Genomic DNA, 60948 nt, shown 5'->3' with positions numbered 1-60948 from the left:
GCTGCAAAGTTGCTCCTGCCAGAAAGAAGCGCATGGAAATGACAGAAATGAAATGAGAGGGAAAACATATCCATATATTCATGGAGATTGGCAACGTGAGGGTTCCTACCTCAGATGGCTGTATGACACAGAAATTGGTCTCAGAAACAGTGCTGGCTTATTATTTTCGGTGGATTCCAAGACATTCGGAAAAGATAAACTGTTTATCAGATATCACCACAGGGCCCTAACTGTGGTAAACTCTGGCCAGTCAAACGGATGGTTTCTGACACAGCAGCATCAATGAGCTCTCTCAAACACAAAACAGAGGAGAAACATCAGGATGGGCAAGCAGGTGACTGATGTAATTCCACTGACCAGTTTGCAGTCTTTATGTCTACAGACTTCCCCAAGAAAACTTCTGATTGTCATCTCACCAGAGCCCGTGATCCAGTGAAACAGAAACGCCACCTGCTGGACAAGAAGCAGAGCAGCAGCAAAGAAAGCATTCTAGTAAACAGAGACTTGCCATGTGAGTTAATGCACGGCAGAGGGCATCAACCTCTTTAAAAGGGTGCCTTGAGTTCCACTGACCTGCTACTAATGTTCTACTGCTCAGACACACCTACTTCACCTGGGTGTTTTTTTTTAATGGGATTAACTGGACCAGGTGTGCTGGGAACAAAGGACAAACAGTTTCAGCACTGCAAGTCTGGGGGCCCACACACAAACTGTGCTGAACCCTGAACTAAATTCCTGATGAAAAGGTTCAGCCCCATTTAAGAATACTCCACAATCTACCTGTGAAGTCTACTCAGGTACTCTGCCATTGGCTCCTCACGCAAACCTCTCTACAGCCTAGAGGAGGAAATGACCACAAGACCAGGGCTGAAACAGATATAGAATTTATTTGACCATGAGTAGGAAAAAATACAGAGGTGTAAAGGAAACAAGCTGACCCTGTTATAAACACATCACTACTCAGAAGAGGAGAAGAACCAAGAGAACTGGAGGAGAAACGGTAAAATCCAAAACGCCTTGTTTACCATTAGGCTTTTTTTTTTTTAAACACTTCCTAATATCGGAATAAAAACAGCTGCCATTATTTTTGTTTTTTTATATCTATATTCTTTTCATATATATATTTATATATATACGTAACATTCTTTTTAAAACATTGTGCAAGTGTTTTGCTGGTATTCCATAAATGGTAAACAAGAGTTGGTCCAGTGCATCATATAGTGACATTGCCTAAATACTTATTGACTTCCAGCTGAATCAACCACAATCCTGACCATTGCACAACTACCCCTACTGACAGAGCGAGACGGTAAAAACAAAAACGCAGACCATGAAACAGCGAAAAGGAGAAAGCGGACAGCTATGGCAAAGCCAGACAGTTCTGCTTAGTTGGTCAATCTGAACGGGTGACAAAGCATGAAACTAGTGTGAAAAGTCATTATTGCCAAGTTTCGAGTTATGTTAACATGATAATGTGACGCTGAAGTTCGCTTGTTCTTCACAAGACACCACCTGAAGTAATTCTTTCCAACAAAAAGCTTCAATTTATAACAAAAAAATTGTAAAAAAAAAAAAAAAAAAAAAAAAAAAAAAAAAAAGAAAGAAAAGACGAGAGATGATTGCTGAACATGCAGTTTTATCAGAAGTGCCTGGCTTTCCAAGTGCTGGAGGAAAAGCAGGGAAATGGACAAAAGACAGAGCACAGAGAGGAAAAAGAGGAGAGCAAGTGTGTTGATTCATGCCTGCACTGCCTCCACATTCTCACCCTATACTTCACTTTTCCCTCTCCGTGTGAGCAAGTGAGAAAAAACCTTAGACATCAACAGGAAAACAGGGCAGGAGGCAAGGAAAAGGCTGCACTGCACTGCCTGCTTGCTCGTCATGCTTCTCACCAACTCAAAAAGAACCCCTGCGTTAGCTTACAGCTAAACAAACACAAGCTCTCCAGCCAGGTGAAAACACCACATAAAGCTTAAGGTCAAAAGTTGAAGAAATCTCGTTTGGTGACAAATGACAGCTCTTTATTTCTCTGTGACTTTAGTCTAGATTTCATTGAAGTATTTTTCTTAAAAGTATCTCGAAGTGAAAGTTAGCAACCATATAAATCTATAATTCAGTGTGCCAACATCTTTACAAAAATTTGGTTTTGAGTATTACAAAAAAGCAAAATAAACAAGAGCAAAATGAAAAGAATGACAAAAACAACTATTAGATATCAATCATGATACACACATCAACACAATTCATGTCAAAGAAAGGAAACGTGATACATAATTTATTCACACTTTACAAAAAAAAAAAAAAAAGGAAAAACGAAAATCTCTTTTTAGCTACGACAACACCATCAGCAATCCAATATAATAACCAGACAAGTTGCTTTTGATTAAAAACAACGCAAACAAGGAAGGGAGTGGGAGGAAGGGGACTGAGAAAGAGTGAAAGGGGAACTGAAACGGACACCAACAGCGTGACGGGGTGGACCGCCCTATAATGCCTTTCCCCTGTTTGGTAAAAGTCATTAAAATTGACCTCTGCCTCATGGCAAAAGTATCTTTTCAATAAAAAAAGACAAGGGAGGGAAATGAGTAGCTGCACTAGTGATCTACAATAAGTGCTTGTCAATCCATTCCATTTTTAAAACATGACAATTTTAAGGAGGAAAACATGAATAGACTGGTTTGGGAGGGGAAAAAAAAAAAAAAAAAAAAAAAAAAAAAAAAAAAAAAAAAAAACCTTATTGGCCTTGTGAGCACATATCAATCAGCGACACGGATGGGGTTCTGGTAGTGGCCGATCACTAGACCACTGCAGACTGATGGATTTCACGCTAGACCACGCCGTGCACGCGCTCTGGCCGAGAGCGGACGTCTAGCACAAACAAAGTGGCAGCCATGCTTGTGTTCCTCAGGTCAGGAGGAGGAGTTTTACAGTGGGAGATGGACTAGGAGCTTTACACTTGGCCTCGCAGCATAACACAAGTCGGATGGCACAACACAGAAGAGAGGAGATAGCTGTGGTCTAGCAGAAGTCAGAAGTTCTGCACGGACAACACAAACAAAAACAAGAAAATAAAAAGCTACACCGGGGGTGGGTGGGTTGGGAGCCGTAAAAGAGAATTGCCTGAGTCGAGAGCGAGGAAGTGGCAGTAAATTGAGAGAGGAAAAATAAAATAAAAATAAAAATAAGGAGGAGTTGGGATTGTGGAAGCAAAACTATTCCACAGTCACTGAGAAGTTTGATCATGGAAAACTGGATCAGAAAAGAAAAAGGATACTAGAACCAATCAGCCAAGCAGCTAAAAGGAGAACAGGAGGCTGGTTAAAACACAGGAAACCAGGAAAACCAGATTGCAGGGAAAGATGCTGCTGTGAAGATGTTGAGAAGATAGAGGAAACAGAGGCTGTTTAGGTGTCCAGGAGAGCACTGGCAGTGTGCTTGGAGGAAGGGAACAAACAGTGAGAGGCACAATGCTGCATGTTCTCATGAACAGAGAAAAGAAACCAAACACCAGGCTCTATGCAGCAAAGCTTTTGGTTAAAGGAAAACAGGAAATGAAAAATATATATAAAAGTGATACACTGGAAGGGGAGGAAAAAACAAAAAGGACCTGGACAAGTGCAAATTTACACAGCAAAAACCTGAAAGTTGTTTTCTTCCTCTTGTATACATGCTGGTTGTTTTGCATGTTTGATAGGTTCAAAACACCTTAAAACAGATAGAAATTTAGCTTTCATTTACAATACAATCATTTTTCATCCAAATCGGAATTTGAATATTTACACGCACAAAATAAACAAAAAGAAAGTCCGGACTTCTGTGGTTTGTATACAATCGTGGAGTCCCAAAATCCAAAGTCAACTCACAAATACCTGGGAGCAACACAGAACACACCCAAAAAGAAAAGAAAAAAAAATTAAATAAAACAAAAAACACCACAACAGGTGGGTGCCTGGGCGTAGCAAGGCAATGTATTGGCCAGAGTGAGTGTGGCTAGCCTGACTGGCTGAGACTGAGCATGCTTCGCTTATTCTGGTGCCCTTGCTGCCATGTGCCTCCCTGCCAAATTCAAAACAGCCCTGGGGTCAGCAGCGCTCCAGGTGCATGGGCTGCAGTCACCCACACATGCCATAAACACAGCTGCCCATTCCAGATCACTTCCCTTTTTCCTGCCACCCTCTCCACTTCTGCAGTATACAACAGGGCTATAAATACAGGCTTTGAAACAAACTTCTGCTAAAAGCAGTACGGTTGAGATTAAAACACATGGCATAAGGGGCTTGGTGCATCTGTACTAAAACTCTCTCGTTCCACTAAGATGGATGCAGTCAGGTGGGGTGCAGAGTCAAGGGCCAAAGCCTGGGAGCGGCGAATCAAATGCACCATTCAGTGAGCACAGAAAGAGGGCGGCGCAGTTTCAGGAGATACCTCAGCACCATATGGAGTGTGACGGTGAGAGCATGACTTGCTCACACGCTGTGCACACATCTAAGAAGCCCTTTAGGTCAGAAGGGCGTTCTGGGAGAAAAGACTATGCAATCGTTTCTCTCTCTCTAAAGCTGGTGCGATTAAATGGTTTCCGTCTAATTTAGCTGCTTACTGAACTGGCATCAGACAAAAGGAGGCATGGTCCAAAAATGGATATCTAATGAACTTGCTTGATCTGGACTCCCTGCATGTGTCTGAAAAGGTATTGCCATATTTTATATAAAAGCGCTGACCATTGTCTTCAGGTAAAATTTACAGGGAATTCTCAGGAATAATATGGGATTGGGATACAGTGTAATACAGGGATACAGTGGGAAAGTAATATTAAACTTGTGCCCAGAGGGAGGAAAAACGAACAAAGACAAAACAAAAAATAAGAAACGAGAAACATATCAAGAGGGGGGAGGTGGTACAGATAAGACTGACAGTAAGCGTCTGCTTCAGTTAAAATCCATTGGGAATAAAAGTGTAGCCATACCCCAGCTCCTCCTATTGGATTCTGATTTATACACAACAAGCCTTGAGCCTCTCTCCCTGAGCAGAGAGCAGGTGAGGCGTGAGCGGGAGCTCCCCCTGCTGGCTCGGAGAACTACCTGCGGCCAGGCACATGGATGCCATTGACGGCGGGCGGGTAGGGCAGGACCAGCTCTAGTTGTGCAAACAGAGAGAAGTGGTCAGAGGGAATGTGGGGATGGGGGCAGCCGGTGATATTGTTCTCGTGGAGCCAGTGAGGGTCCAGTGGGCCTAGCACACCCAGCACGTTCAGCAGGGGCTGAGAATAGAAGATGTAGTCAATGATGCCCTGTGGAAAAAAAACAAAAAAACAAAAGTAAATAAATCACACGAATGGCTGACAGTCTAGGGGACATTCATATCCAGATTCCATATCTGCTTGAGAGCAATCTAATTATTGTAAATCAGTTGATCCCGGCCTTGGCTCTGGATTACCTCTGCCCTGCATGCACTGGTGTTCTTGCTGTAATTGATCAAATAGTACCCATCCAACTAATCAGACCATTAATAAGGAACCCTTCCAGAGTTTGTCAAGGAAGTGCAAGAGCAGAAAAGCACTAAAACTGCCCTGGCCACGACTAATCCAGAGCCAGAACTGGGAATCAGTCATGATTTTCACTTCAAGTATGAGTTTCCAGTAAACCAGGGCTGTCAGTGAAGAGAGTTGGGTAAATATGGCATATGGGGAGACCTTGAAGTCAAAGGTGTAGTTGGTGTAAGGCATCAGGCCATTCTCGTAGGCACTCTTCAGCTTGAAGCCGTGCGTGATCCTGGTGCTGGATGTGCCGTTTTTGCCGTTGCAGTTGAAGTTGGTCAGGCAGTCAATGTAGCGCAGCTCCTTAAAGTCCTTATGAGTGCTGTCCACACCGCCTGTGCTCAGGTACTCTACAACACCTACACATTTATAAAAAAAAAAAAAGAAAAAAGTACAGCTTAATATTAACCAATCACAACTTCCTTAAAACCTCACCAGAAGTCACACAGACACAACCTACCCGAGTCCGGCAGTGAGTTAAGGTCAGCACACAGGACGAGTGGGATGGCATTGGTCTCTCCTGATACAGATGAGAGCTTGAGGCTGCGTGTGGCTTTGTCAACAATGTTCTTCACCTCAGACAGGAACATCATGGTCTGGACAAGTTTCACATCTGAATATTCTGGGTCCCAGTGCATATGGGCATTGGCCACCAACAGCAGCTGCTTCTCCATACCATGCAAGGGCTTCCCTGCTGTAAAGCAGCAACGAGCTACTATTAGTAATTGATGCTACGCAATATGAAACAGAAAGAAGGTATGCAGAACAAAGAATGAAGGAAAGCCAGACCAGATTGCTCCATTATCTCTTTGCGTAGCTCCAGTAGCACAGCGACACCAATGTTGTCCTTGGTCATCACTCTGTTCAACATCACCTCTGAACCCTCAGAGTTAGCCATGGCAAGCTGGTTAAATTCCACTGTGTGTTTCTGTACGAGGCTGAACCTGCATACAGAGTGTAGGGTCAGAGCAACAGACACTGAAACTTGTTTGAGTTGGCAGCAAGATGAGACAACAGCTCATGCATTTTGGCGAGACCAGTAAAGACCTGAACAGATGGCCATCAGGACCATGGTGACATTAGCACTCACTTTTCAGTCTTGTAGAAGATGGCGCAGCCGTCCACGTGCTTGCGGTCAGACTCCGACATGGTCCTGGCGCGAGACTTTGGGCTGAAGAAGCCCTCGTAGCCGTGCTCCTTTAACTCCACCAGGAAGAAGTTGTAGTACTGCTCCGTCTCCACTTCCTGCTCAACAAACAGACAGCTTGTTAGCGTGTGATTTCTGTTGTGGAATTACTGCTGCCACAACCATAAACACCCATCTAAATTAAGCACAAGATTTCATATAAAACTTTTTGCCAAGCCTCAAAATCATCAACTGCCATATCATCTAATCAGCATCTACACCATGGTAATTTTTAAAGAGACAAGCATTCAGCATGTGAGTCTGTGTAGTGTGTGTCACCACCAGACCTGTAGGCTGATGATGTCTGCACTGCAGTTGAGGATCTCCTGCATAATGGACTTTTTCCTGTAGTCCCAGTTAAGGGCCCAGGAGGGGCAGTAGCCATAGAGTTGGCGTGTGGCGTACTTATCACACAGCACATTGTAGCACATCACTGAGAACAGGGCTGGAACAGACAGAAGCAGAGACTACCAGTATAAGCCAAACATGTTCAGAGACAAGCATCATGGATATTGTAAGGAACATAAAGTTAACATCAAAATGTGCTGTGACCAGGTGCTATCTTGTGAAGACTAGCTAGCCAACTTGGGGTTTTAGCTCAAGTGCCCTGTGCTTTTTATATTTTAAAATACATAATGGCAAATGAATGTTAAGGGAGTCAACATGAAAAAGGATCATGCCTTTGCCTACTGTGGATGAAACCTAAAAATGGCACAAAAACAAGGGGGGGGGGGTATGAAAACTAAACTTAATTCCTCACTTTCCATGTACGAGTGCAAACAAAGCACAATGCTTGTTTTTAAAGGAATGGAGATATCAATTTTACTGCAGCTGATCTGCTGATTACATGCACAGTTGATAACCACAGTATTTCTCTTTACTTGGAAACTAGCATATGAAGAGAGCTGCCATGTTTAGTATTTGCAAAGCCCAAAAATAAGTCATTTTACAACATACAGGTATGTAGGAAAAGGAAGATCATTTGGATTTCTTTTTTGGCAGGCAAATCATATGGATACATCAAGAGCACGGTTCTCTACCCATCACACATTTTCTTCCCTCACATGTTTACTTCTCTTACCAGACAGGTTTGATAAAATGTCTACACCATGCAAAAAAAAAAAAAAAGATGTGGTAAAGTGGTACTTTCAACCAGAAATCTGGCTGGAGTTCTGGTTCACAGTTATAAATTATGCCATGCTGTTCTCTGGTGACTATATTCAAAACAGGGAAAACAGAAACTGTACAAAAAGAATCTGGAAAACAGGCCAGAGTTTCTCACCTGATGGTCGTGTTCTGTCAGGCTCTTGAAGAGGTACCCAGGAGCGAGGAGGGGGCTGTTCTGTGGAGACTAGCGCGCACACGCACACACAGTGAATCAACAGAAATGGGAAAATATATACCCGCATACTTCCCACTACATCACCACTCATGCACATTTTGACTCGGTGTGAGGTAATTACAAACACTGCAGGAAAGTGGTAAAAGTCAGGCAGTACAATAAGATGACTCATCGAGAAGACGATCTCTGCTGCAAAACAGCTTTAAAAAGAATGTTGAAGAAAAAGTATAACCCAAGCATACCGCGCTTAGTGCCTGCAAGATTGTCCAGCAGGTAGTTCAGGAGCCGGCGCGTCCCATCGGGTTCCTGGTAGAGGTTCATGATGTCTTGTGCAAGGGGGTTTCCTGTAAAGTCAAAGCCAGAATTTGCAGCTTATCAAGAAAAATATAAAAATAACCTAACCAGGAACCCCCCCCCAAAAAGTAATAATTCTACACTATCAGATAAATATTATAAAATGAATATTCATACAAAAACAAAGCCATGCAAATTGTAAAATAAACTTGTAAAATCATTCACAAAACGTGAAGACATACCTTTTAAACCCAATGTTTGTAACTGAAACAGTTTTCCAAGCTCAAAAGGCAGAACTCGTAACTGGTTATTATTTAAAAGCAGTTCCCTGAAAGGCAAAAAATGTTTTATTTTAAAAATGTTTTAAAGCGAGGCAAAAGATTATAAAGCAATCAAAAACATTGAAGACTACATTGAAAAAAAAATGGCACTGTATGAGAGCCTTAAACAGACTTGATCCAAGCAACTCCGAACGCTATACTGTGCTTTTCACTAAAAATGATTTATAGCCACCAAGAGCAGCAGTAATCAAAGCAGCACAGAGGTGGATATATTACAATCGGTGACATTAATGGAATTGATCCATCCAAGTAAAGCCCTTTGGCAGCCACACATGAGAACATCACTGATATTAGTGAGCACGGGGGGTTGGGGGGGGGCAGTCATTAACATCCCCTCCAAACAAAAGGGAAACTAATTAGCAAGGCTCTAGGGCTATCCAGAATGACTCATATCATGTGTAAACTGGAGTTAATAACCTCTGCAAGCTAGAGAGCTCGTCTGCAGAGCTAACAGCAAATGTCTTAGGAAACTGGTTTAAGTGAATTTTCTTGACAACTGATTTACTCCTAGATTCCTCGTCTTGTAACATTTGCAGCATCAAACATTTCTTAAGGCCCACCTGAGAGATACCATGTTGCCTAGCTCGGCGGGCAGGCTCCTGATCTTATTGGACGAGAGGTCCAGGTACACCAGGTTGTGTAGTTTGGCAATGTCGGGCGGAATGCGCGAGAGGGAATTATCGCTGATGTGAAGAGCAGTCAGGTGGGTGAGAGACCACAACGCCGTGCTTAGACTCCTTACTTTGCCTAAAGACAAAAAGTTAGTTAAACTACAAAAACACCTTCAAGTTAACACAATCCACTAAACCAAAGGCAAATACCTTCCAAGAAGGCAACCAACTAAATAAGTTTAAGATTTAAAAAAAAAAGTACATGTACAAAGCTCTGCACAAAAGGTCTTCCAATTAAAACCTCAACATTACCAGTGATCTCCAGCTCGGCCCAGTATGACTTCTTCCCACTGGCCGCCTCCTCGCTCGACATTATTGTGTACATCCGCCTCGGGTCAGGCGGATCATATTTTTCCTTGGGCATCCCTGTAATACTGAAAGAAAGTGAAACAGTCATTTCCACCAGTTGACTTCAAACGCCATAAACGAGAGCTACTCTTCATGCCTTGCTGGACAAGAACAGTACAGAGCACAGCTTAAAAGCAATAGAGAGATAACAGCATGTAATCTATCGTTCTGAGAAAATAATAATAAAAAAGCCAGATTACCAGCCTGCGAGGCACAAACAAAATGCAGGAGGCCTTTAGGTAAGAGGCCTAGAAACAAATTGGATACACACAATCTAAGCCCAGCTAGCTAGTTCATGTTCCTTGAAAGGACATACAGTTCTAACACCATCTCAAGACGTCAGAAGCACATGGGACCATTATGTGGATCAAGGTGGAACAAACACATGGGAGCCATTTAAAAGATCAATAGTTAAGGATAACTTCCAATTAGGCTTAAGGGTTTGCAATGAGACATTCCCGGGTTGGACTAAACACTCATTTGCTCCCGGTTTGAACAGATGGAGGGCCCTGCTCACAAGGCGGCTATCAAATTAGGTGGTATTCAACGTGCTGAAGGGAAGCCCATAAGAATTCTGGTCCATGAGGTGCCTGAAGGGTGGCTCACAGGACACTTTCACAAAGGAAAGAACCAAACGCATGAGAGACTAACAAAGTAACAGCAGGCAGATATAGCTAGCTAGCTCCGTTGGGCTGAGCATAGACAACAACCACGCCACGCCGACAGTTAATCACAACACCCGACACCTCGTGTGTACAGTAGTAGTAGCAACCACGCAATACTAGATAGCCAGCCTAGCTAGCTAGTTAGCTAGGATAGCTGCTTCGCATACAAGTAAAAGTAGCTAGCTAACTAGCAACCGTCAGTCAAATCATTACACAGCGAAGCACAGCTTTCTAACCATTACACGAGTCAAAGTTACTTAGCTAGCAGTTTGTTTGTTTTTTTCAACATAATTACCTGGTGCTGGCAAACTTAACGGGTTGCTGGTCACTCCATAGAGATCAGCTATATCCCAAACAAATAACGCCAACGTTAAGATAGCTATAGCTAGCTGAACTCCAACACGAGAGAAACCTGGCTGCTTTAGGTTTGCTCCTCAACCAGCTAGCTAACGTTACCTCTTCGCTATTTATCACTAGATACTATTCTACTACTAATACCTGTGAATGAATTAGACGGAACAGGGCTATCTGGCTAGCTAGCTATAACAGTACAGGGGAATTGTGCTGCCAGCCGTGAAGTAGTGAGCTAGCTATAGCTGGCGAATGTAGCAGTGGCTACAACGCCGTGCAACAATGAGTCGTAGCCGAGCGCTCAGTTAGCTAGCTAGCTAGCCTCTCAGGTAACGTTAGCTAGCTAGAGGCTAGGTGTATAAATAAATGCAAATCGCTAGCTAAACACACACACACACACACACGGGGGGAGAGAGAGAGAGAGAGAGAGAGAGAGAGAGAGAGAGAGAGAGAGAGAGAGCAATCAACTTACATAATAATGAACCCTGTCTCTACCTCGGTTAATTACAAGGGCCGAAGCACGACGTCAACTAAAGCGTTTTGAACTACCGTTAAACACACAGAAAGCAGACCGGGGCGCACACACCGAGCACCCGTGTACCTGATGTTCACCGGCCAACATCCCATTGTTTAAGATTTGGAGAGTTAGCCAGTTAGCCGCTACCTAGCGCCCAAGCTAACGAGCGTTTTATGTATTTTACAAACTAGATAGAGACGAGCCGCTCCTCTCGAAAGCCCACTCTGTTCAAACCTGCCTGTTGTTTTCCTCACTGCAAAATTAGCAAGGTGCTACTGCATGCGTCGACTGGGTTTACCTGTAAGCGCATTACCAGTTGACGAAGCTGAGTGCGCGTCTCCTTTGTTTCTGCTCCACTTTGTATCCGCTGCTCTTTCTCACCCAAAGCAAACAAGCATCATGGCGGCTCGGAGATTTTCTCGCTCCGCGAGAACAACGCGCCACGCCATTGGCTGATCCCCGAGAAGGCGTGTCGTGATTGGCCCGCGCCCTCGCGCGACGCCTCCGCCGTGTTTACGCCAGCGGTGTGGCGAGAAGAGGAGCAGCGAAATGGGTCAGTGTGTGGAGCCGAGTTTAACAAAGCGCGATCACTCGCTAAACCCGACCTCCTAAGCCAGGAGGGAAGATTTGTCCACTTGAGGTGTTCCTCATATATTCATTAGATCGGGCCATCCTGATTTTTGGGGGCATAGATGACCCGGGATATCTAATAAATCCTGCTAGTGTCAATGTAAACTGGATAAGTTGAACCCAAAGTGAGGACTGTCCAATCAGAGGGGGTCTTAGTAAAGCAGGGTTTACAGTTAGATGGGTAATCTAATGACTTTGCAACAGGAACGTCCCTTCCCCTCGTCCGATCAGACAAGGTTGACTTTTGGTTTCAGTTGTCTGGCAAACTGAAAAACACTGTTATGTGAAAGGCCAAGGGACTTTAAGTTACAGTAGAGTTTTTTTTATCATACAGTCTGTCTTTTTCTTACATGTGTGTGATCATTTAGCTTGTATGTGGGTTTAAGTGAAACTTCTTGCCACATTATTGTTTATTGTATCTCAGTGAGGCCTACTTTATCTGTGCTAAAGAAAACGTGATGGCTGTTTCTAGATCATTTTCTTCCTACTTTCTTCAGACGATCTCTGATAATGAATATGTGAGGGGAACCAAAATAGTCGGTGGTATATTATAGTCAATAGTTTTAAGTCTCTGCACTGACTGACTCAAGCTACTAGGCCTGATAAACTTCCATCTAAGACCCTGATTTACACAAATCTAATAGTTTACGATACTATACTGTTTTAAGTCTTGCCTAGGTTAGGGATACTGTGTTTTACACTGTACTGGTCAAAATACAGAGACAGACACTACTACCTTGGGACCATTGATCAGAATTTGGACCAATGCTGCAACGCACTGAAGTAACACTAGAGGGCAGTACAGATCTTTTTAACCAGTTCATTCCAGGCCTATCACTTCTAAGCAGGCTCTTGGCCATCAGGCTGTCTTGTCATTTCATTAAGGATGCATACTGTCCTTTGATTTGAGATAATCCTCAAAACGACACAATATGTAGCAAAAGAACATGTATCACCCTAGATTGCAGTACCCCTAGTAGTTGATAATGGCAGCTAATGGTGATGTACAGCTTGTGATTACAGTCTGTAATCAGTTTTGAATTTCTCACAGCTCAGTGCTCTGTCCAGACCTACAGCTAATAAAGGGTGTCCCAGATGACTGGGGACTTAGTGTTACTACTTACATAGTAGTTATCCCCACTGTTTGATAGGTGGTCATAATATTCTGATGTGGCTGTGTTTCATAATAATAATATGCACAATCCAAGTGTGATGTTCTAGAGTTTTATTTAACAACAATAATCCCATTCACATGGTTCTCACATGGGTGGAACGTGGGCTAGGTGGGTTCCAGTTGGGTTCCAGGTGGACGTGGACTTTGAGTGGGTTTGTACATACGTTTTTACTGGGACCCAGCTGGGTGTCCCAAACGAGCCCCATTGTTACAGCCCAGCCAAATCTCCCGTCTCCCATCTAGGCCCCTATGTGCAGTGTACAACCCCTTGTTTAACCCCTCCTGGCCCCACATGGACATGTTAGCTAGAATGTGATTAAAAGGATGTCTGACAAATGTGAGACTATGTGAGTGATCTGAAAGGGTAATCCTGCTAATGGCATGACTGTGAGAGTACATACAATGGGGTCCTAGCACAGGAAAGCTGTCTTGGAATCATTACAGAGGGGCCAATTAGAATGGCCTCTGATGAAATATTGATGAAATTTGACTTATATCAAATGAATGGCTGCGGTGGAGTGTGATGAAAGGTGAAGCTACTTTGATGGTCAGCGAGCAGCTCCGTCAGCTTCCATGCACCCCAGCGGCCAACCAACTCCACAAGAGTGACAGTGCTAGTTATTGCCCCCTTAATAAATGGAATAAATGAATGTTTTGCGGCACAACATGCCACCGGAGAACTGAGGTTTAATTTCGGCATGGCAGCAGTTATTAATGTTTATTGTGTACATCTCGCTGGTGTAATAACCTCAGACGAAAACTAGAGCATTAGAGTAGCCTGGTGAATATACAACGCAGGGGGATTTGATTAAGCCCATCTGTGGGACAAGAAACACGCACTGCAGTGGGGTGACATAAATATTAATGCATAGGGAATGCCTTGTTGCCGCCACTTCAGGGCAATGTCAGATCATGCATGTGCAGCTCTCAAATGTGCTAGGTACAAGATGGCAGCTGCTAATGCATCTAATGGCATATTAAGCGTAGAATGATTATAGTGACAAACTCCAAGTAAAAATACGCACTGCATTCCAAAGGCGATGGGCTGATGCTGCCATAGTAACCTCCTTTTTCTTGGAGAAATGTTTGAAATATTTCACGTTATTGCATGAGATCTGAGATGGCCTGAGCTCACTCTATCTGTTCCACTCTCTCTTTAGCTGTAGGGGCTACAGCAACCTTCGTCTTCAAAACCTTACCTACACCTACAAAAGGCCAATCACGTCAGCCCTCTCAGAGCAATAATAAAAAAAAACTCACCTAAGACATCACACTATCACACTATATGTCCATAGGTTCATAGACTACTGCTCATGCAATGTTTCTTCTGAAATCTAAACAGATTAATAAGGAGTATTTTCCCCCTTAGCTGCAATAACAGCCTCTACTCTTCCACGAAGGCTTTACACTAGATTCTAACACCAGTGCATTCAGCCTCATTAGAGCATTAGGTGCTGAATCACAAACACCATTCCAGAATGGAGCTTCAGAGAACACACTTCCACTGCTCCATAGCTCCAGTACTGGGGGGCTTTATACTCATGTAGCTGATTCTTGGCATTGGGCATGGTGATATTAGAGGCCCGTGGGGCACCACTGTTCTGCCGTTGGGAGGCAGAAAAGTCCATTCTTGGTGCACCTTCACTACAGCGGCTCTAGAATGTTCCACAAAGTTGGCGGATTCCAAGATGCTAGCACCCTTCACCCGATGCCCTATTATTATGCCCTTTTGAACATCAGTCAAATCGCAATTGTCACCCATGATGTTTGTTTTGCACTCTGCTACAGCTGACTAACATTTTTACATATGCAGCAAACCCAGTCACGTGGCATCTGTGACGTCCCAGGCTTCCCAAAGCTGGGTTGGTCATAATACTCTGATATGACTGTGACAGTGGGTGAAGGGTGGTAGTATCTCGTAAACTACGCAAGATGTACCATGAATGAACTTTTTGCATATTGAGTGCCTCCTAACTGCATAACAGTGGTGCCTCACGGGCCAATGATGCCAGAAGGGAGCAACAACTCCGGCGACCAGTACAAGGCAATCGACACACCACTGTGGACCAGCTAACCTCTATAATGAACACCTTCCATTACCTAATACAGTCCATACCAGGACATCTCCCTAGTGTCGCCAAAGCCAAGGGTGAGGATTCCAACAATTAGGAAGGTGGTCACAAAATTCTGATATGTGTACATTTCATACTGATTACAGCAGTAGGTGCTGGTGTTGGACGATTAGATCTGGATCACAAACACCATTCCTGAATGGAACCACCTCACTTTGGAGAATGCAGTTCCTGCTCCATAGCTCAATGCTGAGGGGGGGCCTCTAAACCCTTCTGGCTGATTCTTGGCACTGGGCATGCTGATATTAGCCTTATCTCAGAGCTGCCTGCTCTTTTGCAGTGCTTTTCTTTGGACAGAAGCTATGTGGGTGCAACTGAACACTAGTGTCAACAGTGGGTGCACCCTAAGGTAGATAAAGCCACTAATTAAAAAGGGCGCCTGGAAACGTTTGAGTACATGGTGCATAAACTCAATTTCGCACTGAGTCATATACTACTGATTTGACTTGGCGTTTTAATGGCTGAAGTTTTTCAGTAAACAGTGCTGGCTATGTGGAACACTAGCAGAGGTGTTAAAATTGTCCGAGGATAATCCACAAGTTATGCCAGGACTCGCACAGACAGGCATGCACATGGACACCCAGTGACATGCAGGGCTTAACACTGTTTTATCCCCGACGACAACCCACACCGGCTAACAGGTTGTAGATTCTGAAGATTCTTCAAAACTGGTTTTGGAGGTAAACATCAGAAATACCTTGCAGATGTGAGAAAAGTGCTAATGCTAGCTGTCCTGTCCCGACTTGGTCCAAAAATCATAGAAGGTGCTGCTGTTTTAAGTCCTGAACTTAGGTCACATTCACATTTTGCTAACCTATGTCTTAAGCATATTGCTAAACACCCTCACATGCAGCTTGTACCATTTCAAAGCATTTTAAAAATTCCACAGAAGTGCATCTGTCTTATTTATAGGCGTATTTCTCATGAACTCATGAACCCCCCACGTCCCTCGCCGGCGAGGCCTTTGCTTCCGCTGACTGCGCAGATGCACACTATCGAGCTCTCAATAGGGCTGAATTCATGCTTTGAGTTGTGAGAAGCGCTTCAATAGTTTAGTAAGAGGAAGCTTAGCCAGACGTAGACACCCTGAATGGCTTTAAATATCTTCCCAGCCTCTCTATCATTAGCAACTAACTGGTAGCTAGCTGCCAAAGGAGTGCATAAATCTTTCCCTGTAATTATGTGTGTAAGGTGAGAAAGGCTTGGCGTGGCTGTGCTGTCACTTGCGTCCTCATAATGACTGGTGATTAAAGGCCAGTAGAAGAGGAGGAAGCTGGATGTGCATGAAAGAAAGCTGAAAATCCTCCATTCTATGCTTACCCGCCAATTACGACAACTGAGTGATTAAAAGGTAGGTTTGGCTGGATGATGGCCACTGCATAGCTGACATCTATTCTGGAGTTGTATCTGTTACAGGTTTTCAACCGTGGTTCTGGGTTACCCCCTGTCTTCCACATGTTGGGGTTGTTTGGCTATAATACACCCACCAAACGCTGATCATAATCTTATCAGCTGGATCAGGTGTGTTGAATGACGTAGGGCAGGGGAGATTCCAGGACCACCTTTGCAATACAGGAATACTGGAAGATTCAGTGTGCTGAACTGTGACGTTTTGACCAGGGCCTTCAGATCAGAAATGATCTGTGAGCAAGAATATTTTTTGGCTGGGCAAGATTAAATGCTTGTTATAGACATGAACAGTTTTAAAGTGACTCAGTAAAGTTACAGAGCTCCTTGTGCTGTTTTGTAGGAACTGACCTGATCCTGGTTTGGCTACCAATCGCATTCACGCTCAGTGATGTATGCAGCAAGGTGTAAGGCCAAGAGCAATGTTTTATCCAATGAAATTGATCCCACACATCGGAAATCAAAATGTGATCGATTGATTTCACTATTACTTTCAGTTTATTTGAAATATAAGGACTTTAGTTTTATTGTGAAGTCCTAACTATTGTGGGAACTGGCTTGGCCTTATATACTAACCAAAACTTAACAACTGAATTCAACTAGCACTGTAATACCTGCAGAGTTTAAATACAAGCATTAAAGCATTATGAAAACACTCAAAATCAATGACATGCATTTTCTAATTCACTAGACTTTCTCTGAAGGGTTGCCTGATGGTTCGCCTCCTGTACTATTGTATCAGCTTATTGTAACTGTGTGTAGCAAAGCTGTAGACAAGGAGGTTGAATGCAGTCACAAGTTCTTTATATTACATATTTAGAAGGTAACAGTAAAAAGGGTCATAATTACATGACACAAAGATGGAAACTGAAAAACACTGAAAAAAAACCATACAGAACATTATGCTGTGTAAAGGAGCATAGGGAGACAATACACACAGAAAGCAGATGAAAAACACACACTGAGTTACACACTGTACACAGGTAAACAGAAACTAACAGTAGCAACAATAGTAATGCATTATTTATAGTGTACTTTTTATTTAGGTAGAAATCTCAATGGGCAAAAAATATAAATATTAATGAAATAAAAAAATAGTAAAACTTAAAAAAAAGCAAGAACCAGAGTACCATACCAGCAGGGCTAGAAAGAAATAAGGCAGATCCCATAATGTATCCTAAGCTCTGTGGTTCTCTCCCCTCACTAATGGCAAGGCAGGACTAGGAACATTGGAGGAGACAAGGAACCAAAACACATGGGACAAAAAGCACATGGGACTAGAATGACAGACTGGACAAACCATAATAAAAAGACAAATATGAGACATATGTGAGAAACCATACCCAGCAAAGTTATGTTATTAGTCAAACTCATTGTTTTTAATGAGCTTATGTAATGTTGAATCTATAGGGCTACAGAATACAAGTGGAACTCAATTCAATTTAATTAAAGTTATTCTGGATAATCTTCTCCGCCATGTTGGTCAGGCAGTCCTAAACGAGCACATCTGGGACCTCAGGAAATGCATTTTAGAATGCATGAAGCTGGAAAAGGCTAGAAAATCACAGTGAAAGTCAAAATAAAATTCAGGACTATTCTAGGGAATGGGTCACCTGTTGAGATCACTCTAAGCACAACAAGCAAAGCGGTGAGTAAGACCTACAGAAGACTCTACAAACGTTTTTCATACTACAGCCTGATGATGCTTGGGTGAATGTTCAAATAGGGCCAGCAAGTACTGCATGTGAGCCAGGGGCTGGGTAGCTTTGTATAATAGAGAGTAACAGCTGGGCTCATTGTACTGCACAATAACAAGTACACAGCGCATCTCAATAAGTGTCCTCTTTCCTTGTGTTCTTGCGAGGTAACTTGTCAAGAACATTCTTCCCAAGAACACAAGTCTATTCTTCACCTTCTTGGTATTGAGAAACACCCAGGGTTGGGAATTGTGACACTGTAATGTTGACAGTACATTTCCATTGTTAGTTTTATCATGCCAATGTGTAAATCCCTGTTTTACCCTTCTAGCACATGACAGGCCATCACTCAAATAAGAATTTGTAAACAGTAGCTTGTCTGATAGAAATAAAGTATAAATAAATCCATACCCTTTTTTGCCAGACAGTAAAAACTGAAAAGGAAATATTCAACACATGAGCTTTGAAAATGCTTAATGTCATGTTATGAAGTTAATTTCTGTCATGGCATGTACAGCCAGACAAACAGAGTTGAACACTTGCAGAGATGGGATCAAAGCAAGGTTTATTAACAAGGTTATTAAAACAAGTACAGCACAAAGGGGCATGAAACGTGGGGTGTAGCAACTAAGGGCAAAGCAGTAAACAAACTCAAAATGTGGCAAACAAAATGGCAAACACAACAAACCTGGGACTGGGAGGAGGCAGGCAGCTGAGCATGGAGAACAGAACGTAACGAGGGGAGAACCAAGGAAGGGGCCAGAACAGAGAACCACAAGCCCAGCTTGGGCAACGGGGGGATAATCAAACTTAGGGCAGAGCAGCGCTCTGTAAACCAAAGAGAAGTAGCTGGGGAACCAGCCGCTAGACCGAAGGGCAAGGCTGACCTAACCTGACTTTGCAGCGTGCTGCCCTGAATGTACCAAACCAAAACGAAAGCGAACGTACCTTGCTTGCCTCTAGAGTAGGTAGGAGAACTTCGCCTGAACATGAATCGCAAACTAGAGCCGACCTGAACACGCCAGTAACGCGTGCAGAATTTCTGAGTGTCCCAGGGATTCCAATGGAGTCAATTCACGGCCGTAAACAAAGAGGGTAAAGCTCTCCCAGTCCCAGGTGCAACACATGAACAAAACCATGACCAATGAATCAACACAAAAGAACATGAATCAAACCAATTGAACAGAACCAAACACACATGAACACAAACAAGCCGGAAATGAGGAGGAAGTCCTTATTCGGGCCTGTGGGCGGCGGCTCGGGATCGCCCCGGGGGAGGGCGCAATGACGAGGGCCTGACAAGTTCAACTTTAGTGATGACAAGCTGTACGCAAGACCATTAACCTTTATTTTTCTACTAAAGACAAAATGAATCATCCTATACTAAAATAATTTGTTTGCTGAAAGTGGTCTTTAAAGCAACACTATTGAAAATTGGCATTTAGTGCTCCTGGGCTCCCCCTACAGTTGGGATGTGTAATTTGAATCACCACTAACTAAAGTAAAAGAGGCATGTAGACACATTTACCAGATTTGTTAAATATGACTCAAATATGACTCCCAATAGCTAACCTGCCCACTTCTCCAAAGTTACGTAATGCAGTTTGCAGAGTGCCGAGCCCAGAGTAGCAAAGACTATCCTCCCTATTTCAAGTCAGAGGCATCACTATAATTTGAAGCTGTTATATTAGAAATGCTACATAATGTTGCTTTAATGGAGTTCAGTTATGAAGCCACACTGTAGTAACACACTCTATGGTGTTGACAAGATAATATGCCTGACCTTTTAGGTCTAAAATGTCATCGTAATCAATACGCACCCTTTGCAACTACTTAGCTCCAGTTATTACTGCTGCAGTCTCTCAGCCACATCCAGTGTCTGATGTCCTTTCAGGCAAGACTGCATCCTCTCTGTGACTGTCTCTCTGTCTCTTTTCCATGTTCCTCCCACCCTCTCTTTTCTGTCTGCTCTTCTTCTTCCAGCCTGGCAGATCAAAGGAGAATTCCGTTGTCTCTAGTCTGCAGCACAACTACCGCAAGACTAAATTAAATCACAAGTGAGCTTTAGCCTGTCCTTCTCTGAACAAAGGCGCTCCTCACAGACACGAGTGGGAAAAAGAGAAAGTCCTGCCCACACTCTTAAAAGTAAAGATGCTTAAATAGTTTTTGACTGCAATGTCAGAGAAACATAATTAAGTGCTTTAATTGGTAGAGAACTGCTCTGTTGTGTGGAGCTTTTCAAATATTCTTCACTGTCGTTAATCAGTATAAACATAATAAACATCCACTTTTTTTTCAAGGAACCAAAATCAGCTCTTATTTTGAAGGATGCACCTCTTGTGATCTACAAATGTTCAGAAAAGGCCCTCAAACTGGGCCCCAAGCAGACAGCAGGGAGCATCACTGGGTGTTCTCCGCTTAATATCTTAGTTATATTAGTCTGCCAGTGGTCCAGTCTGTTCATTAAGTTACATGTCAAATGTGTGAACCAACCCACACACTCAATTCCTCATAAGTATAACATTCCTGGCAAAAGTGTTTCTGATTCAGATTCAGATTCTGAAGGGACCATGTTTTGGTATTTAGAACAATACTAATTGCCCCAAATGTGAGCAGGCTCTCTTTCTCTCTTCTGTGGCCTTCCTGTCCAATTTTCACATGAACACCCCCACATTTTCACCTCCGCACGCCATTCTCTGGCAATGAGAGACAATTCGTAATTACATTTTACCTCTTTGCATAACAACATGAGCGGGTAAGTATGTCCAGGAGTTATTTTAAGCAGCACACATGCCAAGCAGAGCTTAAAAAAAAAAAGAAGAGTTGTGGGAGAACATAGTCAGGGCATGAGAACATTCAAGGGTTTTATTAGAAAGACAAGCAGTAACATCAAAACATGGTGTTTTGGTTCCCTGCTCAAAATACCTGGTTGGCTTTAGGGCTTTGGATCAGACTGACCATCCAGAAGTTGTTAAAAAACATTCACTAAGCATTACCTTTAGCTTAATTAATATTAGTTTAATCAATATTTAGTGTAATCAAGTTTTTTGCCGCTTACAGATCATGGGTTTTCTATAATAATTCCCATGTTTTTCACTAAAATATTAATTATTTCCATTTAAAACTCAGCTGTTTTTAACACACATTATATATTTTTTATTTTTTGTATTTTATTTTATTTTGTATTTTTGGATCTTGAGGATCCTTGATTAGTACCATAAAATAATAAGCTCCCCTAATAATAAACTCCCCAGGAAAAAAGAAAGTTGCCTTGTATGTTTAAGGAGGTTTTAACTTCAGGCTCCTGCAGATGGCATTGCACAAGGATGATAGGGCGATAAATACCTGTGGGGTGTGCGACAGGACTCATGGATTATAAAGAGGTGGTACAGTCCACCAAACATCTTGTTGGATTCATGGAAAATGGGTCGCAAAAGCAGATGTAAATGACTGACAGACAGTCATTACTGGTTTTGGGTGTGTTGAAGGCCACTGTGTGAAGGAAGTAGTTGACTTGGTGTATGAAAGAATATGGTCATACAAGTCTACCAGCGGTGGCAGAGATCCCAGTCTACAAGAAATTGTCATCAGAACTGTGGCCGAAAGACAAAACTGACAGATAGGGACAGCTGGTGTGTTTCACAGCTAATGTATGAAAATCACGTTGCTTCCAGGCAAGAATTGCTTTTAAAAGTCAATGCAGGTCCTTCATCACCAATTTCTGAAAGAACACTCTGCAGGGAGCTATAGACCATCAACATATGAAGCAGAATGGCATGCAAGAGGTCTTTGTTCAAATCAGCTCAAGAATGATGAGAATGATGACGATAAGATTTTCCTGTAGACTGAGATATTTGCCACTGCTGGTAGACCTGTATGACCATATGCTTGGATACGCCTGCAAATTAAGCTACTTCTTCACTCTATGGCTTTTGACACGCCCAAATGCAATTACTCCTTTTTGCCAATCATTAACATCTGCTTTGCAACGCATTTTCCACACATCAAACGAGCCATTCACAACACTGTCACACCTCTTTTCAATCTATGAATCCCGTGACACACCCCACATGTATTTATGGCCTGATAATCCTCATACATTGCTATCTGCAGGAGCCTGAAGTGAATACCTCCTTAAACACAAAAGGTGACACTTTTTTTTTTTGTCCAGGGAGCTTTTGACATGGTTTTAGACTGACCTGCATATTTTGATCACAAAACTCTTTTTTATTAAATTTTCAAATCAAATTTTATTTGAAAAATAAATATTTAGGGAAAATTAACGATTGAGATTTGGAGTAAGTAGAACAAGTAAAGTAGAACTCTTACATAATAACACTGCATTTGATTTTCCACCGAACATAGCAGGACTAAAATTCAAGATCTCAATATTTATGGCTTGTAATGTAACTGGTATTTCAGTGTCCTGAATCAGTAGCTGCATCATACAGGTAACATGATCATACCAGGATCTTGCTACCTTGAAACTCATATTTTTCATAAGCCCTAGGCCTTGACAGGTCAATCATGAGGCTGATGCCATTACTCGTCATGAGACCTTATGAACCAATCAGGCAACAGAAAAGCTATAAAACTTGTCCTGTCACTGATCTCAGCTGCCCTCGTGAACTCATTTTCCATCAGAAAGGAAGGGGAAAGGCTTCAGAGACCTACGTTCAGACAGCAGGAACATGAATCATCACAAAGTCTCCAACAGTTCCTCAAATTGCTTTAACACTGAGAGTTATTACTACAGTCAATCTACTATTTACATGTATGTACACTGTGGTCAGATGTTTATGTACATAACATTAAAACCACAGACCGTGACATTGATTATTTTGTGCAAGCAAGTGTATGAATATGATCCAACCAAATAGTGATGGCTAGACGACTGGGTCAGAGCATCTCCAAAACATCAGGCAGGTCTTGAATACCATGGTTTGATTGGGCTTCCAAGCTGTTCTTTTATTTGCTTTTGCTAGACATCAGCAAGCTTCTGGCAGAATGGTGGCTGGATATTCGACCGCTTTTTTTTTGTTGCAAATATATATGTTGCTTTGGCACAGATCCAACTTTTCAGTCCACATATTTTCAGTAAGGTGACTACCTTATTTTGGGGAGGCCATTCCAAAAATGTTAGCCTGCTTTGTCTATTCCACATTCTACCTTTCACTGGCATGGTGAAGATACCACCTGTATCAATCATGATCACTGACAGGAAGTTAGAAGACATGGCAGGTTATTACATTTGGGAACTTTTGGGACCACATTGTCATCTAGGCATGTGTTGATTTCAGAAAAACACAAATTTATACTTGCACCAAACTTTAGGAAGTCAATTACCCAACCTACTTGTCAATTCTCCTGGCTATTGCATGTATGGGAGAGACTGGGAGGGTGAGGACTGACAGATGCACCACCAGCCACTGCCTGTTTTTAAACTGCCGCCGATGCAATGTCATGGGGCTAGCAGACACCAGTTCCAGCCAGCATCACACTGACATGATGTGGGAAAATCCAAAAGAGTTGGATTCAAACCAACAATCCTTGAGTCACAGTGGCTGTGTCTTAGTCTGCTGAAGCACTCGGAGCCCTGTTGTACACTCATAAGACTTACATCATGCCAAACCTATTTTCTTTCACCTTTTTTAAATCAGGACACTTGAGGTAATATTTAATCATTGTTTAAGTTTTTAGAAATTCTATGCAATCACCAGTTTATAGCGTCCATATATGGCAACTAACCTGTAAAAAGCAGTTCACTTTAAATGTATTGTTTCTTCGAGAAGAAGCAACTCATTTACATATCCTGCCTGTTCAGTGTACCTCAATTTAACTCTGAAGTGTTTCAGCTCCAGGTGCTTTTATAAATGAGGCATAATACAAGTGCAGCCAATCAGAACAGAGCTCATTTATCATTTATCAGTCTTAAAGGCAAAGTAACAGAAACAGCCTGTTGAATAATAAATAAACTGAGGTTGAAATGAATTTGGACCATTTTTGTCATCAAGGAATGACAAAACATGGTGAAATGTAAAGGAGGGGTTTCATTTCTGTTAAACACAGACACAATACTCAATTCAGTTCTGTTTAATTCTGCTTTTCTGGTGCAGTAGAACCTTTGTTCTTTTGAACATATTTATGCATATGGATTTTGATCTTTATTTAAACAATATTGAGAGATAAAGGTCATATAATTAAACCAATAAAACTGAGTAAATGTCTTTAAAAAAATCTGTAAATTGTAATTAATAGGATTGCAGTTTTCTTGTGAGGAAAATGTTAGGACCCCCCCCCTCCCCATTTATTACTACTTAAAATGTCTAAGATTAGAATCAGGTGCAGCACATCAGCTGCAGATGTTTAAAACATGGTTAGAGAGGACATTTTCTTTAGTGTGCTCTTGATTATTGAGGTGAGTTGGATTACCATGATGAGTTGAAAGCTCTCTTCAGAAAGAAGTTTGTAGATGCAGACGAGTCTGGAAAGAGGTCTAGCCATAAAGAGGAGCCATTCCACTGTCCGCAGTAAGAAGTAATCAGCACTGAATTGCAGAAATAACAGATGTTGCCAAATAACATCATGTATTGTCTGCAGCGTATTCTCCCCCACCTCCTCATTAGTTCATTACATGAGTAATTAAAACTAACCACTCTGCCAAGGACACTGGCTCTACTGCCCTAAACTGAGCCTCCAACACCACAGACATGTCATTAACATTTATGCTGTTGCCCAGTTACACCTCTTTATGGACATTTACTGCAGAGCTACAGCGAGCACTTTTGACTTTTCTGAACGCCCAGATGGCAAATCAATATTGCCAAGTGCAATGATTACGATCAGCACCAGCAGACGTTCTCTCCATCTGAATCCTACCACCCTTGATATATATTTTCTTTGCTCTTTGAAGTCTTAAATGATGCAGTCATTAGAGCTATGAGGAAAGAGTACAAACAAATAAAGAGTGAAGAACGTTTTAGCAGCTGGTAAAGCAGCTCACTGCCTCCAGGACTTTCTCCATTTTACTCAGAGTGGGTGGTGCACTGCACTAAAACTTTTTCTTTTTCCCTTAGACCTGGAGGAACTGTCTGTATGGGCGTGGTTTTGTGTACTTTAATAGCATTTCATAGTATACTTTTGTGTACTTGTATCTCTGAAGTGGAAATTTTCCAGAGGAAGGAAAACATTTTTTTTTACTTTTAATGTAAGTTGAGGCAACAAAAGTTTAGTCCAAGTAATTTTGGACTTCTTCATTTGGTCCATTCATCATGAAGTGTTTAAACAAAGTACAGGGCGGCTGGTACCTTCAAATGATGTAAATTAAAAAGCCGAAAGTCATTAAGCAGAAGTAATAGTACCTTCGGCAAAGATAGCAAATGAAGCAGATAAAGTCTACGAAGAGAAGAAATTATTTAAAGAATAACGCTGAATTATTATTTAAAGAAACACTCACCACAAATATTGGCACCCTTACAAAATTCATAAAAGCAGTGTAAATGGTTGCCATGATACACTTTGTTATGTGAAGTCAGTTTTGCGACATGGAGGAGCAATCTGATCTGATCTGCTTCTTTCTGGTCCAGCCTGGTCTCAAGAGGAATTCGACATATGCGACTAAAAGATATATCCCATATCAGGGTCTGTATAATGTGCACATGCACAAATTACTGACACAATCCAGACATGCAGAAATCAAACAGATGTTAGAAAGCAACCAGTGAAAATGTATTACCTAAACCTAATTCTAACCTCAACTTAACCTAACCTACACCTCAACCTAAACCTAAACTTAACCTACTAACTTACACATAAACCTAATTCTAACGTAAACCTAACTTAAACTTAACATAACCTACACTTCAACCTCAACCTAATCCTAAACTTAACCTACTAACTTACACACAAACATAATTTAAACCTAAACTTAAACTAACCTACACCTCAACCAAAACCTAAACATAACCTATTACACCTAAACCTAAACATTATCTACTGCACCTAAACCTACTTCTAATCTAAACTAACACCTCAACCTTAACCTAAATCTAGACTTAACCTAACCTACACCTCAACCTAAACCTAACCTACTAACTTACACACAAACTTAATTCAAACCTAAACTTAACTTACTAACTTACACTTGACATTAATTCTAACCTAAACTTAACCTACTAACTTATACATATATCTAATTTAAACCTTAACCTACACTTAACCTGCACTTTATCCTGAATCTAACCTACTACACCTAAACCTAATTCTAACCTTGACCAAACCTAAACATAACCTAATCTACATTTACAATTTTACAGATTTTTACAGAGTTGAGTCCATTTATAATAATTGAGGGTTTTTTTTTTTTGTGTAGATCTGTAGCAACCTGGTCTTAGTGTTGAAAGTTACTGCTTTCGTTACAGGCTCTGAAAGTCTGATTGGTCTTCAACAATCAAAGTATAAGTACAAAAACAGCTGCTACATGTTAGTACTCTTTGAGTGCACTAATCATTAGTGTGTCTACAAGTACACCTTAGTGCACTGTAGCATAATAAAACTTTGCATGCTTGAGTAATTTTTTTCAGTTTGGGGGACGGGAGCTCCTTGTGAATAGTAAATTATGTACAAATATTAGTTTGTGCGAATGCAGTTTAGTTTTGTATGTGTATGGATTTTATTTTGAGATATTAAAATCTACACATAATCATTGGGTACAAGGTAGCAAAACACACTGGAAAGGACACCAGTCTATCGCGGGGTACTGCACACCCTAGGGACAATTTGGCATGGCCAATTGACCTTCCATGTGTGTTTATGGGAGGTGGGTGGAAAACCCATGTGGACACAATTGAAGGAGTAATCAGGAAGTGGTATTTTTATTTCCATTGGTTCACAAAAAAAAGAATGTTTGACCTTTCCTCAACTGTGTCTCATCTTGGAAACAGATGTAGCCTAGAACTCTACCTGGACAGCTACACAATTCAGTGACATGACCACAAAGCACCCAGAAGTTGGCGAGATATGCTCTTCACTTCCCTGTAATGTACATGCTGTGCCATCTATCAACATGGAGAAGCATAAAGAATATTTCCTGCCTTTAACAAAATCTGATAAAGGCTATTAAAATGGTTTCACGCATAGATGCACTGAACATCTCCAGTAATTCCTCTGCCTAAAACCAGACATTATTTCTTCTTCTTCATGGAACATATATAGTTGGGCATCTGCAGGAGCTAGTTGCAACAAACAAACGGTCATTGAGAAAAGAACCCAATCCCAACTTGTTTTTCAACTGAAGGCCCTGCAAACCTTATTGGTACACAAGCAATCATGGACTCCATCAGTTAGAAGGAGGTTTTAGATCAGAATCTGTGTGCCTAGCCCAGGAAATTACAAATGGATCATGTTCAAATCTTCAAACAGAACAATGAACCAAAGCATATCTCCAGATCCACACAGACATGGTCAACTGACTACAGAATGAGGCTTTTTGCAGTGGTTGTCATAATCCCCTGACCTACGCGTCCAAGCAGCGAGGACTGTGGAGCATCTGGAGTGGTTTAATATGAGGGACTCTGCTCAGATCAAGTGCAAAGGTTTTAGGCAACTGAGAGAAATGTGAGGGAAGTGCTAAGACTAATATTAGAATGAAGTAATAACATGAGCAAAGTGGTTTAACACAAGTAACTGTGCTGGTTTAGCCATTTGCTACGCTCTCATTGCGGCAGTATCACTTGTAGTACCTTTAACTAATTCATGCTTTATTAGGACAAATCAGGTAGGTTGGTGATGCAATTAACAATCATTATCAGCCTTAGGGCATTGGGCATGTCCATGAGAAATGCGGGACCATACTTTGTCCTTTAACATAGCTCACACAATGTCAGCTACTTTTTTTAATAGGACATTTAAGAACTTGATGGTTTCTAAATGTACCATTCACTCCCAACCCTCTGTCCATTTTCAGTCTGTTTTAGCCCTGTAGCTGCTCTGTACACTGTGCAATGAATAGACCAATGGAAGCGCTCTAAATAACTTGGAATAAGCAGAGTTAAGAACCTTTTAGCCTGTAAAGTTACCATGTCTGAGAGACATGTTTTTCATTGGACACATGAAACAATATATGGAAGCCAAGCTGCAACAACGGCATGGGTTTATGGGTCTCAACAACATGGGTCTCTGTTTTTGTGATGTTCCAAAGATCAACACAATCACATACAGCATGTCTGCCCATTCAGGCCATGTGCATAACAGCCAATCATTTACATGTCTCTGTCTAAAGAGGCACAGTAACAACCTGTATCATTCTAATGCAGTGATTCTCAAACCTGGTCCAGGGGCACCACTGCCCTGCATACTATAGCATATATCCTGCTCAACAACACTCCCAGTGTACCTCAGGAAGGAGGCGTTAATGAGTTGAATATTTGGATGTAGTGCTGTAATGGACTACAGCAGGTTGGAAATGGTCATTTAAAATGAATCACACTTGTTTTCAGTATAACAACCCACACAAACATCCCATTTAGACACCTAGGGCAAATATAATATAAGAAAGAAAATGTAAATGCTAAGGAGTTAACACAGTAAAACAGTGGTGTATGAGTTCTGGGATGGAGGGGAGCAGTTGTTTAAGGACACTCCATTTACAGTATTGCCTATCAGTGTCTATCATCTGTGGTGTTGGTGTTGAATGGCTGACTGAAATGATAGGGGAACACTGTGGAGGAGGAAACGACAGGCTGTCACCTATGAATTACAGGGCCTGATTTGTAATTGCATCAGCTAACGCTTTCAAGCTGCTGATTATGACCCGCAGGAGCCAAAAGGGCCAAGTTTGATTAGGTAGCCGACCATGTTGGAGGGCTAGCACCTGCACTGCACTCTCTTGGGCCTCAGGGGTAATAATGTGGGATATCCACAAGACTCAGAGTGAAGCAGGCAGTGTGTGTGTGTGCGCACTGACTCTCACCCACTGTCTCTCGCCCACTCCCTCCATTCTCTCTTCCTCTCTCTCGTTCTATCTCTCCTGATCCCCCCACTTCCATCTCTCTCTCTCTCTCTCTCTCTCTCTCTCTCTCTCTCTCTCTGTCTCTCTTTCTCACCTCGGCTTCAGACGGATGTTCAGTTGTCAGTCAGTGGAATTTGCATTGAGAATAAACAGCTTTGAGCTGTTCCTTTAGGGCAGCATGCACACACACACACACACACACACATCTCCACAAGCTCCTCAGCAAAGTGCTTTGAAATAATTTGTTCTTGGAGAAAGCACTCGAAACACAGTTCTATACGCTCTAAAAGCCTATAGCCTTTTTCTTTGTATTCTAACTAATAAGGAAGGCTCATTTCTGAAACAATCAGTTAAGCACAATAGGCTGCTCACCTTACGTGCATCATTTGAACTGATTTGCATTTATATTGATGTTCACTCCTCCAGCCCAGAGCAAAACATGAAAAGGACAGTCATATAGAGTTTCCGTGAGCTAAATGAGCTTTCACACTGTCTTTAATCATCAGTTAATCATCAGTAATGATCATAAAAGGGATTCGCTGTGTATTCATGTATTTATGTAAGCACTGGCAAGTAGAAAAGAGAGTCACACGCAATGCTGGGTCATCTTTTCCACTGTTTCTCCTCTGAAGGTTTACAAATTTACACACACATTTACACAAATGACAATTACCCAACCCTTACGTCTCCTCCCCCCTATTACATGCAATGCTCCTGACACTGGGAGAGTAAAGACCGACGCGCCACCATATATATGAACTGTTGCTTTCCTGTTACAGCTATCGAGAGATGTGTGTAAATGCATGAGTCCAAACTGAGGTTGATACACATGTATGAAAGTGATCCATCTGTAATGGTGAATATAACACCAGTAGTTACAGTGTGGGACTATGTTTAATCTGTGTGATGTACATAAAGTAAAGCAATTCCATTTGGAATCAATAAAGTCAATAATCTTGTCAAATCTAATCTAATCTCATCCAGTGTAATCTAAATGTATAGTAAATGCTTCAAGCTTTCATTCAAGCTACTATTTACTTTGGATGATGATATCTTCGTCTGCCTGTACTGCCTGTTTGAAATTAGGTTGATGCCATTTGTACTATGAGTTTTCTAGCCCGGGCCCCTATAGCTGGTATTAATTGGGTTCTTTAATTTAGAGAGTTTTAATCAGAATCAGAATCAGAAATACTTTATTTATCCCAGGAGGGAAATTGTAGTTGTTACAGTTGCAACTGTTTGTGTAAGAATAAACACTCTATAAAATAAATAAAAAAAACAAGGAAAGAAAAAAATTACATATTTTTAAATATATTATATATATATATATCAACATTCCTGCCCTAACAAAGCACTAGAGGCTTTATTATTTTCTCTGCTGAACCAGATTCAACTCAAGGGCTTGTTTATTAGTTTGATGAGCTGATGCAGGTGCGCCCTGATGGGGAAAACATTAAACCCTGTGTGACAATATGGAGCCAGATGTGGTGGGGCATATGAGTGAGCCACATTTATTAGAGCATTTCTGTAAAGCATAAACATCAACAGAAACAGGGCTCCGTACGAGCACAGATCGCACATAGGCCCTTAATGGTACATTAGCAGACAGGTCAAAAACCAGGACACACCAGCACACTAAAAAGGAATAAGGACAGAGGACACAGCTGAGAACTGTGGCCATGCCAGACTTTACCAAGACCAGTACAGGGACTAATATTTACATGGACAGCATTAGTCGGGGTGGACATTTCTAATATCGGCTCCTCCAGCACTCAGAACTGCATGGATTCTTTAAGTTTAAGCAATGAAGAGAATTTTAAAGTAACAAGGCGAGGAACATGATGAGTCCCTGTGTTCCATAACAAACCGTATTATACAATTTTACAAAATATTCATATTACATAAATCCTACTAATATTAAGAAGCAGAAGAATAGAGGTAGCAGACTATTTTTTTCTACAATTTAAGAGTGAAAACATTAAGAAATGCATGCCATGCCATACCATGCAAAAGTTTGGGCACCCCAAGATAGATAGATCATTTTTATCAAGATCTTCATAAGACCATAATTACATAATAGAAATCTAGGAAAGGCCAGGTGATACATATGGTAAAGCTTTAAATATGCTCCTATCTGTAACAACTTTTTTTTTAATTGATGCCCAGATGAAGACAATAGGTGCATCCCAACTGTGTACTGAGAACTAATTGTGTACTAATTACTAATACTAACTAGTTTTTGAGTATGCAGATGCAAAAGTGTCCAAAACACACTCATAAACAGTCTGGAACAATTATTAGAAAGAAATGGTGGATAATGAGGCAACAGCAACAGGAGAACTTGCAGTGACCTATGTTGGCATAGCAACGCTTCATCACTTTCTGTTTCTAAAGAAAACGGGTTAGAAGGCTAATGTTAGGATTAAGACTAGGTGTGTAGTAAATTCCTTAGTGTGTTAGTGTGTAGGGCAGTTATTTAAGTTAGGGACATTTCTCCTGTATTTTATATCAAAAATAATATAAATAATTCAGAGGTGCATCATGTTTTTTTGTTAATCCAATATATAATTATATCTAATTACATTTGTAAATGACAAATGTTATTAACATTTATTAACAGGACTTCTAGGGGGTTTAAGGATGCAGTGAGACAAGGTGACTTTACAGGAGAAGGTAAAAATGTGCTTAACTTTGAATGGAGGGTCGATGTCAAGAGTTTATTTCAGACAATTTAGAGCATTTCTATTGGTCCATTCATCCAGAATTACATTAGAATTACTTGCATGGTGTACAGAGCAGCTACAGAGTTCAAACGATAGAGAAAACTGAAAATGGACAAAAATGGAGATACATGTTTTTTTCATTGGATTGTGTGCAGTCAACAGCAAGTACTGCAACCAGAAACTTTCATGCAGAAAGGTTCAGCTCCTTGCGCGTCTGCTGTACTGATAAAGTAACTGATAAAGCGCCAATAAATAATAATCTATGCATGTAGGTCACGTGTGCAGCTTTTATGTTCTACTTTAAGGCTGCTTTTAAGCGCAGAATTAAGAGACACGCCCCTTTTTTGCTTCCCCATCCTCTCTCTGTCAGTTTCTCTCTCTCTCTCTCTCTCTCTCTCTCTCTCTCACTCCCCCTCCCTCTCTCTCTTTCTCTCTCTCTCACACACACACAGATGAGCGTATAACCTAAGATGACAGACCCACTCCAACACTCCCACATTCCTTAAGCGAAACTGGGAGCCGCGCGCAGCCAGAAGCAGCAGCTCGCGCCGAGCCGGAGCGCCCGCTTCCTCCTCTGCTCTCGCCGCTTCACCAAGATAATTAACCTCTCTCTCTCCCTCTCTCTCTCCACACACACACACACACACACACACACACTTCTCTCAGGTCAGAATGGCCGGGCATGACTGGACACCCTTTTTCCCTGCAGCCAGGCGCGCAAAGGACGACAGAGACAACGGAACGGACCCCACCAAACGCGCGCCCCTGAGCGCACTCTGTCCGGAGGATATCACCGCTGGACGCGCGCGCATGGACGCAGACCGTTCCTGAATACATGCACACCTGATGGAAAATGATCCATAAGCAGCCTGACCAGACCTCAGTCCTGTACACTGCGCTCCTGGAAAGAGATCATTCCTAACCCACGTTCTTAAGAGAAATTCGAGGCTGGACACACACACACACACACACACACACACGCACGCACTTGGTCTGGAATCATTCCTGAACACACACACACACACACACACACATGCTCAGGCAAATCAAAGCAATGCGCACTCTTGGCTGGAAATCAACACTAAACACACACACACATTCCTACACGGTGACCACGCTGACCGCTTGGATTAACCCTTATGCTTGAGCGGACACTGGGATGGCGGAGCCCGCGCTGGCGGAGCCGAACGGCACGAGCGCGCCGCGCGCCGCCCCCCACTCGCGCTGCGTGTCCGCGCTCATCATCTTGGCCGTGGCGCTCGTCATCCTCGTGACCGTGGTGGGCAACGCGCTGGTGGTGGCCGCCGTGCAGACGAGCCGCGCTCTACGCGCGCCCCAGCACCTGTTCCTCGTGTCGCTGGCGTCCGCCGACATCCTGGTGGCCACGCTGGTCATCCCGTTCTCCCTGGCCAACGAGGTGATGGGCTACTGGTACTTCGGCAGCACGTGGTGCGCGCTCTACCTGGCGCTGGACGTGCTCTTCTGCACGGCGTCCATCGCGCACCTGTGCGCCATCAGCCTGGACCGCTACTGGGCCGTGACGGAGGCGGCGCGCTACAACGCGAGGCGAACGCCGCGCCGCGTCAAGGCCATGATCGCCACCGCGTGGTTCGTGGCCGCGCTCGTCTCCTTCCCGCCGCTCGTGCTCACCGAGCACGACGAGCAGGTGTGCTCGCTCAACAACGACACGTGGTACATCCTGTCCTCGTGCGCCGTCTCATTCTTCGGCCCGGGCCTCATCATGGTGGCCGTGTACTGCAGGATCTACCGCGTGGCCAAGCAGCGCGCGGCCGCCGTCTTCGCAGCCAAGAGCAGCGCGCCGCGCGCCATCTCGCGCTCCGAGACGTGGCTCCCGCGAAGGAGCGGCGCCAACGGCACCGGCACGGGCGCCGGTAACGGGAGCGGGAGCGGAGGCGAGACCACCTGCGAGAGGCGCCGCGGCGAACTCGACGACATCGACCTGGAGGAGAGCTGCGTGTCCGACAGCGCGCGGGATGGTGGCGCGAGCGGTGCGCGTCCCGAGCGCGTGCCCTGGGCGTGCAGCCGCGCGGCGGGCTTGGCGCTGGAGGAGGCGAGCGCTCGCAGGCCGGCGCTGTCCAAGAGCCGCGTGGCGCAGATGCGCGAGAAGCGCTTCACCTTCGTGCTGGCCGTGGTGATGGGGGTGTTCGTGCTCTGCTGGTTCCCCTTCTTTTTCACCTACAGCCTGCACGCCATCTGCAGGGAGAGCTGCACCATCCCGGACGCGCTCTTCAACCTCTTCTTCTGGATCGGCTACTGCAACAGCTCGGTCAACCCCATCATCTACACCATCTTCAACAGGGACTTCAGGAAGGCCTTCAAGAAGATCATGTGCCACAGCGCCTCAAGCAGCTGAGTGTGGCCGGCTTTCATCCGAAGCCTGGGACAGGACTCGTGTTTACCTGAGAGAGAGAGAGAGAGAGAGAGTGAGAGAGAGAGTGATAGAGAGAGAGTGTGTAAATACTATGTGTTTGTGGTTCTTTCTCCAAAATATTTATTACTGTTTACACGTCTGGAAAGAAATTAAACACCATGATTTCAGAATGCTGAAAACCCAAGAGTACTGAATACAGGGGGAGTAAAGGCTAAACAGGCCTACTTATTATTGAGTGATGAGTACTGAACAGTGAGCTCCTTATACTAGATTATCCGAGATTTGAAATACTAGGCCTGTGCCTTGTGATGGTTAACGAAAAGGTTACGGTGATGACAGTCCCAAGTCATGTTAAGGTAAAAACTCATTTTCCATCACTTTCCATTTTTTGTTTAATTGTTTAATGGTCACATAAGCCAAAGCAATGCAGCTGTGCAAAAACGTAACCTTTTGACAGGTTGGGTGAACTGATAACCCACTTAACACTTAACATACCAGGTTTTGCAGCACAAAAGAGGCATCTATATGGTACAGTGTGCACTTACAGGCCGCAGCATTGCGTTTCGGACCTACCTGGACCTACCCTATCACACCTGAAACGTAACCATGCTACTAAGATGCTAGTACTGCAGGCTGAGCTGTACGCTTAGCTACGGTCAACTCACTATGACTCCTTTCGGCTGCAAAGGCCGCTTGGGAAACCGCACGCCGAAGCAATTGCAGACACGGCATTGTGGGAAATGTAGTTCGCTAGCTATAGAGTACCGGAGTTAATGTTAGCATGATGTGATAGTGAGAAATCGGTCTGTTCGCATCGCTGTATGTTTGATAAGAAGTCTGACGAGCACACATGACCACTTGACCGTAACACACCATGCATCTAAACACACATTAGCATTACTTACAGCACAGAGTGGCAAGCTGCTAGCTAGCATATTAGCGTCTCCATCTTCTGGAACTGTGATCGCCATAGGGTTTGGTTGCAGTACTGAGGGGCACACACAGCTACAAAACCTACAAATGAAGATGTTTTGGTGGGGACAGTCTTTTAGTAGCCTGGTTACGTTTCAGTGGGTAATTTCAGACATCAGACTAAACAGTTCCAGGTCTTAGAAGAAAAGAAATGAGTGACGGTACGTCTCAGCTCTCACATATCAGGCTAAACACTAGAACGCCTGGGATTCCACCCCATGGAGTTCCACTGATTATTTTAGAGCCCAATTTCTTCATTAAATTTTATCAATGAGGTGTAGGACGACACCAGCTGTCTGGGACAGACCTCAGACCTCACCAGGCCTCTCAAACACCGTTAAACCCTCATTTTCCTTCTCTTACATGACAGTCCTGTCTGATCTTGGTTAGTGTATTCTGACCGTGTTGTTTACTTTGACAAAGGGAAATTAGAACCTGTCGGTCAGTTTTATTCCTCAGATATTTCCTGAGGGAGACCACATGTTGCCAAAGTGACCACAGATGCACTGGCATAGCAAGAAAGTCAGCCATGAAGTATAAAGTCCAAAAGACCACTGTTGAGCTTCAAGGCAGCAATATTCTAGAGGTAGAACTTTTTTATATATGAAAAACTAATGTCACAACAATGACAAAGTAAATTTTACACAAATATAGTCAAAGTTAGAGCAAGCTATTACATCTCAATAATGTAAAAACAGAATTCCCATCTTGATTACTAAATTAAAGATTACAGCAGCCATCATTTCTGTTGACCTACATATTTATTACATTCTGTTATTCCAAAAATATAAAGCTTCACCTTCAACATTACTACTGTACCTCACTGTAACTGAGCCTCATATTCGCGATCAAAAATGTTGCTTTTATTATTATTATGATTTTTCTTATTATTATTATTTAACAGTAGAAGGAGGAGTAGTATCGACTGCTGATCCATCCCTCATCAGTGATTTGTCTGGTCATTTTTAGAGCCCTAATAATAAATAAATCAGATGAGAACAGCCACAGTTATTTATATTTTGAATCATTTATTTACTGTGGTTATTTTTTTCAAAGTTATTTAATAATGTTATCAGTGCAGGCCCACTGAGTCCTGAAGTTCTTTGGGTCTTGGGTACTGAGTACTAAACACTGAATAGCAAATATACAGTCGTATGGCTTAAGGCCGATTTATACTTCAGCAGAGATACGCATAAATAGAGAAGGGGTTTTATACGGTGGCTGAGAAGACCCAGTGTGAAGCTTGCAGAGGTCACAAAGTCTCCAAACTCTCTAAAAACAATGCATTGGGTGAATTTGTGGAGCTGATTGATTATCTGGTAGCTTTGGGTGGTGGAAGCTCAAATATTGGTTGCCATTATGACCCATTATCAAAGTAATGCAACAAAAGTGAATAGCATTAAATCTTGGCGAAAATTCTGACTTAGTGTTAATGGACACGAAAACTCGTGTTACGAGTAAATAGACTTAAAAGTATATCTCTACCTTTAGGTAATATTTAGTACTGCGTATTGAGTACTGAATACTACGTACTGAATTCTGAACACAGACAGCTAAATACTACTTCACAGTAAATAGTAATAGAAACACTTGAGTTAAATGCAGGTGAAGGAGGGATTGATGGCTGCACTGCCCAGCAGAATGCCTTTCTGGTAATTAAACATGTATTATTCATGCTATCTAATGTTTAAATGGATATGGGTCAGAAAAAAGAATCTAGATCAAACACGTGCACCGTAATTAGTTTTCCAACACATCTGTCGTGTTGATAAAGGCACAATTAATAAAAAAAAAAAAGAAAAAGCAAAGACAACGGCAGCCCTGGCTTTTCTGCAGTGTTTTTCAGAAGAAAGGGACTTGGGGGACACAATGTCCTCCTAAATGTCATTGATAGAATCCAAGAACCAACAATAAGAATTATAAACAACCTCATTTAAATGCTGTGAATGGTGTGTTTGCATCAGTACTGTGAAAAATACCAACCCAATAGCTGCACTATTTCGGCGCACAAATACAGTCGATTCAATTCGGCGCCATTTGGCAAATGAGAATCTGAAAATTGTCATTTTAGGTAATTACTGAGACTATACAGTTATGTTTCTTTGAATGAACACAAAATGGACAGCTACAAATCCCTTATTGTGGGTATAGTGGATTATGCACGGCATTGCACAATAGGATTTAACTCCAAATGGCAAGACTCCGGAGAGACAGCTAGAAGAACATGTTCAGTGATTTTTATTGACTAATGCTCATTAAATATTTCCACATTCTCTTCTATAAATAGCTATGCTGATTTCTTGGGGTGTCCTGGGCACTTTTCTATTCCTTTATGATGAAAAGAAATGATGGCCTCCTTCATTTACCATACAATTTCCTGTGCAGGTCTGTAGAACTATTATTGATGTTAACCCCTTACTCCCCGGGCGTATTATTACACAATTATTAATCTTAAGACTTTTTCTATTCTGAAGCTGCTGTGAATTTTTTAGTTTCTAAGAAAGTAATGAAATGAGTTAAAGGGGTTAATTACTATCAGTGCTTTCCTGCCCAGGTTGGCTGGTCTAAGAGTGTTGCTGTCCATGGTCCTCGCACCTTGCTTGCATGGCTGCACATAAAAAATAAAGCTTAACCCATTCATGTCCACTCCCCCCCCCCCCCCCCCCAAAAAAAAAAAAAAAAAAAATGAGTGAGAGGTGTATGTGGTGAATTTTTGTATAACCAAAACTTGGATTACCTTCCAGTTTATTATTTTTTTTTTATTAGTGTAATTTAAATATTTTTACTCACAATGCAAGCCACAATATCTTTTAAATGTTAAAAATCCTCATCATGTTTCACTTGAACAAAGGTCAGAGCATTGTGGCAAAGAATGTTACCAAAACCTTTTAGTCATATGGCTTAATTCATTTGCCTTCAGAATTGTGCTCAGGCAACCCAGCGAAACAAAATGCATTAAATAGACTTGTCAAATTTAAGATATGGACATTAATGGGTTAGTGATCTGTAGCATTTGGCTTTCATGTGTATTAATGCATTTGATTTGTAAACATTTTTGATCTGCTGTACCATCATGACCAATGCCCAGTTTCCCAAAAGCATCTTGGTGTTAACTGGTGAGATAATCCTAAAGGTGCCATAGAATTCATTTATTCAGTATTTGCTCAGTATTAGGTATGTAACTTTTTTTTTTTTTTTTTTTGGGGGGGGGGGGCAGTTTTATAGCGCCATTTACAGCCTTATGAGTTGGTGATTGTCCTTTTGTGGTGGACTCATGAATAACTTGATGAGCTCTGCTCTGATTGGCTGCTTCATAGCCTAGTTTACCATAGCTTTGTCTTTAGCACTGTGAACAAGAACATAGCAATTATTTCCAAGTCTTACTGGATATTGTTGCTGTCCTCCCGGCGTGGTGCGGTTCAGTAACTGAAGAAATGGTAAAGCCAGTCAGCTAGGGTTAGCATTTATCCTAGCATGGATACCTGCTCATTTTCTGATTTCTGGATTCATCGCACTCCGCTTTTCAGCTCCCTGTCTGGGGACACTGGCAGAGGTAAAGCCACGGTCAGAAGGCCTAGTTTGTGTTGAAACCTGTATTCCTTGAACGTGCAGAGTCTGGTGGTCTGATGTGCTGATCTCAAGTGTTACTGATGCACGACCACAGCAAATACTGTCTCCAAAAATGAAATAAAAGCATCAGCAACACCATATACTCTCAAAGTCACCGCTGTGGTTTACTATTCTGCAGCTTTAGTGGGCTGGCAACAGTTTTTGGAATTTGGCTGTTTCACAGCTCTGTTTTGGTTATGCTGGATTTTCTTTTCAATGAAGAGACGACAGTGTTTGAGGTTCAGGGTATGTCGGTTTTATGTACTGAACTCTCATTATTCAACTATGCCAGGATAAAAACACAGCTTTCCATTTCAGAGCACCTTCAAGAATCACCTTTGTGCTAAGATGCTTCCGGGAAACACAGTCTGTCAAACAGTCAAACAAAAGTCTGACTATTTTCCACAACTCATCCCATGTAATATTTGATGCCTTCATGCAAGACTGACAAATAAATGAAGGGCTCTATAAAGCTGCTATTAGGGTGATGTGTGAGATTACATGTGACCTCTTCATGTATAATAGGGCTGAATGTGAATTCTCCATTGACTTATAAAATAAGAAATGCAAATCAGTGTGAAGTTGCACACATCATGTCGGCCTTAAACCCTTTCCTGACTCCTGAGCTTCAGTGCTTCGATTTCATCATAAAGGCGTCTGTTCATGAGCCCAACCCAGTCTAACCATAAAAGATGTATCACAAGGGCTGTCAAAAACTAGGGCCCAATCAACCAGTGACTGCTTTTCTCACCTCAGATAAAAAAAATGGGTACACACAAAACCTTTTAGTAAGAAGAGAGCAATGGGTGGGTGGGTATTCTTGCCTTGAACCAGGGAGCAGCCCATTTAATCTGTACAGCCCTGAGGGGGGTGGAGTGAATGAAATGAATTCATATCCCAGCTTCTGCACACAATTCCCAAACTAAACTCATTTCTGTGGTGACCAGTCATTTTTAACTGATTAAATCCTGCCATATTACACTGCTGGAGGAAAAAAAAGATGTGAACAGAACATAATGCAGCTAATGAATCAGTTAAATCACACATCACTGTAAAATGTCCTGCTTATCTCTTGCAGGAATAGCTCTGCCCCCACAAGATGCGACAGGCATGGAATAAAGTAAATAGCAAATACAACCCACCCTCCTGTGTGAAAACCTATTCAGTGGAAGCTCCATCTCGGAAATCGGCTTTGGAGACCGGCTGCATCGCCTCCACCAGGCTCAGAGTCACTTCAAAGGGAATGAGGCAGGAGGGATTCAGAGATAGAGAGTCTATGTGAAATCTCATCCCACGTGTGCCGCGTATGCTGCATTATGGGCGCACGTTTATCCGTACAAAAGACCCTTCCATAACAACAGCACGTGCAACAACGGTTTACAGAGTAAAAGTGATGAACAGACAGGAATCTCACGCAGTTGGCAGGAAATGTTGTTGCAGCTCTTTAAGATTAACACTCATTTAAACAAGTGAGAGAGAAATCTTGTGTTAAGTCGATTTTAATAAATCAAGTTTTAATCAACGTGTTTCTGTAATTATTAAAGTGGAATTTTTATTATTGATTTTATTATGGGTTAAACTTGATATGTTGAGTTATTCTACACAGTTTTGTTTGTGGAAAGAAGAAGGAAAAAAAATCTCTCTCTTTTAGGTACTTTTGTCATTTTGACATCCAAACAGACTGGAAACAAGCCAGAAAACCTGGCTTTAACCCACTGATTTAGAATGTAAATGAATGCAAATGTATTTCATGTCGTTATGTAACTTGCTGTGAAGGTTGTATAGGTTAGAGGAGTAGGCTGGCGACTGGAACATTGCTGGTTTGATCCCTAGGACCAGAATCCATGGCTGAGGTACCCTTGAGCAAGGCACATAACCCCATATTGGTCCCTGGGCACTGTTCTTGCTTCCTTAACCCCTTAATGCTGAAAGGCTTATTACTTACTGAGGCATATTGCTCAGTAACTACAGGGACTTCTTTATTTGGTAATAGAAGTTTGTAATAACACTTGTGACCCATCAGCAGCCCATATGGGTTTTAAGGGGTTAATCACTAGTGTGAATATGTGTGTTCACTGCCACAGATGAGTTAAATGTGCAGGTTGAATTCCAGTGTACGGCTGTGCAATGGCAGCAAAGTGTGTTTAATCTTAAGCTTAATGAATTGATGTCTTCACAGTTGAATAATAAAGCAAAGGCATAGGTTACAGTTCTTAATTTAAAGTGCCATCATATAGCATTTCATACCTCCAAATGATAAAGCAGGCTTAAAATTACTTACAGTGTGGAAAAAAAAGTATTTAGTCAATCACCAATTGTGCAAGTTCTCCCACTTAAAAAGATGAGAGAGGCCTGTAAATAATGGTGGAAAATAAGTATTTGGTCACCTACAAACAAGCAAGATTTCTGGCTGTCACAGACCTGTAACTTCTTCTTTAAGAGGCTTCTCTGTCCTCCACTCATTACCTGTATTAATGGCACCTGTTTGAACTCGTTAACAGTATAAAAGACTCCTGCCCACAACCTCAAACAGTCACACTCCAAACTCCACTATGGTGAAGACCAAAGAGCTGTCGCAGGACACCAGAAACAAAATTGTAGACCTGCACCAGGCTGGGAAGACTGAATCTGCAATAAGCAAGCAGCTTGGTGTGAAGAACTCTACTGTGGGAGCAATAATCAGAAAATGGAAGACCTACCAGACCACTGCTAATCTCCCTCGATCAGGGGCTCCACGCAAGATCTCAGCCCGTGGGGTCAAAATGATCACAAGAACGGTGAGCAAAAATCCCAGAACCACACAGGGGGACCTAGTGAATGACCTGCAGAAAGCTGGGACCAACGTTACAAAGGCTACCGTCAGTAACACACTACGCCGCCAGGGACTCAGATCTTGCAGTGCCAGACGTGTTCCCCTGCTTAAGCCAGTACATATCCGGGCGCGTCTGAAGATTGCTAGAGAGCATTTGGATGTTCCGGAAGAGTATTGGGAGAATGTCTTATGGTCAGATGAAACCAAAGTAGAACTGTTTGGTACAAACACAACTTGTTTTGTTTGGAGGAGAGTGAATGCTGAGTTGCATTCAAAGAACACCATACCAACTGTGAAGCATGGGGGTGGCAACATCATGCTTTGGGGCTGTTTCTCTGCAAAGGGACTAGGACGACTGGTCCGTGCACATGAAAGAATGAATGGGGCCATGTATTGTGAGATTGTGAGTGCAAACCTCCTTCCATCAGCAATTGAAAAAAATCCTTCCATAAGCAACAGCATTGAAAATGAAACATGGCTGGGTCTTTCAGCATGACAATGATCCCAAGCACACTGCCAGGGCAACAAAGGAGTGGCTTCGTAAGAAGCATTTCAAGGTCCTGGAGTGGCCTAGCCAGTCTCCAGATCTCAACCCCATAGAAAACTTTTGTAGGGAGTTGAAAGTCTGTGTTGCCCACCGACAGCCCCAAAACATCACTGCTCTAGAGGAGATCTGCATGAAGGAATGGGCCAACATACCAGCAATGGTGTGTGCCAACCTTGTGAAGACTTACAGAAAACATTTTACCTCTGTCATTGCCAACAAAGGATATATAACAAAGTATTGAGATGAACTTTTGTTATTGACCAAATACTTATTTTCCACCATCATTTGCAAATAAATTCTTTAAAAATCAGACAATGTGATTTTTCACATTTTGTCTCTCATAGTTGAGGTCTACCTATGATGTCAATTACAGGCCTCTCTCATCTCTTTAAGTGGGAGAACTTGCACAATTGGTGACTGACTAAATATTTTTTTCCCACTGTAGCTGTTTACTTATCTGATTTGTAATAGGAAAAAATGTGCCTCTATCATTCCCACTCCCGGCTCGTAAGCTAATGCTAATGTGAGAACTGTGTAAATCTGCGTAACCTCAGTCCTCAGTCACCAGGCTTCTTTCACTTTCATTGACACTTCTGTATCTCTCAGCTTGTCCAGGAATGCATGTGTCCTTTATCAGTGGCTCAAAGCGTGGTTAACATCAAGTCATGATTAATATGGTGCAATACAGGATGGTTGGTCCCCCACTGTCACTGTCCATGGTCCTCATACCTACCTTGCTCACATAGCTGCTAATTGCTTAACAACAACGAAAGTATCTACCATTTGTGGGAGAGGGTGCAGCACCTCAAAGACTTTAATAGAAGGGTTTTGTCACCCCTAGTAGCCCACTGCTCAAATCCTCCCCGAAAATGGAAGAAAGTTTTCTCCTTGAGGCCTGACTTTAAATGCTGCCGTCTGCGGCTCTCCCCATTAAGACACCAACACAGGGCTTAATAAATGTTTCAATAGCCAGTAATTGCAGTTGGTTGTAGCCCTGGCTATGACAACAAAGACAGAGTAAAATTAGCGCTGAGATCTCTATGGGATGTAAAGAGAAGCAGCTGGTGTGCATGCAGAGCATGAACAAGTGCTGGGAACGGGGGAGAAGGATCAGATGAGAGCATGTATGCCCCGCTTTTTTCCTGCGAGAGATGGAACGAGGTCAGACAGGGGGAAGCTGGGGGTGTGCTACAGCAACAACACACACTAATCTGACGAGGAGTAGCATTGTCTGCTGTGCCACACAGAGAGAGGGGAATGGAGCCTGCACTCCCTGCCCTCTACAGAATGATTCAGCCAAATAGGGAAACAAAGCACTTTCTCGCAATTATGTTGCGAACCTTGGTCCAGGATAATGGTTTAGACAGGACTTTGACAAATGCATCATGAGGTACAGGCAATGCTGAGAAATTCAAGACGACTAGCCTGTTTTAGAAATTGGTTTAGAAATGAAGCTTTTCATCCAACAAATTGATATAAAAGCATTTTCTGTATTTGTGCCTGAAGTGTGAAGTCTCTCAGACATTTTGAATCTTCTCAATCTGGGCTGGAGTTGTATTGATTACACTTTCAAAGTAAAGGCAACAACAAGGCAGAAGGGATCAGTCTTCCAGGGCTTGGAGAAGGCTTGATAGTGTATACCAAATAAAAATGTCTAATTTTACTATTTAAATTAAAAGCAGTTTTTGGCTGAGTGAGTCACAGACTGACTGACGGAACTTGTAAAAACATGCATGCGCAGAAACCGCCTCCTGTGTGCCTAGAAAATACATTTTCTGGACTACTGAACTATCCCTGGCAATAATCATAATCAAAAAACTTAAATACAATGACCCATCAGTGTCTATATATTGTATTTGGTATGCAAACAGTTGACAGGTCTGGTTATGCGCCCACATTGCTAACAGAACTGACTTTACCACTTCTTGGTAGCGTGTGAGATGCTGTGGTTGTAAGACGCGTCAAAGCTCTGTCACTTTAATGGGCAGGTAGGCCGAGTCAGAGACACCATCCAACAGTTTTGTGCTCAAAAAGTGTGCCTTGTACTGATTCAGTCACGGGGGCCATGCATTTTACTCTTAAATGAGGAATAATCTGTAGGCTGTTATACAGAACTGGTGGCAACCCTAGCGATAGTGTGTCAAATTGGCAATTTGTCAATTCAATGAAATGCTCAGTCAGGATAGCTCCCAAAAAAAGAAAGGCAGCCATTAGAATGTCATGAAAAAGTTTATTTGTGTTCATAATTTAAATCAAAAAGGTAAACACTATTTTTTTTAGATTTATTACATGTTTTTTTTAATGCTGATACTGTTTGAATAGTAATTTTCTCAAACTCCAAAATGACATTTCAGACCTATAATACCATACTGCTCAAAAGTTCAATATGTCACTTTACATGTAATAAATATAAAATGACCTCTTCAGTTCTTTGAATAAATGATGACGAATTACCTTCTTTTTACGATATTTAAATTCTTGCACTTGGACTTTACAACAAGCCAAAGTGAAAGTCAAAGAAATTGTCAGTTGTGTGTAGCCAGCAATAGTGGTTATAGAAATACTCAGCAAAGCTATAAATGTTTCTGCTCACTGTTCATACATCACTTGTCAGGTGACAGAAACAGCCTGACTGTGTAGTAGCTCGGACAGAGGAGAGGCAGATGGAGAGGCAGTGTCACGAAAAGAAAAAATTAATAGACTTGATGACATGTTTGAGTGTGTTGCTTCCATATCTATAAATAAAGGCTCTAGATGGCCTGAAATTGCAGTCAGAAGTCCATCATAAATGCAAAAAGCCTTGACTTCCAGCAGGCCTCCACCTGTGGACCATTTTTATACTCCCACCACTGACTAAATGACAAACCTATGCCCTTGATATCAACAAGACCATATCTATCCAAAGTGCCCATTATGTTTTACTACATTGCGTTTACCACAATTTAGTTTTCAAATAGCTGTTGCTACCATCTGGGGTGTATGTGAATTTTTTGGGGCCGTACAAATAACGAGTTAAGACTGTTACATAACAGTTTTGGGTTTTTGGAATTGGCTTGTTTTACTGCTCTGTTTTGGTTATACTGAATTTTCTTATTATGGAGGAGACAACATGGCTTAATGTTCACAGTATATCACTTCCATGCACCGAATACCCATTATTTCACCATACCGATGTAAATACAGTTTTCAATTCTAGGACACCTTTAAGGCTGTATGTATTGCAAGGATGAAATGTCAAAGTAGAGCAAATGTCTGTAATCCTCTGTACTTCTTGACCAAGCAAAGAGCCGTTTATTCAGTAAAATTGCCCCTTTTTCATATCATATTAGAATGTATGCTGTGGATATTTAAATGTAAACGGTTGAAATGAGATCAGCATGAAACTCAATCTTCTGAAGGCTAATAGAAACGCCTATCAGTGCTCTCAGTTTGACCCTCCTCTTAGTTCAGCGACTTCAGAAGCCATATACTTTCCTCACAGGCCATGCCTTGGGCTCTCTTTAGTGGCTGATAACAACCTATACATTCAAAGCAGAAGAATGACCATTCTTTTTTTCTCTTCCCTGGATAAAAGTCAGAGATAGACTGCTGAAGGGTCAGCTTGGTTGACCCACTTAAACAGGAAAAAATAGTGTGAAGGGCTCCTCAGGAAAATGTGAAAATGACCGTAGATACAGTGTCAATGCCTCTTGAAATGGACATAAAAATGGACATTTAGAGATCAATAATACATGTGACTGAGGTCTTTCTCGAGTACAGTATATGGACAAAAGTGTTGGGACACCTGCTCATTCGCTGTTTGTTCTGAAATCAAGGGTTTTACAAAAGATGTTATCCTGCTTCTGCTGGAGAAACGGTCTCAACTGTTCAGGGATGGCTTTCTTGAATTTTGAAGCATTGCTGTGTGAATTTGATTTGATTGCATTTAGCTAGGTTAGTGTTAGATGGATGATCACCACCCCAACGTATCCTCAACTACTTAACTCATCTCAAAAGGTCTGGATGGAGCGCCATCATTCCAGTGAACACAGTTCCACTGCTCTACATCTCAATGCTGGGGGCTTTATACCCCTCTAGCCCACGCCTGGCATTAGGCAGCATGGTGCCACTAGGTTTATGTTTATATGCTCCAGAGAGTCCTATGCTATTGGCAATACTTATCTACAGGGACTAGACAAGCTGTGAGTGTGTGTGCATTTGCACATCCATGTCAGCAATGGGTGCAATTTAAAGTAGCTAAATGATTTTAAGATTTTAGTCTGTATCCTTCATCTTTCAGGACTTGATAATAAATGATCTATAAAAGCCACCCAAACATCAATCAAACATCACGAGCTGTCTTGTGTATCAAAGACTTGTGATTGTTGCAGTGTGTTAAAAAGCCCTTGCATATGTATGCCTAAATTTAGCACCTATAGCTTGTCTGCATTTATAATTCCACATGTTTTTTTCCCCCCAAATAAAACCTGCCTATTTTTGGTCACTGTCATCTCCATGCATCTTCAAACTACAAACAACTCGAGAAGTCAGACTCGGGTTCTTCTGTTTAAATGGAAACTTTTAGACGGACAGAAAGCTATTCACCTTGAACTACTTAAATAGCTCAAAATAATGTACCAACCAGGGTGTAATACAGTGCCACACTGTTCAAATATCACATAGGCAATCAGATTTGAAATGGAAGTGGGTATGGTCTAAACCTAGATTTTTTTTAAGGTTTAAAAACTCATTTAACCTTTTTCACTAGGCCCCAGAATGACCACCATTTCTGCTATTTACATTTGTAAGAGGTACAAAGTTGAGAGAGAACCAAAACTTCATTAATCAAACCCTTTAGGCCTACATCCAACATAAATAAATCAGTTAACAAAGAAACAACAAAGAAAAGTAGAACTGCAATACTGCAAGTCTGTGAAGCGTTTGCAAATAAAGGACTCTGCACTACAATATGCACATGATTATGCTCTTAGGAGTTATGCCAGTACATGGCTTTGTGTTTTTCTCCCTACTTTATTTAGGCTGCACTCGTTAGAGCTCAAAGAACTATTTTAATGGTGCTCAGCTTGTTCCTGTCACTCTTTGTGATTAGGTGGAACTTCCTGAAGTTCTGTGAGAACCATAATGAAATGGTTCAAGCTGACAACAAAGACGTCTTCATCTCTTAAGCTGGCAGTGTACTTCAAATGGTCGAAAGAACTGAACAAGATCCAAGTACTGCTGAACATGTTGTGGTAAGTGTAAGTGGACAGACCTGTCCCAACGCCCACCCTTGTGGTTTAAGACTGCAGGAGTGCAGATGTGATTCTTACAGCAGCCTAGAATGTCTCCAAAGCCCTGTTCTACTTTAATGTGCTATTTGGAAAAAGGAGTGTGTAATGTGTGTCTGTGGGGGACCGTGCTGTCTTGTGGATGATTTGAGAAATATGACATGAACATGCACACCTGTACACATGAGGCTGCCAGTAAATCCAGTCCAAACTCTTAAAATTTAATATTAATAGAGTCAGACTGCCATATTCTGTGTAGTTCCTTAATACTAATGTAGGACTGTAGGGAAACTTTTAAAACCCTGATGCTGGCCTACAAAGCCAAGAATGGACCAGCCCCTCCACACTTGCTGGCAATGGTCAAAAGCCGATCTGTACCAAGAGCCCTTCGAGCCTACGTTGACCCACCTCTCTAAGATCCACGAAAGTCAAGCATCCAGACTTTTTCTGTCGTTATGAAACTTGGGTGATGATTGAGAAAAGTTCAAGAGTTTTTTTGAAACTTCTGACATTTGTTTCCATTGGTACACCGTGTGGTGATTCAGTCCTGCACTTCTGGCTGTCAGGCACATCGCCTCCTCTTCCTGCACACTCTGCTCCCACTACGTTCTGCTCCTGCAATATAATTCAGGCAGCTCTGGCACTGTACCCACATTTTTAGTGTTGTACTTCAACTCCTGGCAAAGCCACTGCCTCTCTCCTGGTCAAGGGTTTGTAGGAGCACATCTGCTCATTTATCCCATTGAGCATGAAGGGTGGCAGAATTTTGCCTTCTCCATTCATACAGGGCTAGCCAATGGGGGTACCTGCTAGGTCACTTTGATGTCCCCCAGGAGCAAAAGAGTAACACTCAGAAAGATGTGGCTGGCTGCATGTGCTTCCGAGAAAGGATGGTGTTAGCTTTTACCCTTCAAGGATTGGTGCCACTGTCGCATAAACTGGGAACTTGGGAACGATCTTCAATATGCTGTTTTATGATCGAGAAAGTTCTTAACGAAGGGAAACCATTACAACTGACGTTGGTTGAATTTTAAAAAGCTGTTCAGAGGGAAACATGGGTCTTGTGTTCTTGGCTGTCACCGAAACTCTACGACCCACTCAAGACCATTTATATACCCTTATTTTTTAAGAACATACAACATTCCTTGCACTTTTGGAATGTATACAGTTACTGTTCATTTAATCCCCCGTCATAATCACATCTCTGTTTCAGTGCCCACTGGGCAAGGCGTCAAAGATTTATTTAGGTAGAGCAACGAGACTCATGTAGTGTACTAGAATAAGCCAAAAGAGTGGTTAGCATTCTTTTTTGTCTTGCTAACAAGCTAAATGTCTGGGTACCTCTATATATAATAATTCATTTTTTACCCCACATCAGTAATCAGTGATATGTCTTCAACCATTATTACCCTCCTGGAAACCTCAGGCCACATGCTTGTTTGTTTATGTTTTGTTTTCCTATCTCCTCCCATGTCCTCACCCTAGTCCTGCCTTGTCATTAGTGTTCCCACCTGTGTGTCGTTTGTTTCCCCTCTTGCCCCAGGTAAGATAAGTAGTCTCTTTGCTTTAGTGCTGCTGCTTGTTTGTTTTTTTTATGCTCAGTTTTTGGTTTTGCTTACGTCCTGCTTTCAAGCCTCCACTTCGTGACAATTACATGACAGATAATTTTGCTCGGCTTATTTTTTCACTTGCCAGGGTATCAACACTTCCTGGCACCTTTCATTTCGACAGCTGCCACTCAAAGACTAAGCTCTAGGTCTCTCTTTTCTCTTCATCACAGATACTCTCTGCCCTGATGAATGGAAACAACTGTATTTCAGAGCAGTGTTGTTGAAATATACGGTGCACTTGCAGAGTGGATCTCTAGCATTTGGGTAAATGGAATAAAATTGCTACTTGCCACTTGCCTCTGTGTCATATTCTCTATTGAGCAGCTGCAGAAGCTTCATGAATAAGCCAGACTTGAAAAGCTACCGGCTTCAAAAACTGGGGAATCATCAGAGAGTAGAAAAGTACCTGCATGCAATTAAAACCTTTTTTTTTGCCTGATGTTGTGTTCCATCTATCTGTGATGTGTAATGTGTCAAGGGTGTTCAAACAATGTCTAAGGCCGCATTCACACAGATGTTTTTGTATGTGTCAGAAATGCACTATTTGCCATTTATTTGAATAAGAGTGATGCATTGATGGACAGCAGTCATCAGAGCATGGCTACTGTTCAGATGGGGTTCAATTTATTTGGGGTCCTGCGGTAATTCTCTCTTTCCCAGGAGCTCATTTTGGGGTTTTATTTCTGTCTGGATTGGCCATGTCTGCATTTTTTTTTGTCATCTAAGAAAATTACAGGCAGAAATACCTGCTGTTTTCCACTGAACTCAGCAGTGGTGTGATGATTTTACCCCCTTTCAGATACACATCTCTGCTTTTCCAGGCAGATGTCGCCTCTTGTTGGTACCTGTTGTAATTAGCCTCTGGCCGCAGGTATCCAAAATCCTCCAGTAGATTAAACACTTTCTGAATTGTGAAAGAAAAACTTACAGAAGTAAAAATGAAATGAAAAAGCTGTTAAAACTGAAATAAGAGCAAGCGTCTTTACAACCACTGTGAATGTGATCATGTGACAATGAGATGCAAGCCTTCGGGCTAAAAACTCACTCATCCTTGGGTAATATTATAACCGTCTGGATATTTTATTACTGAGGAGATGTGTAATCCTGATAAACTAATCCATTCCAAATAGGGCTTTTGACAGAGCAAAGCCTGGAATACTCATGCATCATCATCAGGGGTGCTGTATGGTGGGCGATTCTACGATGCCCAATCATTTTGTTTTTTATTTTCATATTAAACTGTTAAACGTTTGTACATTCATAGAAAAATAAATATTTTCTTTCCCTTTTTTGTTTTCTTTTTTTCTTGTAAACACTGCAAAAGTCATGTTCTGAATGACTTGTCAGTTGGTACATTTGTAGGGGAAATTTCAATTATTATTTTTATTATTATTATTGTTGTTGTTGTTGTTGTTATTATTATTATTATTATTATTATTATTATTATTATTAATATGAAGGGCCTTGCTCAAGGGCCCAACAGTGGCAGCTTCAATACCAAGCCCGGGTATCGAACCTACAACCCTGTCATCAAAAGCCTGGAGTTCTAACCGCTGAATATTATTATTAATAATCATAATCATAATCATAATCATAATAATATTTCAATTCAATTCTATTCAACTTTATTTTCATGATACTAATACTGGGTTGTATAGTACAACAAAACACCACAAGTGTGTGCATCACGGCTGAATGATTAAGGTCCAAAATAAAAACAAAACTGAGTAACTCATCAACTTTAACTAAAAAGCATTTAAACACTGTAACACTGTAATTACTGTAAAACATGGAGGGTCAGTCTTGTATCAGTCTTGCATCAAATAGTGAATTCAACTGTTTGCACAATGTTACATTTTCAGGGTTGGTGTGGGCTGGGGTAGTGGAGTGGTGGAGTGGCGGGGTCCAGTGTAATATCTTTTTATGTGGCCCAAAATCCCTGACAACACCCCTGATCATCACCAATAGTAGACAGAGTGGGCTGGGGCTGCAGTCAGACTTTAAATAGAATGCAAAACTAATTAGCTTGTCCAGAGCTAATCCCGTTCAGCTATAAAGACAGGCCGACAGCAGGACAGCAACAAGTGTGATTAAAACTCACTCACCTCTTTTTTGCTGCCTTTGATGAAAAGATTGGTAGCCACTTGCAGTTTTTAATTTGTGAGCTTTCCTGTTCAAAAAAACTTACCTGCTCGTATTGATCGCCACCCGCAAAAAGCTGTGTGCATATCGATGCATGCTTTTTTTTCATTCATGCCAAAAGTGTTGTGCCATTCAATCTTCACATATAAAAACTGTCAATAATTGAATCTCAGTTGATTTCTTTGTCCATGTCATTCTATTCATCATGTCAGGGTGATTCAACTCTATTCACAAAGCAATACAATTCATATAACTCAGGCTAATTAATTGTGAATATGAAGAGCAGGACCAGTAATCAGTTTACCTGCCCACACTGAAGCCTTGTGCTCATCAGTCTCGATCGGATCAGATTCACTCTGAACAGACTCTCCATGGAAATCTTCTGCAGTCTGCAGATCTACAGGGGCCATGGAGGCATGGAATGTGATACCTGGGACAAGGCGAGACTTATTATTGAATCAAATTCAATTCATTTTAATGTATTTATTAATCAACAGGCCTTCAGAAGTGTATCACTTTTGAAAATCCAGAACTCTCATTTATATTCTTTGTTTATATTCTTCATACAAATGTATTATGCTACCCATTTTGTTGGGTATTAATAGTGACACTGAATGTAAGTTATAACTACTGTGTCTAGCAGGAGGAGTAGTAGAACCAATGCAGTTAGTCTGCACTTGACTTGACCTCTGCACCAGTTTGAATTTAACCAACCGGACCACCCAAGGGGAAAAAAAGCCCATTCGATTCGGGGAGCAGATTAAACATGCTTGGCCAAAAATAAATGCCCTGCTAGATCTATTTTGCTGTTAAAAGCAAGTAACATCAGAGTAACACGTTGTTGGTTGTTTTATCATAAGCATGATATGTAGCAGCAGCACTTTTTTGCTCTGATTTGCATGTCCTGTTAGTGATTTATAACAGAACACATTTCCGCAAAACACACCCCAACCAGTGAGTTTCCCAGTAAGAAGTCAATATTTAACCATTTAACAGTGTGTGGAAAATGTTTGGTTTTCTTTGATGTAGTGTGTCCATTTTTGCACCACACAGGCACTGAGAGTTGGTCATTAATACGCATTAGCTCATGCTAATTTTGAAGGTCAAGTGTTGAAATACTGAAGCAGTATGTAGAGAGCAGCTCTTTGAGCTCCACCACTATAACTTTATGAATAGGACTTGAAGCAACTCTTCAAAATCATAGTGATGCTCCACTGACTTGCATGTAAATTTGGAGAAGCGGACAGGACCACACTCTTGAGAACTGTGTAACAATGCACAATTGTTACTAACCAAATTGTTTTAACCGAAAAATCCACTGCCTCAGTCCATGTGATTCTTTTACTTTCAGTAACGTTTTTTTTATCCCTCAGCTTGTCCAGAAGTGCAGTAAAAAGTATTTTAATGGTGGCTCATAGCATGGATTAAACTTCCTGACTGTAGAGGGAGCCCAGGAGCATGAAATACCAATCGCTGCTTTAAACACCAGCACAGCACAGCTCCATTTCTTTCTTTTTTAAGTGTTATGAATGCGGTTTACTGTGTCAGAGCCCAATGAACCCATGACTGATTTCTTAAAATCAAAGCACGTTGAACAGATAATGGACAGCAGTGGGGGACAAAGTCTTCCATTCAGTGTCTATTGTAAGCTCTGTTTTTGTGTATTAGTTGTTGTTGTTGGTGATATCATGTGTTTGTTGTTTGTTCTTACCTGTAATGCAGGACTAATTTGCAGGAGAAATGGGTAAACTTATAATCCAATCTATCATTGGTCATTATGTGGCCACTATTCTCACAATCCATTCATCTAGAATGATTTTCTGTATTGCAGCCCTTTTTCCTCCACTAGACCCTTTCCACAAGCTGCAACAAAGAGTCTGAGTTTAAGCTAATTACTGTAATAGATACATTGTAATTAATAATTACAATGAATGCATGGATTTGTAAATGCTTTTCAGTGCAGTAAGACATACAATTTTGAGTAAACATTAATAAGCAGCTTGTAGACCCTGTTACCTTATTTAATAAAAAATTACACACAAATGAAGACTGCGCTGAAGTTCTTAATGTACTGTTTTTATTCAGGCTGTAGGTGTGTGTGGAGAACCTCAGGGGTGTTCTGCGAAGGGATTACTGATTCTAACATCGATGTCCTGGAGCTGTGTGCAGTACTTATGTGGAATGATTACATCAGATGAGTGAAGTTAAGTAGGTTAAGACAGAACAATGCATAGAATTACAAGACTAGAGAAATAAACAGAGAAAGAGTATGTGTAATAAGGACTACAATAATAAAACAACAATAGGCCTCATTCACCAACTATTCTTAAAAAAGGCATTTCTTCTTAAACCCACTTACACATTGTTCACAAAGATTCTGACATTCACCATTGTTTTCCTATCTGGGATTTGATCTGTTTGCGAGGACAATGGGATCCATAATTATAAGAGCAGAGCTGTGAACAATTGTGCAGTTTAAAAACACATCATGAATCTGACATTAAGTTTTAGTTTGAACTTTTCTCACAAACAAATTTGAGATAGATAAGATATTGGTGAAGGAGGCCCAGTGTGTTGAGTAAGGGCCAGCACATGCCAATCTGGTATCTTAACCAAAACTATAAATGCTTCCTCAAAGCAAAGAAAAAACTAAATGTAAATAAGACAATAGCCAGTAGCCAACATTGGTTACCCCCTTTTAAATCACCCTTTTGCTGTTTTGGCCTGCTGCAAACATGATGCATATCCAGACATTAGCCTCTGGCAGCATTTCTAAAAAATCTCAGTCCATTCCTCATTTGCTATAGGGTCAGGCGACTGTGATGACCACTCCAGAATCTTCCTGGACTTCTTCTGAAACCAAGCCTTGGTGGATTTTGAGGTATCACAGTCCTGTTGGAAGGTACAGTGACGCCTAAGCTCCAGAACTGAAGGTATGATGTTTTCTCTTAGAATTTCCTATTACCTTCACACACTGTAGGTTTCCAGTGCCAGAGGAAGCGATATTAAACTGTCTGATTGCTGACATGGTAGTCTTGTCACAATAAATCCATATATTTGAAAATGCTTTTTTCCCCTGCATTTGCATAGCTACCTACAGTCTACCCCATAATCTTTTTTTATATGATTTGATAATACTTGTCTGTGACATTGTACATTGTGCTGACATTAAATATGCTGTAGTTGTTTGAAATACCAGTGTTCTGACCTGCTGAAAGAGTCAGTGGTGCCACATTAAGACTTTAGTGCTGTTTATCACTGAGCTCAGGGTCTTTGTTTTTTGTTGACATACTTCAGTTTAGCGCTGAGTCTCCTCATATCTATAAATTATATAAATAAAGGCTTAATATTATAGTTTGTAATGTTACAGCTGAGGGAAGAGCCATAAACCGGTAGCAGAGTGGCACTGGGGTGATCTGGGGTAATTGATTTGAGTGCCAGTTTCTGCTCCACCCACCTTCACAAGAGTGTGCAGAAGAAGTGGGTTCATACAGTACAAAAACAAACTACTTTATAAAAATGAGGAGACTCAAGGGCCTTTTTAACAGCAATTAGTCAACAAATGAAGACCCTGAGCTTAATGATAAACAGCACTATTTGAAGTGTGTAACTCTTAATGTGGCACCGCTGACGTTCAACAGCAGCTCTGAGCATCAGCATTCCAAACACAGCCACATCCATGAATGAGAACACAGCATAAAGCCGTGCTATTCTTTTCGTAAAGCGATGCTGTTGCAAAACTGTTGTGCTGCAACTCAGATGCAACAAGCGCATAAAGGGCAGCAAGACAGGCAGGACGAGAGAAAAATGAGAACGGCAGAGATAAAAGAGGAAATGGATGCATCACACTCAAAGATGAGTGGTAAGGCAGCGTCAGGAGAAAGAGAAAGAGAGAGAGAAAGCAAGGGAGGGGGTGGCTCAGGAGAGAGGAAAAAGGATGAGTGATCAGTGAAGAACTGGGTAAAGGCAGGAGCCGGAGGAAAGAGGTCTACAAGTGAGCTGCTTCTGCTCTCTTCTTAGTGAGCTTCAGAAAGGAACTGTATGTAGGGTTTACATACAAGCAACCATCTACGTACTGAAGAGGCAATTTCCTGTTTTCTCCAAGTGCTATAGATCAGACAGTGCATGCTTGTGTCCATGGTTTCCTTTTTTCTCCATAGAACTGGAGCTATGAAGCTAATCATGTATATATTCCAATAAACATCATATTTGCCTCAAATTGATTTGTTAAGTGTTTCTGACACTGTATAATGTACAGAAAAAGTACAGTGAAACTGTACTTACATGAAATTATGAGTGCTGACCTAACCCTTTAACCATTTGGTATCATAACAGCAGGGTAATCCTATTTTACTTAGGATCGATGGAATTGATGTAATAAAAACTCAGAAAAATACATATTTAACTGTTTGACCTCATTTCCCTCATTGAAAAGAGATGTTTGGTCTAAAAGCTGAAAAAAAAAACGGATATGTATTGGTGGGACGAAGCTCTTCAGACATTTATTTCAAGCTAAACCGGACAAAAAACAGAATTTCATGTCGTACATCCCCTAACAATTCTATTTTTTGTTGAATCACAGAAACATGACTATAAAATGTAACTTTATGTTACAACAAAATGCATGCGTGACCGCTCAGTTGAGTTGCCCAGTTGGGGTAAACAAAATTGGATGCTAACATTAGCTCAGCATAAACATGAATAAACATGCACTGCAAGATCATATCAGTGAAATATATGTGATTTACCTTCAGATTGGCATACATTTCAAAGCCATTTACTCTTTACATTAAATATATAAGCTAGTAGTACTCATTATTTTTGAAACAGATATTATAGACATCACACTTTACTCTAACATGTATATGAGGCTGTAGGGATGTACATGTTTATACATGTTTTATTTAGCACAGTACACTTGGGTTAAATTCTAGTTCTGCTGTTTTACAGTGACTGTTCTGTGCAAGTTCTAAATTCTGTAATATTAGTTTATGCGTAGAGTTACCCTAACTGGGCAAGTCAATCTGCTGGTTGACTTGAATATGCACTTCCTGAATGATTCAACTGAGAAAAAAAAACAAGACAAAAAACTGAAAGGTTGCTAAATGATGACCCAGGAACTCAATTTTACCCCAAAAATATTTGTTTTCCAAATGTGTTTCTTAGTAAAAGAATGGAGCCAACATATGCTTGAAAGTAAAAGAACATTGCCATTTCAAAAAGTATGTTAAAGTAAAAAGTCAGGATGGAACAGAATATGAATACAATATTCCAATATTCAAAATGAACAGATAATATTCTCCAAACAGATACAAATACATGCATGAATAAGAGCATCCTTGGTTTGGCCTGTAGCCTGACCTCAACACTGCCTTACTAAGTGTGTACAATGTTAATCACAGTAGTGTTTTCCTTCATTTACAGTTTCAGGCATTCAAATGTCCTTATGCTATTTGTACTACTTTTGGCTTCTTTTGGTAGTCTTGTCAGCATTAATTCATCTCTATTGGAATTAACATTTAACTTTGAGCTTTTTAAACTGATGATTTCACTCTGCAATTCAGATCTGAGATTGCAAACCTGCCTCAAAGAGTAAATAATAACAGCTAATAATGAGAGTGAAAGACACCAGTGAACAACAACAAAGATTTATGCTGCATCAGATTTATCAGTGGTGTGTGTCTCTGCACATGTGATTAATTGGCCTGATGCCATTGTTCATCTGACTACTCCATCCATCAATGAGATAAGTAATATCTTTTGCATTTTGGATATTGTGTACTTCAAACAGCACTCATGCTCTAAAGGGTTAATCAGGCTGTAGAGTGAAATGCAACAGGAGCTAGACAAAACATTGTATAGAAAGATGCTACGAGAAGCATGGTCATATCGAATCGGATACTGAACTTCTGAATTGTTACACTGCTATATTTCATCATTATATAAACTGTTCCATAAATATTACAGATACAGTCACTGTGAGGAGTGATATACTGCATATGGAAATCACCAGCCGTGAAGACGGGCAGGCAAGAGCTCAGCTTCAAGATAACATGTCTGCTTTTATAAATAAAAGATTCCTCAGTGAGTGTATGCACAAAGCAGGGAGTGTGGAGGAAGCCAGTGATGACTATCAGCAGTCAAGCTTGAATAGAGTTGTTGTCGTATACTTTAAAAGTCTGACCTCTTGGCAAATGGCAAAGGGGGATTCCATCTTGAGGCCGGACACTCAGAGGTGATCAGATCAAATTAGGATTGAACTATTTAATAAAAAGGCTGATCAGAAGAAGTCCTTCAACCCCAGTCTTCACAGATGTCAGATCAATACGTCTTAGGATGTAGATGCCCAAGAAGGGGTTCATTTTGACGACTGAGACTAAGCAGTAGCTTACAGTGGGTTACACATTTCATTTTACTATATATGCACCCTGAGCCAGTATCTGAGCCTGAGACTGTAGATCTGCTTGGGATCCTGCAAACATAATTCTATATTAAAAATGGTTAGTATCCATCATGCTGTTTACATTTTTCACTCAAGTTAAACAATGTGGTGTATGGTGTGGTAGAAGCATATAGCCACCTATTAGCATTGGATCAATTTGATTGGTTAGGTCATGTTTAATAGACTAGCCTGTGGGGGTTCTGACACAACATGAAATATTGTAATTTATAATGACAGAGAGAAACTAAAGAGACAACGTAAAGTAAAATTTTTGGCTGAACAACCCTTCAGGTTATAAACAAGAGACTTTGCAATGACAAACTGAGGCCTGTATCCAAACATATGCAGAGATTTCTCTTTCTCCATTTTTGAAAATATTTCCAGCAAGGCAGAGATGAAAATGTTGGCGTGAGCATGCTAGCCCTGTATAAAGCGATAGCACCTCCTAAAGAGAGACATTAAAACACCATTAAGTCAGAAAAGGAAATGGTGTAATTCCACCCCATATTACACACTACTCCCAATGTAGTGTGCTATGCAAGTCAGGAAATTAGGGATTCAGAATTACGGAACTAGAACATAATGCATCTGTAATAGAACAGTATTTACATTTATTCAAATGTGGAAATTTGAAATTTACTGCTATCTGTGTGTAGACGTATGTAGTTTTAGGACTTATGTAGTTCACTATATAGGAATGAAAGAGGTCTTTGAGATTCAGACAGAAACAGGCATGTGTGAGGACGTAAACACTGACTAAAAATCTTCACCTTGGAGAACATTTTTAAAAAGCTCAGTTTTCAGTGACCAAAAAACTACAGAACTAAGACAAAAGCGTCAGACTGGTCAGGACCTGAAACAGAAAAGCACAGGAAGGGAAAGAATAATAAGGTACAAATGAATCAGGTGAGGCAGAGCAGAGGGTGGAGCTGGTGATCAGTAGAACACTGCAGAACTCTGAGAGGAGCGGGAGTTTGAATGCTGTGAAATCTTTTTGCAGTAAAATTTGCAAAAGCTCTAATCACTACTTGATTAAATATATATATAATTATATATAACAGATGCGTTTCTCTTTCGCTGACCTCTCCCTCTTTCTCATCTATCATAATCACCACTTAGCCGAAGGGGAAGTCATTACAGAAGAAAAGAAAAATTGTTGATTTTTGAGTGAGCGTACTTATGCTGACTAGTCAAGGTTTTGAATGTCTATGAATATTCTATGAATAGCCTGTGACCTTCGTGTTACAGTATGCGAACCATTATTTACACTTCAAGAGATATGATTATTCATTATTTAAAAAACCTGTACAGTAAACCAACTTAAATACCCTGAACCCTAACCCTAACCTTACCCTTGAATCAACCCTAAACCCTAATTCTAACCATAACCTAAACCTTAAATCAACCCTAAATCTGAACCCTAAATCCGAAACCTAACATTACCCTTAAATCAACCCTAAACCCTAACCTTAACCTAAATTTTAAATCAAGCCTAAACCCTGACCTTAACCTAAACCTTAAATCAACCCTAAACCTAAACCCTGACCTTAACCTAAACCTTAAATCAACCCTAAACCTAAACCCTAACCTTAACCTAAATCTTAAATCAACCCAAAACCAAAGCCCTAACCTTAAGCTAAACCCTAACCTTAACCTAAACCTTAAATCAACCCTAAACCTAGACCCTAACCTTAACCTGACCCTTAAATCAACCCTAAACCCAAACCCTAACCTTAACCTTAAATCAACCCTAAACCCTAAACCTAACCTTAACCTAAATCTTAAATCAACCCTAAATCTAAACCCTAACCTTAACCTTACCCTAAGGTTAGGATAAGGTGTAGAGTTACATTCAATAGACAATCATTTACATTCATCTTAGAGTTCAGTTTCATGTAATAGACATTTAGTTGAACGTTAGTTGAGCATCTATGAGGCATCTACAATGGACCATCCAAGTAAAATGATACCAAATAGTCTTCTGTAGTCATTGTAGATGAAGTGCCGGCAATGCTAAAGGAGAGATTGGAGGTGGAGACAAAAGCCTCACAGTATAAATATAGTAAAATCAAAATAATTTTTTTATTTATTTATTTATCTTAGTTAGCACAACCTGACTGTTCTATTACAGTGATTCACCATCTCTTACCATCCCAAGCCCCCACTGTAGCTTCACTGTACTTCTCTGCCCATTCTGAGAGTATCAGAATAGTTCTTACAGTGGCTTTGCCATTCTGAGCACAGGCAAGCATGCGCTGGTGTGTTTTTTTTACCCCTGCTTCAATAATTCTCTATGTGGCTTTAGCTCACTGACCCTGGAGAACAGAGTTCAGCGGTTTGACTAGATGCAGCACACAGGTGGAGAGCAACAGCCTCCAGTCAGGTCAGACAAACAGGTCTCACACACACAGTTACCCACACATACACATGCACACATACACATACTCTCTCTCTCTCTCTCTCTCTCTCTCTCTCTCTCTCTCTCTCTGTCTCTCTCTCTCTCTCTCTCTCTCTTTCTCTCTCTCTCTTTCTCTCTCTCTCTCTCTCTCTCTCTCTCTCTCTCTCTCTCTCTCTCTCTTTCTCTCTCTGAGAGAGGATGAGAGAGTGGAAAGAATGAGTGGTCTTAGGATGATGTGTTGCTTGATCTCTGGAGGGAGTGAGTAAAGAAGACGATTTCAGACCTAACCTTATGCTTACTGACCTGCGGCTAGTCTGCTGAATGGGGAATGGAAAGCTGAAATGTGAAAAAAAAGAAAAAACAGAAATGCTGGACCAAACACAAGAGCACATCTGGATCTGGGCTGTACTGCGAGGCATAAAATGAGTATGAAGTCCTTTAGCGAGGGCACCAAAGAGCTCAGTAGAATACACCTACATCCCGCCATAAACTACATGAGCTGCGTCTCCCTACACTTGACATTGATTGGGTATGTAGAGGGCTGTGTGTCTGGAGTTGGTGTGTTGTCAATTTGGCTGTTTTTTTTTTCCCAGACAAAATGAATAAGCAGGTTCATTTTGCTGCCACTAAACCGCTAATATTATCCCATCCTGTAATATCCGCTCTCATCTTCTCAGGAAATAAGGTACATGCGTCGCATCGTTATTCATCTTTTCATCCAGACATTTGACTGGTTCC

At 41.4% G+C, this 60948-nt stretch overlaps 2 protein-coding genes across 2 annotated transcripts; one reads left to right on the top strand and one right to left on the bottom strand.

The window, feature by feature from the left end:
* Positions 1–2709: 2709 nt before the first annotated feature.
* cnot6a (CCR4-NOT transcription complex, subunit 6a) lies at positions 2710–11622 on the bottom strand. The gene is made up of 12 exons (XM_072662265.1): positions 11547–11622; positions 9620–9741; positions 9257–9443; positions 8598–8683; positions 8304–8405; positions 8002–8070; positions 7007–7164; positions 6624–6778; positions 6323–6477; positions 5994–6227; positions 5690–5892; positions 2710–5287 (listed from the first exon to the last, which is right to left on the bottom strand). The coding sequence occupies exons 2-12, from the start codon at positions 9729–9731 to the stop codon at positions 5075–5077; spliced, it is 1674 nt and encodes a 557-aa protein (XP_072518366.1). The 5' UTR covers positions 9732–9741; positions 11547–11622; the 3' UTR covers positions 2710–5074.
* Positions 11623–32525: 20903 nt separating this feature from the next.
* Positions 32526–37683, top strand: adra2db (adrenergic, alpha-2D-, receptor b). Its single transcript, XM_072661727.1, has one exon. The coding sequence runs from the start codon at positions 33179–33181 to the stop codon at positions 34391–34393; it is 1215 nt and encodes a 404-aa protein (XP_072517828.1). The 5' UTR covers positions 32526–33178; the 3' UTR covers positions 34394–37683.
* The last annotated feature ends 23265 nt before the right edge of the window (positions 37684–60948 follow it).

The sequence above is a fragment of the Salminus brasiliensis genome, chromosome 18, assembly GCF_030463535.1.
Source record: "Salminus brasiliensis chromosome 18, fSalBra1.hap2, whole genome shotgun sequence".
NCBI classification, from domain to species: Eukaryota; Metazoa; Chordata; class Actinopteri; order Characiformes; family Bryconidae; genus Salminus; species Salminus brasiliensis.
The sequence above is the reverse complement of the archived record's forward strand: the minus strand, read 5'-3'. Positions and strand labels throughout refer to the sequence as shown.

Bases quoted from the DNA above. Each gene is read 5' to 3' on its own strand.
- cnot6a (XM_072662265.1), bottom strand. From the start codon at position 9,731: ATGCCCAAGGAAAAATATGATCCGCCTGACCCGAGGCGGATGTACACA. The intron at 7,165-8,001 runs GTGAGAAACTCT...TGTCTGTTCCAG, and splicing joins TGACAGAACACGACCATCAG to CCCTGTTCTCAGTGATGTGC. The intron at 5,288-5,689 runs GTCTCCCCATAT...TTTTTTCCACAG, and splicing joins ACTACACCTTTGACTTCAAG to GGCATCATTGACTACATCTT.
- adra2db (XM_072661727.1), top strand. From the start codon at position 33,179: ATGGCGGAGCCCGCGCTGGCGGAGCCGAACGGCACGAGCGCGCCGCGC.